At 43.4% G+C, this 72,089-nt stretch overlaps 2 protein-coding genes, 2 long non-coding RNA genes and 1 pseudogene across 4 annotated transcripts; 3 read left to right on the forward strand and 2 right to left on the reverse strand.

Moving 5' to 3' along the window:
• Nucleotides 1–20,758: 20,758 nt before the first annotated feature.
• On the reverse strand, nucleotides 20,759–27,388 carry LOC120715691. The gene is made up of 2 exons (XR_005691720.1): nucleotides 26,851–27,388; nucleotides 20,759–23,541 (listed from the first exon to the last, which is right to left on the reverse strand). It is a non-coding gene; the product is annotated as an uncharacterized LOC120715691 (long non-coding RNA).
• Nucleotides 27,389–30,995: 3,607 nt separating this feature from the next.
• LOC120715684 lies at nucleotides 30,996–55,391 on the reverse strand (annotated as a pseudogene).
• LOC120715692 lies at nucleotides 31,445–48,584 on the forward strand. The gene is made up of 2 exons (XR_005691721.1): nucleotides 31,445–31,644; nucleotides 48,446–48,584. It is a non-coding gene; the product is annotated as an uncharacterized LOC120715692 (long non-coding RNA).
• LOC120715686 (tripartite motif-containing protein 16-like) lies at nucleotides 39,296–43,578 on the forward strand. The gene is made up of 2 exons (XM_040002768.1): nucleotides 39,296–40,660; nucleotides 41,158–43,578. Exon 2 carries the CDS (start codon nucleotides 41,358–41,360, stop codon nucleotides 43,026–43,028), a length of 1,671 nt encoding a protein of 556 aa, XP_039858702.1. The 5' UTR covers nucleotides 39,296–40,660; nucleotides 41,158–41,357; the 3' UTR covers nucleotides 43,029–43,578.
• A 7,846-nt stretch (nucleotides 55,392–63,237) lies between the features above and the next one.
• LOC120715690 (F-box/WD repeat-containing protein 7-like) lies at nucleotides 63,238–68,549 on the forward strand. Its single transcript, XM_040002774.1, has 3 exons — nucleotides 63,238–63,483; nucleotides 64,510–64,659; nucleotides 65,489–68,549. The coding sequence occupies exons 1-3, from the start codon at nucleotides 63,477–63,479 to the stop codon at nucleotides 65,620–65,622; spliced, it is 291 nt and encodes a 96-aa protein (XP_039858708.1). The 5' UTR covers nucleotides 63,238–63,476; the 3' UTR covers nucleotides 65,623–68,549.
• Nucleotides 68,550–72,089: the final 3,540 nt, after the last annotated feature.

Here is a 72,089-nt window from a genome sequence, read left to right on the forward strand (position 1 = left end):
AAGAGTAGTTGTCAAACAGCTAACAGATCATCTGCAGAGGAATGGTTTATTTGAAGAGTTTCAGTCAGGTTTCAGAGCTCAGCACAGCACAGAAACAGCTTTAGTGAAGGTTACAAATGATCTTCTTATGGCCTCTGACAGTGGACTCATCTCTGTGCTTGTCCTGCTAGACCTCAGTGCAGCGTTCGATACTGTCGACCATAATATCCTATTAGAGCGATTAGAACATGCTGTAGGTATTACAGGTACTGCGCTGCAGTGGTTTGTATCATATCTATCTAATAGACTCCAGTTTGTGCATGTAAATGGAGAGTCCTCTTCACACACTGAGGTTAATTATGGAGTTCCACAGGGTTCAGTGCTAGGACCAATTCTGTTTACATTATACATGCTTCCCTTAGGCAGTATCATTAGAAGACATAGTATACATTTTCACTGCTATGCTGATGACACCCAGCTCTATCTGTCCATGAAGCCAGATGACACACACCAATTAGTTAAACTGCAGGAATGTCTTAAAGACATAAAGACCTGGATGGCCGCTAACTTTCTGCTTCTTAATTCAGATAAAACTGAGGTTATTGTACTCGGCCCTGAAAATCTTAGAAATATGGTATCTAACCAGATTCTTACTCTGGATGGCATTACCTTGGCCTCCAGTAACGCGGTGAGGAACCTTGGAGTCATTTTTGACCAGGACATGTCCTTCAACGCACATATTAAACAAATATGTAAGACTGCTTTCTTCCATTTGCGCAACATCTCTAAAATTAGAAATATCCTGTCTCAGAGTGACGCTGAAAAACTAGTTCATGCATTTATTACTTCCAGGCTGGACTACTGTAATTCATTATTATCAGGATGTCCAAAAAACTCGCTGAAAAGCCTTCAACTAATCCAAAATGCTGCAGCAAGAGTCCTGACAGGGACTAGAAAGAGAGAGCATATTTCTCCTGTTTTGGCTTCCCTTCATTGGCTTCCTGTTAAATCCAGAATTGAATTCAAAATCCTGCTCCTCACATACAAGGTCTTAAATAATCAGGCCCCATCTTATCTTAATGACCTTGTAGTACCATATCACCCTATTAGAGCACTTCGCTCTCGCTCTGCAGGCCTACTTGTTGTTCCTAGAGTATTTAAAAGTAGAATGGGAGGGAGAGCCTTCAGTTTTCAGGCCCCTCTTCTGTGGAACCAGCTTCCAGTTTGGATTCGGGAGACAGACACTATCTCTACTTTTAAGATTAGGCTTAAAACTTTCCTTTTTGCTAAAGTATATAGTTAGGGCTGGACCAGGTGACCCTGAATCCTCCCTTAGTTATGCTGCAATAGATGTAGGCTGCCGGGGGACTCCCATGATGCATTGAGTTTTTCCTTTCCAGTCACCTTTCTCACTCACTATGTATTAATAGACCTCTCTGCATTGAATCATATCTGTTATTAACCTCTGTCTCTCTTCCACAGCATGTCTTTATCCTGTCTTCCTTCTCTCACCCCAACCGGTCGCAGCAGATGGCCGCCCCTCCCTGAGCCTGGTTCTGCCGGAGGTTTCTTCCTGTTAAAAGGGAGTTTTTCCTTCCCACTGTCGCCAAAGTGCTTGCTCATAGGGGGTCATATGATTGTTGGGTTTTTCTCTGTATCTATGAAGCGCCTTGAGGCGACTTTTGTTGTGATTTGGCGCTATATAAATAAAATTGAATTGAATTGAATTGAATTGAACCTAGATCCTACCTGGTACAGTCAGATGGAAACACTTACAGGAGAAATCGCAGACACATATTGCCTGTGTCTGAGCCTGTTACTGTTCAGAAAGACACTGATCATCATCATTATGATGGACTGCAGGGTGTGGGTGAAAACAATGATGTAGAACAGTTTAAAGACAGCACTCATGTTAAGAGCTCTTCTGATGTTTTGCATTCTCCAAGACCTTCCAAGAGTGATGGTGTTTACAGGACACGCTTTGGTCGTGTGTGCAAACCAAATCCAAGATATAGGGATTAACTGGGTACTAGTTAAAACACAGAACATTTTCAGGTCTGATGTTTGTGCCAACAGTAACTGATGTCCACGCTTCAAGTTAAATTCTATTTGAGGTGATTTTCAGTAGTAATCATATTTAACTTTATACAGCAAAATTATATTTTTGTCATGTTTATTTCTTCCATCTGGTTGCAAATTTAAATGTTCCTAAGGATCAGCATATGTCACCTTTAATGCTGTGATTATTATTATTTAGCATGCATTAAACTTTATATCCGGTTGGGGATGAACTAAAGAAGGGGGATGTAGATAACCTGCTGTTAGTTTGGTATTTTGTCCTAATCCGCTTGCCGTACCTCCATGTAGGTGTGTGTATGTTTTGAGTGGTATAGGCGCCATTCCGTTATTGAATCCAAGCATGTAAGTTCTCTGCTGCTGTGCTGGTTAATAAAACCACGTTAACTGAGATTACTGCTTCATCATTATCATACTGGTGAACATACAACATAGGTCAAAGGGGCAGATCCAGCCAAAGCCCTTCATTCTTCAATGGAGGGAAGGCTAATCAACGCAGTAGCAAACAACCCAGAGCTGTACGACACCAGCTGCTTTCTGTACCGAGACAGGAATATAAAGGACCGAGCTTGGAGGATGATTTGTGAAGAGATCGGGTAACCTGGTAAGTTCATCCATTTCTCTTTTGAAAGTTTTCACTGATCCGGGGAAGCCGTACAAAAGCTAGCAAGCCACTGCTATTTTCCCACTGATGTACAAATACCGTTCTGCTTTTATGCATGTTGTCATATAGGAATATATTTTATTGTTTATTAATAAACAGCACACAGTGGTCCCGCTGTTCATCCGTCGCTGCCTCACTTTTTCGCTTATTTTTTTATTGCAGTACAGCATTGCATTCTGCAGCCTGATTGACAAATCTCCTCCGTGCTGTGTCTCCTGCACTTGCCAAATTTATCATGTTTGGTTTTGATAACCATCACGTCCAATAGAATAAATGGCACAAAAACACCCATAACTAACAAACTAATTTTTGCCTCTTTTTTTTATATTAAAACCACTTTATAGAACATCACATCCGTTACAATGTAGAATCCACGTCATTTATAGTTTACAAATACCGCTATTTATACATCAAAAGACTTAAGAATATTTAACTGGAGCAGGTTTCATTTTTCCCTGGTTTTATTATCACACTGTTCACCAAACGCAGCAAACCTTCACCATCTTATCCTGAAGGGTCACCTCTTCACCCTGACATGGAAGAAGTAATCTGATTGGCATGGTGGTATGTTTGAAGCAGGTCCCTTGTGTAGCGCTGGAACCCAGTCATGATGTTTCATCCATTTCATAGGCTGGTTTACTGCAATAATGCCAAATAATTAGCAACTCTAGAAATAGAAGGTAGTTCTGCAAAATCACTCAGTAGGATGTTTGTTCTAATTTGCTATGACCTCAGAGCGCATCGAAAATAAAACTAATAGACTATAAAGAGTGATATGAACGTATTTAGAATTTACCGGAATGAAAATGTCTGGAGCACCAACAGATATTTGGAGATGGAAGAGAACCAGCTCGTCTCACAGCTGCTATCCAGGCTAGACGCCTTCGTTTGGTAACATCGATACACGAGCTTCCTCGTGTTGCTTCCAGGTTGGGAAAGAATGAAAAGACAAGGCGGATCGGGCCAAAATCCTTTCCACGCCCACCCCCATGACATCAGGCTCCAAAGCCCTATAGGAAAAAAAAAAGCACAAAAGCACCCATAACTATGACCTTCATTTGGAAAAAGGTGCACGAAAGTGGCAGGCAGATGAAGACAAAACGCGGCATAATAATACTTTTACGTTTTGCAGTCTACAAAGGTTTGCACTTTGAGAATCAACTTGTGAGAACTGTGTTCATGTGTGTGGGGAAAAAAGTGTATAAAGTGTGTGGCGAGGGGCTAGTTATTCTGATAACCCCTGCTGCAATAAATGAGGGACCACTGTATATACTTTCTCTATGATTTATTCAACCTGTTAACATTTAATATTGTCTTGATAGAACCAACTGATTCTGCAGCAGAGCATCCCCTGTTGCTTCTCCTGGCTCCCCAGTCCCTGAGCTCCTCCTGCTGCACCCACAGGTATGTACAGCAAGCACTGATAGCTTTTTACTTGGTGGGATTCCCTTGTGATCACCTTTACTAAATATCTACAACTAATCTGATTATATCCAGTTTTGTTTTTTGTTTTTTTGTTTTTTCAATGTTGAAATGAAAATCTAGTAGCAACCTTCTCATTTCTTTGTGTTTTGTGCTGTTTTACAGGCCCACAGAGGAGGACAGCTCCGAGGCAGATGAGGGACGGGTCCCAGGACGGTCCATCGGCGGTGGAGCTGGCCATCCTGGTGTCCCTGAAGAGGCCACACCAGTCTCCAATGGAGCATTTCCTCCTCAGCCTTGTTCCTGCTCTGGAGAGCAGCTGGGTCCTTTTTATTCCTGTCTCTCTGTAAATACTTATATTTTATATATTTATGTTTAATGTTTTTCTGTTTGTGGCACGGTGGCACGGTGGTTAGCACTGTTGTCTCACAGCAAGAAGGTCCTGAGTTCAATTCCACCATCAGGCCGGGGTCTTTCTGTGTGGAGTTTGCATGTTCTCCCCATGTTTGCGTGGGTTCTCTCCGGGTACTCCGGCTTCCTCCCACCGTCCAAAGACATGCAGCTTGTGGGGATAGGTTAATTGGATAATCCAAATTGCCACTAGGTGTGAATGTGCGAGTGAATGTGAGTGTGAATGGTTGTCTGTCCCTATGTGTTAGCCCTGCGACAGACTGGCGACCTGTCCAGGGTGTATCCCGCCTTTCGCCCTATGACAGCTGGGATAGGCTCCAGCGCCCCCCGCGACCCTGAAAAGGATAAGCGGAAGCGAATGGAATGGGTTTTTCTGTTTGGGAATTTTAATATTATTTCAAATAAATTTTTATAATGACTAATGTCTCAGTTCTACTACACAGCAAATGTTGGCACATGACTTGACACATGTAGAATTTATTTCATATTATACTAATGACAAAATATACTAATACAGTGGGATGCAAAAGTTTGGGCAACATTGTTAATAGCCATTAATTTCCTGTATAAATCGTTGGTTGTTACAATAAAAAATGTCAGTTAAATATATCATACAGGAGACACATAGTGATATTTGAGAAGTGAAAAGAAGTTTACTGGATTTACAAAAAGTGTGCAATAATTGTTTAAACAAAATCAAGCAGGTGCATAAATTTGGGCACCACAAAAAAAGAAATGAAATAAATATTTAGTGTATATCAATGTGTGTGTCTCCTATATGATATATGGGGTGCCTTTGTGTGGACATGCTTCCCATCCAGAGTGGTCCTGAAGGAGTCCCCGGTGACAAGGAACCTGGACAAAATTGTTCAAAATTAGTATTATTTGTACTGCAGTTACAAAATACATTGTTCAAATTCCAAAATACTTTTGTAATGTCAGATTTAAATCACAAAACATAAATCTTACATAAAACATTTTGTAATTATAAGGATAATTACATGATATATATTAGATATAATATAAAACAGTCGTGTTTTGTTTTAACTTTAACATATCATAATTTGATTGGTAGCAACTTTAACAACTACAGTGAGCCAATCACTCATAATTCCTAGACATGTCAATCAGGTAGGAATGAAGTAAGACATTAATAGAAATGAGTTGTATGTTGACATGTAGCCCTTTCCTTGCTTAAATCATTGTTAATATTTTTGAAAAATTAACCTGTGATAAGATAGCATATCAAGAAAGAATATGCTAGATAGAACCATATAACTAAAGATGAACCAAACTGTTCACAATTTTATCTAGCTCTCAGTTTTAAGAACGGCTGGTGACCCCTGTTATAGAGTCTGACAGCTGCGGGGATTATATACAAATATTCAACTATCCCAGAATTAAACCAGGTCTAAATTAAAAAAAAAAAAAAAGGAGTGAGTATCACTACAAAGATTAACCCACAGTGGTCCTCATACCACAGTCTGATATCAGCAAACACCGAGAGCATACACTGATATGACACCACAGCCATGCTATCAATGCAAACACTGATAACATAGCATAAATCGAATTAAATCGGGACTTGATGAGACCTTTCGAGTATCACTAGAAATATTATGAACAGTCGTCTCCGTATCACAGTTTGCTATCAGTAAACACCGACAGCATTCATTGATAGCATACCACATCCATGTTAGCAGTGTATAAACTATAGTTTTGCATATATTAGCACAAGTATCAATAAAGGACTACTGTATTAAACACTTTTACTAACCTCAGGCAGATGAACAGGCGCTCTGCAGGTGGGATTGAGCGGCTGTAGTTGGTGTCTAGGCGGGCGATTCTGGGGACAGCAGGTCCTCAAACTGGGCGAGTGAAAGACGGTGATATTGCTGAAAGCGGCCGTCATCCAGGCGCAGCTCCTGGAGCAAGTGGTGAAACTCACCAAACTGCTCACGCGTCTGGAGGACCTGATGGACCCAGGTACGGCGAGGACGTCCTTAACGCCGCTGCTGCCATCTAGCAAAGAAACCGTCTGGCACAACTTCCTCCCACATCCCTCCCACATTTCCGGTTCACGCGCGTCAAAATATGCAATTTTGAGGAGCGATTGATTTGTGTTGGACACACGTCGAGGTGCGAATGTGCACGCGTCAAATTAGGGGCATTTGGGGCGTTTTCGCTCGCGTCTATCGCATTCGGTATGAACACACCGTAAGTGTCAAGTCCGCATCTCTGTTATATTTCCAGTTTTATTTTAAAAGTCTCATGTCAGTGTTTCTAGTTTTGCTTCCTTTGTTTCATTATGTCTAATTCACAGGTGTCAAACTCCAGGCCTCGAGGGCCGGTGTCCTGCTGGTTTTAGATGTGTCCTTGATCCATCACAGCTGATTAAATGGCTAAATGACCTCCTCAATATGTCTTGAAGTTCTCCAGAGGCCTGGGAATAAACGAATCATTTGATTCAGGTGTGTTGACCCAGGGTGAGATCTAAAACCTGCAGGACACCGGCCCTCGAGGCCTGGAGTTTGACACCCCTGGTCTAATTAATCCCAGCTGTGTCTCCCTCCAGTTTCCCATTCCCTCATTACTCCTCTGTATATTTAGGCCTTTTGTTTGCCCTTTGTTGCGCCGTCCCTCTTCATGCTGTGTGTTAGGTTCCAAGTGTAAGTTTCTTACTTCCGAGGTTCCTGTGGCCAGTTTTGTTTCGAGTTTTGCATTTGAGGTTTTGGTTTAGACCAGGGGTGGGCAACTCCAGGCCTCGAGGGCCGGTGTCCCTGCAGGTTTTAGATGTGTCCTTGAACCAACACAGCAGATTTAAATGGCTAAATTAGCTCCTCAACATGTCCTGAAGTTCTCCAGAGGCCTGGTAACGAACTAATCATGTGATTCAGGTGTGTTGACCCAAGGTGAGATTTAAAACCTGCAGGACACTGGCCCTCGGGGCCTGGAATTACCCATCCCTGGTTTAGACTGTTTTCTATGAAGAGTTTTTTCCCAGCAATAAAGCTGCGCTTTAAGTTTAACCTCCCGTCTATGACTCCTGCGTTTGGGTCCAATCCTGCCTGCCACACAGCTGAATCATGACAATCATGACATGGCAGTTTCCAGGTGACAGCAAGCTTAGAGGCTTGGTGGTTCTGGTCTTTCTAACCATATTTCTCTCATCTGAGGGTGACAGTTTGGGTCTTCTCCCAGAACCTGTTGGTCTGAGTAACTCCTTATATTGTTGATATTGTTTGTAAGAAATCTGTAGATATGCACAAAACTTGCTGGTGTAATTGTATTGCAGTGCTAAATGGTCAGTATTTTAACAAGATGATGTGTTTCTGAAACAGACCTGCATGTGCAGGGCAGCCATTTTTTGTGTGGAGGGGATAAGTTGCAAGATGATCTGTGTGCTCCAATATCCAGAGTGAGCTGAGAAAGTGTTTATAAAATAATGCATGTAACATTTCTGCACCTTTTTAAAGGAGTCTTGTGTAATTTAGCTCTTTTTATTTATTTATTTATTTATTTTTTGCTAGCTAAAACACCGGTGTCGGCACATAAGGACGCTGTCATAGCCCGTCAATGACGTTGTATATACGAATGTGAATCACATTATTGGCTGGACTATGGGATAAGGTGGCATCGTTCTAATCCGATATGGGAGCAGCCAGTCACTTACTGACTAACACTGCAAAACAGAATTGTTAAAGTTTTATTTTCAATTCAGGTTAGATTGTTTTTTTTTGTGTGTGTGTGTGTGTGTGTGTATGTGTGTGTGTGTGTATGTAACGCAGATTTTCTGTGCGCAGAGACCGTGCCCCCCACTGCGCAATTGCGCACGCACGCAGCTTAGAGGGAACATTGCCTGCCATGCGATTGCATTTGTCCCTAACCATCGGGAACCCTCATGTTAGCGTTTATCGAGTGGAAAAAAAGTTTGTTCATCCTCCAGCTTCACTGTACTAATGTTATGCTAGCAACAGAGGCTTTAGTAAGGGGAAGTTAAGAAACAGGAAGTTTAGTGCAGAGCTGCAGAGGCATATTAATAAAATACAGGAAACCAGACAGAAAAAGCGGAACTAAGTAACACACACACACACTCAGACCAAAAGGAGCTGTTTTGATTGAAACTGCGTGTGTGACATACAGCAGCACTATATATACGTATTTTTGACTTGCAAGGCTTTTAGAACCAACATTTTTAGCTCCACATATGTCTTATATGGTGTTATCTCTGTACTTTGCACGTCGCACTGTTTCAAACATTGCTTATATGCAGTGTTGGGAAGGTTACTTTTAAAATGTATTCCATTACAGAATACAGAATACATGCCCCAAAATGTATTCTGTAGTGTATTCCGTTACGTTACTCAATGACAGTAACGTATTCTGAATACTTTGGATTACTTAATATATTATCATGCTTTTTACAACAACGTGAATGTACTATTGCTGTGTGATTTATTACTATTACTGAAGGTCCGCGACTCCGAACTGTAGTAAAGGGACCTCTGACTAATACAGCGGGGTCCCTGTCGGCTCATAGCCGAAAAATAGCTTTACTTTGTTGTGTGGGTCAACTTTTCTTGCGAGAGACAGAGAGAGGCGTTGAAAGGTTGCTCCAACGGAACTTATTGTTTTCGGAGGAAAACACGAACAAAGTGTACAGTCGAGTCTTAATAGCTTACTTACAACTGGGCTCGTCAGGCACTCTTCTTGGCTGAAGTGGTTATTATTATATTTACATGCTTCCAGCTCCCGTTTTTCCTCGATGACAACTCGTACCTTTCCACTCCCCTTTTTGTCCCTCCTCGCTCACAGACACATAACGTGTATGGCAGTCCATTCTCCCTGCAACACGGACTACACTGCCCATGATGCTACATTCTTTAGAGCTATGCTTGTAGCATTCTGCCTGTTAGCTTAGCACAACAACAACAATAACGAAAAGGCGCTCTCTCACCCAGGAAACACACAGTCGCAGAGAGAGAGAGAGCGCGTCGCCCTGTAACCATGGCAACCGTAACGCTGCCGCCTGGAACAACAGAACGTAGCTGTCAAACAAAACCCAAACAGTCATGACACGCCACAATATGAAACAGGAAAGTACCGCAGTGTAATCCATTTATTTCAACAAAGTAACTGTATTCTGAATACCACCTTTAAAACGGTAACTGTAACGGAATACAGTTACTCATATTTTGTATTTTAAATATGTAATGGCGGTACATGTATTCCGTTACTCCCCAACACTGCTTATATGGCAAAGTTCCTCTTTTCTGTGTCTTATCTATTAATATGCCTGTGCACTAAAACTTCCTGTCCAAAGATTCAGTAAGCTACATCAGTGTCTACTGTTTACTATCATAGCCAAGTGGCTAACAAAGGTAAACAGACATTTTCACTATCCCTACTAATTAATGTTACTTGTTGTATTTCTGTTGTGGTCAGTGCTATCCTATGCTGTTGCATGCTGGGGCAGCAGGTTTAGGGTCACAGATGCCAACAGATGGGGCGGCAGAAAACCGATCTTTTCTTATGCCATTCCCAATCTGTGCTGGCATGACATCGGGGCAGCATGAGTACAAGCAATTTTTTTTCTTTTTTTTTAACCGATGCCCGTGATGCCGCCCCCACCACGATGTCACCCTGAGCAACCGCCCATGTCGCCCGTATCAAAAAGCGCTGCTGCCAGCTAGCCCAACTTCAGTAACCCTACAAAACGTCACTGCTGTTTAGTTTTCTGTCTTCATTTAGGTTTGAAGTGATAGCAGAGCTGTACATTTAAATTTTTTTCAGAAATCTCTCGGTCAGAGCGTGGTATATTATATTTAAATTGAAGTAAATGGCCTGTATTTGTATAGCGCTTTACTAGTCCCTAAGGACCCCAAAGCGCTTTACACAACCAGTCATCCACCCATTCACACACACATTCACACACTGGTGAAGGCAAGCTACATTGTAGCCACAGCCACCCTGGGGCGCACTGACAGAGGCGAGGCTGCCGGACTCTGGCGCCACCTGGCCCTCTGACCACCACCAGTAGGCAACGGGTGAAGTGTCTTGCCCAAGAACACAACGACCGAGACTGTCCGAGCCAGGGCTCGAACCGGCAACCTTCCGATTACAAGGCAAACTCCCAACTCTTGAGCCATGATCGCCCGCTAGCGAGCTAACTTCCTGCTAACTTCCTGCTAACTTCCTGCTAACTTCCAACTCTGTTAAATTTAATAAATTCTGTTTTCATGGATGCCTGGTTGTTAAACTTAATCGTTACACCTGGTAAAGCAGCAACGCTGATTATTTTATTACTGATGAAAGGATTTAGACAGTTTTTCAACTCTCAGTAATTCTGCAGTGATCGTTTGACTTAAGGACCTGCAGCAGAGTTTGGGCCTGGATGCGGCTAATGACGTCAGACTTAAAGACCGGATAGTATTGAGATTATAATCAGTGCCTCCACTTAGCAGCAGATGACCTTTCAGCATTTCATCTACAAAATATTGTTTCATGCATCAATGAAACAACCTTCTCATTCAGCAGACTTATTACCTAGAAAACAGCACATGAAATGATATAGTAAACTCGCAACAAACTAAAATAACAGACTTTAGTTCAATGAAATTGATATTCCAAATACTTGTTAAAATTAAGGTTCAAGATAAAATAAAAGAAATGCGTAGAATAAATCTAATTGGCAGATTCCTTTGCGAGCTACCTTTATGGAAGTTAAGGTTCCATAAAGGTTATAATTTCACAGCAAATTCAAAAGTGTTAAATGTTTTGGTGTTAATAGTCTTCTTGCAAAAGTAGAGTTAATTTTACTCTAAGCAGAGTCACATTCTTTTAATGTAACTCTGAGGTGTAAAATGATAGTAGTTAAAACCGAGTGTTAAAAATGAGTGTTTCTCTGTCAAATCTGGAGGTGTTACAATGGAAACATTAACTCTTGACCTCTTAACTCTGAACTCCTAGAGGGGCTATGACACCAACAGAGTAAATTCACCATCTGCAGTGAGAGGACCGACCCACCCCAGAGTCAGACGATTCCATCGCCACATACAACTGCAGCTTGGTGTCTGAATGCAGGAGAACAGGTGCTGAGGTAAACAGCTCCAGCAGTTTATCAAAAGCAGCAGCCTCTGGTGGCCAAACGAAAGGAATCTTGGGTGAGGTGAGACGTGTGACTTGTGCAGCTACCCGACTTTAGTTGTAGATGAATCGGCTGTAGAAGTTGGCAAAACTGAGGAAAAGCTGCAGCATACCACTGAGTTGGGTGTGGGTTATTCTGTTACTGCATGCACCTGCACTCGTGCTAGGATGTACCCTAGAAAGGTGACTGATGGCGTGTGAAACTTGCATCTCAATGCTGTGATGTAGAGTCTGTTTACAGTTCATTGCGGACGTGAACCCAGTGGTCCTCCTTGGACTTGGAGAAAATCAGAATATCATCGAGGTAAGCAAAGGCATTCTGGAAGTCTCATAATACGTCGTTCACTAGAGCCTGAAACACGACATTAGTTAATCCAAATGGTAGATGTCCAGTTCTGTGAAGAAAGTTTCTTGCTGGAGAGGCTTGAAAGCAGACTTAATCAATGACAAGGAATGGTTATTCTTTATAGTGATTTCATTAAAACGTCAAAAATCAATACAGGGCCTGAGGGTCTCGTCTTTCTTGGCCACAAAAATGAGCCAGCATCTACAAGGGAGGAAGATGGGCAGATCATTCCTGCGACCAATGATTCCCCGATGTATTTCTCCATTCTTTTGATCTCCAGCCCTGACATGTTGTGTAAACAACTTGAGGTAAGTGGAGTGCCCAGAAGGAGGTCAGTGGCGCAATCGTAAGGCCAGTGTTGGAAAATCTACCACAAAATCTGCTAGACTGTTTTTACCCATATGGAAGATTAATGGTTTATTTGCAGAACTGCCCTCAGACACAGGATGAGCGAAAGTTTTATTCAAAAAGTCACTGCAACAGAGGGACGAAGCCAAGGGACGAGGGGTGAAAACATTTAAGGAAAGATTTGGTTACTTGTAGTTGGACGAAGCAGGGCAAGAGGGAGGGGTGATTCATCGGGTGAGTTGCTGAGCTATGGAATGAGGAAAATGGGATGTCCGACCTCTTCTTTCCTTTTTCACAGCAGAGAAGGCGATGCAAGCAGGAGGGCAGGGAGGCGAGTGTTCAAGCGGCTGAAAACGAGTCCAGCAGCAGGTAGTTAAGTCGTAGACAGGTAGTGAGTGAGCAGAGTGAACCAGCAACAGAGAATGATCCGGTACTTTACTGAGCTGGGTTAGTAATGACCAAAGGATCCAAGCTGGAAACACAAAGCCAGGAATGTTTTTTGGACACCACTCAGACAGATGGCAAGGACAACATGCGGCTAAACATGTCACTCCTGGTCTGACTGGGGAAAGAAAAATCCATGCTCAACATGTACAGCCCAGAACAGTAGCAAATTCTGGCTATTTGTATGAATGATACACATGGTTATTATTAACCTTGTTTGGAGCTGAAGGAGGTCTGTCAACAGCCTTTTGCCATTTTTGACTATTTGAAACTATATTATGGGAAAATGCTTATCCCTACCCTCACCTATGGCCACGAGCTGTGGGTAGTGACCGAAAGAACGAGATCGCGGATACAAGCGGCAGAAATGAGCTTCCTCCGAAGGGTGGCTGGCCTCTCCCTTAGAGATAGGGTGAGAAGTTCGGCCATCCGTGAGGGGCTGAGAGTAGAGCAGCTGCTGCTCCACATCGAAAGGAGCCAGCTGAGGTGGTTCGGACATCTGACAAGGATGCCCCCTGGGCGCCTCCTGGGTGAGGTGTTCCAGGCATGTCCCACCGGGAGGAGGCCCCGGGGCAGACCCAGGACACGCTGGAGAGATTATATCTCTCGGCTGGCCTTGGAACGCCTTGGTATTCCCCCGGATAAGCTGGAGGAGGTGGCTGGGGAGAGGGAGGTCTGGGCCTCTTTGCTTAGGCTGCTGCCCCCGCGACCCGGCCCCGGATAAAGCGGATGAAGATGGATGGATGGGTGGATGGCTTATTCAGCTGCAGGAAAAATTTTCATGGAAAAATTGACTTTCTGGTTGCTTCTTCCCCTAGGTGTGGACAGGCCTGCATTTCCTGGCTGGTGAATGGCTGTGGGTTAATGGCGCAGATATGTTGTACTCTAACCTGCCTCTCTGCCCCACAATGGTGCAGCACTGTGGAGTCTTATCCAGGAACAGCACAGGCAGGATGGAGCCCAGAGACTGTGCAGAGAGAAAATATTTGCTATAGGAATTAGGACTCTTGATATCACTTAAATCATTAGCATTAGGGTGGTCCCCAAATCTCAAAATGTAATCGAATCCATCTTTTGAACATGGTCCGCAAATTTTCACTAGGATTGACACTGGAACTTTAAGAAGGCCGTTCCAGAAACATTAGTCTGCTTTATCCCAAAGCCATTATGATTTGTGTTTGGGATAACTGTTCTGTCAGAACATCCAGTTATATCCAAGTTTAAACTATCTAGCTGTTTATAATAATAATAATGGATTGCATTTATACAGTGCTTTTCCAGACCCACAATTCCACTATTCATTCACTCTCACATTCACACACTGGTGGAGGCAAGCTACAGTTGTAGCCACAGCTGCCCTGGGGCAGACTTATCTGTGGTGAATTTGGAGGTAGTCCTCCTTCTCCTTCATTATTCCACTTTGTGAAATGTACTGGTACCAGTGGCATAAAAACAACACTAGAGCATGATGCTACCACCACCATGCTTGACAATTAGAATTATGTTTTTATGTTTGAAAGCCTCACTTTTGCTCCACCAAACATACATCTTGTCATTGTAGCTAAAGAGCTCAATCTTTCTCTTATCCAACCATAAAACTCTTCCCCAAAAGGCATTTGGCTCATCTATGTGGATAGCTGCAAAATTTAGTTGACCTTGAAGGTGCCAATTTTGGGGCAAAGGCTACTTTCTTAGTTGTCACACGCTCAATCCGTGGCAATGTAAAACAAGCCTCACTGTGGACAACGATGCCGGTGTTCCATCAGTTTCCAGGTCATTGCAAGCTTTGAGGCCCGGTGTTTCCCAGATTGTTCCTGGCCTAGCCTCCTAGAATCTGTTAAAGTGATTACACATCTGAATAACTTTTTCTTATGTGTATCAGAATTTTATTAATCACTAAGGAAATTATGTACTTGTGTAATTGTTTAAACTCATGATCCTGGAATCTGGAGGAAGTTAACTTAAATAAACAAATTCTGCCAAGAAGAGTGGCCAAATGTCCAGAATTATGCCAAATTCTTGATGACTACCTGTCTTGTCTGCAGCTTGCTAAGGGACATTTAACCAAATATTAATGGGTGTCTTTGCTTTTGACCCCGTGTGGATTAGAGAAAATTCATAGATGAACTTATGATCACACAACCTGATATCACGGCATGTGTTTTAGGCGTGAAATGGACACAGTGGACCGGCATCTCTGTTACACATTTTGCCATGATACTGGGTTGGACCACAGCTGTATGTATATATTTTAGGTGCAGGTTTGTTAAGTGTGGCATGATATCATGTTCTTTATGTCATGAATTTCTCTCAGTCTCATATTTCAAAATTGCCAGCTGTAAAACAGTGGTGAACGCAACACTTTATGTTTCTGTGAACTGAAGAGTCCTCAATTCTTCCTTCTTAACAGTCCTTATCATTATTATTATCATATCAGTGGGTAACGCAAACACTTCTAGAAATGCCTCAATAAGCTTTCTAAAGCAATTGATGTTGCCTTCACACTGTGTGCTTCTCTGAGCCTGTATTAGAAAAGGAAAGGCACGTCCTCAGGGGATTCAGTAGTGGTTTCCAAGCTTTCTGTATTATTCTGTGATGCTTTTCTTTGGTTGCAATAACTTCAGATACATTATAGGCACTAAGGAAAACTTTCCATTCCTTGAGAACATGGCTGTAAACTATAAGGTCACAGATGCTTCACAAAGCCTTACATTGTACTTCAAAAGGCAATCAGAGGATGTTTGTTTTTGTTTGTTTGTTTCCTTGATTATCTCCTTATAGAAAAAAATTAAATATTATGTATGGTTTGTCAGAATATTTTTAATTTGTACTTTTGTTTATGGGGTCATAGATTTATTTGTGTTTTAATAAAGTAAAAATGACTCCACAAACTGACTAGACCTGCGTATGTACCTGCTTCAAATTTTAAGTGCAACTGCAAGTGCAACCTTTACCACTAGGTTGCAGCATTTTAACAGTGGTTATGCTGAAATGTTTTTGTTCCATTTCCACTATGTGTGTTGTGTCAACTTGCTAGTGTTTCACAGCATTTGACCTCTCAGTGCAACCACAGGAAATTGTACTTCTAAATTTTACATTCAAAATACGTGCAACTCTAACCCAGCGGTCCCCATCCTTTTTTGCACCACGGACCGGTTTAATGTCAGACAATATTTTCACGGACCGGCTTTTCAGGTGTTGCGGATAAATACAACAAAAATGATACGACCAAGAAAAAAACTCTGGTATTTTTTAAATATAATAAAATTCCCTGTGTAACTGTGTAACTTTATTAGCAGCATCCTCCTGAAAAAACATTGAAAGTAACATCCTCCTCTCTGCCCTCTAATGCTATCTGGTCGCTATCGGAAGGTTGGTGGTTCGATTATTGGCTTCCCCAGTCTACATGCCAAATATCCTTGGGCAAGATACTAACCCCAAGTTGCATTCATCGGAGTAGGAATGTGTGTGAATGTAGTTTAGTTTGCACTTGTGTTTAGAAGTGCTTGTATGAATGGGTGAATGAGGCATATTGTATAGAGCGCTTTGAGTACTCCAGGAGAGTAGAAAAGCGCTATATAAGAATCAGTCCATTTACCATATTAAATCTCCAGTTTTTACTTGGCGTAGTATTATTCTTGTGCATTAATGTTAAAGATACAGGAGCATGATCGCTGACAGCTATAGGATGAATCTCAGTGTCTGTAATATTACTCAGCAGTGAGCTGCTGACCAAAAAATAATCCAGACGAGAGTAGGAGCGATGAACATGTGAGAAAAAAAGTATATTCCTTACTGTTGGGGTGAAGGGAGCGCCATGCATCGCAAAGGCCAAAGTCGCTCATATACTGTTTGATTATATTTGTGGACTCCCAATTACGCCGAGTTCCTGCTGTATTGAAAAAACATGAAAGAATGAGGGATCATCCACATTTGGACCATATACACTTACAATACATAGCTTTTTATCAAGTACAGATAGTTTAATGATTAAGAATCTGCCCTCTGGATCTATAACTGTATCGTGTACTGTGAAATTAATATTTTTATGTATTAAAAATCATTAACACACTACTCCCTTTTGTCTAGAATTATAACAAGCTGAGAACACATTAGGAAACTCAGGTGTTTTAAGTTCATTCGAACTTCTAAGAGGTCTGTGGGTCTCTTGTAAAACGACAACATCTGCCTGTAGTTTTTTGAGTTGGTTAAATATTTTTAACCTCTTTTCTCAGGAGCCAGCTCCACTTACATTCCATGTAACAAACCTTAGTGCACCCATAGATGTGTGTGTATAACTAGGGGTGTAGCTGTGTGTGTCGCTTAGACAGGTGGAGAGAATACATCACTTGTTTGTAAATAAAAAGGAGAGAGAGAAAGAATGTGTGGCGAGATGCTCCCTGAGTCTGACTATGTGAAGCATACAGTGGGTCTGTGTAATGTTTATTGGGTAGAAACTAGAGCTGGGCGATAGAACGATAACGATAATTGCGAAATAACTTTTTCTCGATAGAAGAATTAAACTATTGCGATAGGCCTCACCGCTCTTGTCCACTTAAAAAAAAAAAGAAGAACAGCCAGTCCAAATTAAGTAGCACAGAGGCGAACCAATCACAGCCGCAGCGTCACATCACGTAACTTGTTACATACAGCACAAGTGCCAAGCCGCACATGTGTATTTGTTTGGGAAGCAGCCAGCCGCTGTGCCGCCCAGGTAATGGAGGAAATGAGTGTGCCGACTAGAGAAAAATCAACCGAGAGCATGACCGAAGGTTACCGAAGAGAAAACAGATGATGGTTCCAATGCCGGAGAGATTGTCGAACGGAAGAGGCATAGAAGTTCCGTAGTGTGAAGGTATTTCGGCTATTTCAAGTCTGACAAAAAAACAGAGTAGCACGCACTGTAAATTGTGCCGAAAGCAAGTCTGGAAATACAATAAACCGGTGCATGCTCAATCTCTGACTGAAAGCGCTAATTCGTCATTCGGCTTTTGTCAGACTAAAGTAACTGTTAAAACTGTTTGAAAAGCTAAGCTATACAACAAGGAGAGATTGAGAATTTCCTTTTAGTTCTCAGTTTATTTGATATTGACAAAAGTTAGTCAATTTTGTCTGTTCTTCTGTAAAACAAACTAAGATTTATTTTTAGAATTAATATTTTGATACCGCCCAGCTTCTCATCTTCTTACGTGGAATAACTGCAGACTTTCAAGTCACGGAGGAGCTGGCTGCCATGCAGTCAATGAAAGGAACAACAACCGGCAATGACTTATTCATAGAGGTAAATGCATGTTTGGACAAATTAGGACTGAAATGGGACAATCTGGCAGGTGTAACAACAGATGGTTGTCCAAATCTGACTGGGAAAAATGTAGGACTTTTAAAGAGAATGTAGGATAAAGTGACAGAAATTAATCCTGTGCAGAAATTGACATTTTTGCATTGTATTATACATCAGGAAGTGTTGTGTAAGATAGTGTTAAAGATGGACCACGTTGTTGATGTTGTAACTAAAACAGTTATCTTCATCAGAGCAAGAGCATTAAATCATAGACAATTTATTGCTCTTTTGGAGGAAAATGAGATGGAACATGGTGACATCAGCTACCACTGCTCTGTCGGGTGGCTCAGCCTAAGCAAGGTACTAAAAAGTGTCTGGGATCTGAGAGAACAGATTCAGGATTTCTGTGTGAAGAAAGGACATGCCGTCCCAGAGCTTTCAGATGAAGATTGGGTGGCAGACCTCGGACTTGCTGCGGATGTGACTGCACTAATGAACCAACTAAATGTCAAACTGCAGTGCAGGGGACTTTTTGTGCATGAGATGTACAGTGCAGTAAAGGCTTTCATGAGGAAGTTGCAGCTTATCTCAAGCCAAGTGAAGGACAACTTTCTGACCCACTTGCCAACACTAAAGGAGGCTATTCCAAATGCCAATCACCTCCACAAGTACTCAGCCATGTTAGTTTTGCTTTAGCAAAAACTTTCCTTTTTGCTAAAGCATATAGTTAGGGCTGGACCAGGTGACCCTGAATCCTCCCTTAGTTATTGCTGCAATAGATGTAGGCTGCCGGGGGATTCCCATGATGCATTGAGTTTTTCCTTTCCAGTCACCTTTCTCACTCACTATGTATTAATAGACCTCTCTGCATTGAATCATATCTGTTATTAACCTCTGTCTCTCTTCCACAGCATGTCTTTATCCTGTCTTCCTTCTCTCACCCCAACCGGTCGCAGCAGATGGCCGCCCCTCCCTGAGCCTGGTTCTGCCGGAGGTTTCTTCCTGTTAAAAGGGAGTTTTTCCTTCCCACTGTCGCCAAAGTGCTTGCTCATAGGGGGTCATATGATTGTTGGGTTTTTCTCTGTATCTATGAAGCGCCTTGAGGCGACTTTTGTTGTGATTTGGCGCTATATAAATAAAATTGAATTGAATTGAATTGAATTGAATAGAAGTACTGCATGCAGAGTTTTCAAGGCGATTTCAAGATTTCAAAGCTCTTGAAAATGAAATGGACATGGTTTCTTCTCCCTTCACCTGCAGTGTGGATAATGCTTCAAGTGATGTTCAGATGGAACTCATTGACTTGCAGTCTGACACACTTCTGGCAGAGCACTTCAGGTCAGTCTCACTGCTGGACTTTTATTCCTCCCTCAAAGAAGAAAACTTTCCACACCTGAGGAATCATGCTCAGAGGATTCTAGTCCTCTTTGGATCTACCTATGTATGTGAACAGACATTCTCGGTGATGAAGTTCAACAAATCCAAACACAGGTCCTCTGTCACTGATGACCACCTCTCAGCTGTTCTTCGCATAGCCACCTCAGACATTCAGCCAGATTTCAATGCCCTTGTTCAAAACCAAAACAGGCTGGATTATTCTCACTGAAAAGGAGGAAAACATGACACAAGTCATTGTATTGTTGCATTTCTATAAACTTGTTGTTTGTTGAGTTAAACATGTTAAAATAAAATGACATTGATTCGGTGGTTGTTTTTTGTTGGGTCTGTGTTTCCACAACCCCGCTAATTCTAGAGACTTATTCATCATGAAGAAAACAAGACAGTCGATCGATCTATTACTTGCGCAAGGGAGGCCTCTCATCTATGTCCAGCACATGACAATGACCACAATGGTGGCCTCCTCTCGCTGCCTTTTATTGACAAACTTCAAACAATAGTTTACAAAACACCTCCCCTTGCAACCCCCCTTTGGTTACGAAGACAAGGCACTGTATGTAAGTGTGTGTGTGTGTTATGTGAGAATGTGTGTGTGTGTGTGTGTGTGTGTGTGTGTGAGACCTCCTGCTGACCAAAGGGTCATAAACCCAGGAAGCTTACATCAAAAGAAACAGATCTTTCAGATAGGATGTATCTACAATAAAACCTCCCCCAGCACAGAGTGGCTGGAGAGGTGGTCAGGATCAAAGGGATGGCTTTGATCCTACTGCTTAAACTAAGACTGTACAAATTTAAGAAACACAATGGCAACATTCAACAATTAGACTTAACATTTCCCTCCTTTTTGTCATTGTGTTCTTAAATTTCAACTTATGCACCCTTTGTTTAGACAGTGTCAGTGTAGATTTCATTCATACACAGTAAACTACATCCTATACATAAGCAAATCAATGTCAACAGTTCAAAAACAGGAATTAATATTTTCAAAAGAAGATGCCACCAAGGACCAGACGGTAACCAAGCTATCCAGCCTTGTGGCGGATCTACTCCTGTCGTGCAAAAGTACACAACTGAATGTCAAAGGTCAAACAAGAAGAATCATCATTCTCAAAAATCATATGTCACTACAATCCAACTGTATACAGACATAGGTGTTTAAATGCATCAGTTGACTTTATTGTTTGTCCATATGGCTCTCAGCTAACTTCAAAGCTGCAGCCTGGTCAACACCCTTCTTTATGACTCCTATCAACCCCCCAAATCTTCTCACTGTAGGCATCCTGTGGGGGTTAGAGTCAACTGGTGAATTATCTGCATTTACAACTCTTCTCCTGTCCTGTTGTCACCACAGAAAAAGCTTTGTAAAGGAAATTGGATCAAGGTGTTTTGATCTTCTTGGCTCAAAACCTCAAGTGTTCATGATGTAAATGTAGACAAAAGGCTTCTCTGTTTACATCCTTCTTGCAGAACACAAAAGAATAGGTGATGTTGCCATGTTCCATGGTTAATCTCCAACTTGGACTAATCCATTGTCCTTCATACACATAGGCAATTGGCCTGTTTCCAGTTCGTTTAACTGTATAATGTCCTGCAACAAGTCAGATACTTTGAGTCAGACGAGCAGGTCTGTCCTACCAGAGCAGTTCACCTTCCCAGCTACTGGTGAATCAACCTTCCATTCAGGTTCAGAGCAGTTGAAAAGTTGGCAGTGTTCCTGGATGTGTTGCTAAAGCAACCAAACAAACTGTCTCGCTCTCAGTGATGCTATAGGGCCACAGTCCAGGAGAATGTGTAGCCAGTGGCATCACAAGCATAACCATTGGTCTCGTTGTTTATGTGAGCAGTTGTGTTCTTAAACTGCCACCAGTAGTTGTTGAAAACCCATGCGGGTACTGGGTGTGGTTTGCTCTGTTCCAGTGCGCTCCCTGTCATCCCACTCAGGGTCCACAGGCTCAAGAAGATGCACAGCACATTCCCAGCCATTCTGATGAGTACCTGTGGCTCAGTTGGTTTCTTCACCGGATTGAGACGAGGGGCCCTGGAGGCTTTCCCCCCCCTTTGTTCCCGGTCTTCCTGCCACTTACTCCGAGCTGGCCTGGATGTGTGTCACCTTCTTGCAGTGCGCTTGATATATCCAAGTGTTCCTTCCAGCAATCTTCACTGCTGTGGTCGTCGTCAGCAGCATCCGATATGGACCTTCCCATCATGGACTGGACCAGCACTTCCTCTCCATGGCCTTATCAACATCCAATCTCCAGACTCCAGACTCTGCTCCTGCGGAGAAACAGAATCATCTGGCAGATCATTTGTTCTCATGACTACTTTACTTTTAAACATTTTCAAGCATCTATTCTGCTAATATGCTCTCTCTTCTGCTTTTCTATCATCACTACAGAAGACTAGAACTCTAAATGCTCTAACATGTATAATCTCAAAGAGTCAGACCATTCTCTGCTGGAGTAATCCTCATGTACTTATTCTATACAGTCTAACCATGTCCTGCCTGTCTTCCTAAATCTTAACTTTACTGTTCCATTAGTTCTCTCTGCCTGCAAAAAGTTTTTTTTTTTTTAAAGTATTTAATAATCCTAGAATGAGTATAACGACTGCTCATCTCCCTCCTGTTTGAGACATGGTATAGCCAATGGCTCAAAATAGCAGCAGTCTTATACAAATTATTAGGCAGTATTGGTTTATCACACAGATAATAAACATCATCCTGCAAGCTTGCTCCCTCTGTAAGTCACAACTGTTTTCCTGCTGTAGGTGAGTGGGCCTGCATGTCTGCTGATGCTGTACTGATAAAAGGTTAACACCATGTTTAACTACAGCTGCCTCTTTTGCGATCTTATCTGCAAGAACTTTCCCTAATGCAACTGGATCTTTCCCTCACATGTGTGCTGCACATTTACAAACGGCAATTCCACTGGTTAACAACACTGCATCCAGCAGATTTTGCAAGAGTTTGGTGTGTTCTGCAGGTTTCCCTGTAGAGGTTGTCACACCTCGTCTCACTCACTGCACTACAAAGAAATGTACAGTAGCAAATGTATACTGCCTATCAGTGTATATTGTCTCTCTACAGCTTTACACGCTTCCGTTAAAGCTAGCATCTCTGCTGCTCAAGCAAATATGAAACATGCTAGTTGTCCTACATAGATAACTCTCTCTCACTGTCTGCTACAGTAAATGTGTTCTTGTCTGTCCCTCTGCTGTTGTAAAACTCAAACCATCAGCAAACCAAACCTTTCCCTCAACGAGTGGCACATCTAGTAAGTCATCCCTCAGCTTACACTTCTTCTCCTCGCGCTCTCTACACTCATGAGAAGTGCCCTCCTCCGTTGGCAAAAAGGGTTGGACAGATTCAGAATTGTGCACCACTTTATGGTAATATGTGTGGTTGTGAGAGTAACAGTAACATTAAAGACAAGTGTCTTGTAGGTGACAGAAATGTAAGTTTAGTCTGCAATAGTAAACATCTACCTCGTGTGGAACTAACAATGTCAAAGATGAAATAAACTATTTCCTGAAACATTGTACAGCTGAAGCTGCTGCACATACTGATCTCACGCATGGAGGTAAAGCACGAGCAACTAGAGCTAATCTTTTAGGATAGTAAGTTACTGGCTTCACTTGTGGAAAAAAGTGCTGTTAGTTATTTTACAGTCACCTGGCATTTGTGCTGTTCACAGAACCACAAGTCCATCGCTGGACCTCCTCTGCGCTATCACTTTTGGAGCTTGGCACGCTCCCTCAAGTTCCATTTTCCAATGCTGCTGAAGATTTTAAGGCAGAGCACGTCGTACCCCGTAGTTGTCTTCCTTAACGTCAACGTCGAAACTCTTTCATCTTATTTAAGATTGTCTGTGCAAAGTCTCCTCGTGACGATCCTTTGGAAGCCCAGTAGCACAGCTCTCTGTGCTGAAGGTGATCTCCGATCCTCCTGAAGACTCTCTCCAGGCCTCAGCTTCCATCTTGTGGGCGATCCTCTCAGTCATTCCTTCTCGTCATAGCACCTCACGACATCTACAAATTGAAAAAATGACACTCCTCTCGCCACACGGCTTTCGCCATGTGTCAACTCCCCAATGAGACATGTACAAGAGTGTTGCACAGTCTCCCTAAAACAATCTCCAGGGTTTTTCCCTTGGAGCAGCTTCACTCCAAGCTGTAACCCTGTGTAAAACATTAATCAGCACTTAAATGTTCAGCTTGTTTAGCTTCCAGCTCCTGTATCCTAGAAGACAAAGTCTTAAAGTTAAAACAACTTCACATTTGCAACCAACTATAGATCATAAGTGTAATAAAGTATTCAGCATCACAGAGACAAGTATCGTTGCAGGTTTATTCTAAACTCATTAAACTCCTACTTTTTCCCATAATTTGTTCCAAATTATTTAACATCTCAACGTCATTCCACATTGTAATCAGTGACTTCCCTTAAGTTTGTCACTCACCATGAGCCCAACAGTGTGGTCAGATAATGAGCTCCATGTAACTATTCTGTAACCACTGCACATCTGTTCAATTGTCACTTGTCTGTCTGTGCCGAATCCTTTACAAGCACTCTTAAAGAAAAACAAACATCAGCCAAACACACGGTTCGTCCTGGTTGTCAGATGTCGGCCATCCAGATTCCAGAGGAGCTGTGAAAAGTCATAAAGTTAACACTCGCTGTGGAAAAAGTAACAATGGTCTCATCACAGTATGTGTCACACTGTATTAATTTCTCCCCTGTAACATTCATATATTCTCCAACATTCTCTCAACAACACAGTGTAATTTCATCATCAACATATAGCCTGTAACTACAGTTTTCTTCACACAAAATCTCAGTAATCCTGTGGTAGAAAAACATCATTAAGTTGTGTCCTGCTGTAAATCACATGATCAAATCACATGATTAACCATCTGCTGTAAAAAGAAATGTAAATGTTAGCGCTGCGCAGGTGTATACACTCTTTCTCACAGTAATCTCTGTGAGCAACACAAGGTAGTGAATGACACACACATGGTAAATTCACAGACAGAGAATTTAAACTAAAAAGGTTAAATTTTCAGAGTTCACATAGTCATGTGACCCAAATTTCCTCCTGTGGTCTCCTTCTGCTCCTGCAACAGAGACACACACAGAGATACATCCACACCTTTGTCAGGTGGGAGTTAACTTCACACAATGGTGTTAAGTCAGTCAGTCTTGTCAGCTTTTGTCAGTCAGTCAGTTCCCCATTTATTTTAAAATTCTTACTCATTCACTCAGTGATTCCTTCTTTTGCTAATTGTGGAAATTATCGTCGCATTCGTTTCCACGCTCAGCAAAACAACGTCATTTCAAAAAGAAAAATAATTTAGACTGGATTTCCTCGTTGAATCCTTTTGGACAGGAATTTGTTTCCTGATTGTCCCAAATAAGAGCCCATTTTAATTTTGGAGAAGCTCACTCTGCAACAGTTTTCTTGACGACGCTTCGGTTCTAACCGTGCAGATCTGCTCAAACATGGATCATCAAACAAAACTTTCAGTGCACCATGAAAGTAACAAAATAAAAGAAAGAAAATAAAGGAAAGAAAGGCCTTGTTAAAGTCATGACACGTGTTCTTCATGCCAGGGGGATAAATCGTAACAACTCAATTGGCAGGTTCAACTTTAGTAATAAAAGACAAATAAACAGCCAGTTTAATCTCAAACATTCATCCAATCAGCCATACACACAACATACAGCATAACCCTGTTGTCTCGTCACATAATAAGTTTCTTCTCATGTAACTAAATGTGTGCCATGGTAAAACTTCTTCACACACCAGAAACTCACAATCAGCTCACTCATTTAAGACCTCTCATCAGCATTCTGTTTCCTCCTCTATGATGCAACCATCTGTCCTCCTATAATATTCAGTCCACTAGTCTATGTATCACTTTCATCTTACTAGTGACTTGGACAAGATGACAAACAGAATCTCATGCTTAAGATGCTGTCTGGTCTTCATGAGTATCATTGTATGTGTATGTGCATGTAGGGTTAGTATAGTTGATGCATTTTCAGTATGTTTTTGTGTTCATCTCTCACCACACTTTCATTATTCTCATCACTGCTTAAAACAACACACATCTCTCTGATTTTTTTTCTTTAACTGTACTTTTCTCCAAAACAGAAAATAGCATTACAGCTGTTTCAGACTGAGAAACACTGAGCACTCTTCATGCTATCATTCATCCACACAACTATTTTATTTCTTTTTGTCCACTGGGCAGGTGACTTGCAGAATCACGTCTGCCCCAGCTGGATACCTTTCACACACACCATGACGTCAGACACACTCACACTCGCGGAATTGATCAGGAGAAAAACTTTCTTCATCTTCACACTCTGTTACAGAAACACCATGTGGGTTTTTTTTTGTGTTGTGTCAGGGATGGATATGTAGTTGTAACGTTTGTGTTCACTAACTTTACTTTCTGTTTCCTACCCTGCCTAGTCTGTCTTGGACTCAATGCTGCTCCTAATGTCTCTCCATACTCAGCCTTTAGTCTCTCCTCCACCTCTGCCTCTGCTCTCTCACGCTCTTCTCTGGCTCTACTTTCTGCTAACATTCTTGCTTCTCTCCTCTTCTGAGTCTGCTCCAGCCACAACTTAGCAACTGCAATTCCTTCCTCTGCTTCGCTTTTCCTGTTTTACCTGCTACACTTACAGCTATTCTTTCTACCAGCATTTTACACTGAACTTCCACTAATATCCCTTCAAATCCACATTTCTTACGCCAACAACCTACATACTGCGTGCTGCCTGGTAAAAATTTCTGCATAAATTTTAAATCTCCTTCTAAGGCAGACTTACACATTTTATTCTCCATTACAAGACAACAATCAGCCACACTCACGCAGACCACGTCTGGCCCGCACACACACACAACATAGGCCTATCGCTTGCGTCTGCACGCACAGCTAGCGCTCTCTGTTGAAAACTCTCAAACGCCCCATATGGCGGAGAATTCAACCTTCGGACACTCTCTAACGCCCCAAATGGCGGAGATTCCGGACTCCTTCACGGCGGAGACGCCGAACCTAGGTTATCTCCACGCCCCAAATGGCGGAGAACTCTCTACGCCCCAAATGGCGGAGAAGCCTGCGTCTCTCTCACGCGGCTAGCGCGCTCCCGGACTCACGTTTAACGCACAGCCCGTAGCCGCTCTCTATTGTTTTAGGTCCACGTGCGCTCTCGTGACCAGCGCTCCCCCGGACTCGCGTTTCACGCAGAATCACGGTGACGCGTTTCTATCTAGGATCCCACATTCATTCACACGGTTATAGAGACGCTCTAAGGCCTTCTGTACTCACTGTTTGTTTACGTTCATGGGAAGAGTCTCTGGATCCCGTCAATCGTCATCCATCCCGAGGGGAGGTCAGGCGCAAACTTCCCGGCCTGGTGGCAAGCCAAAAACACCAGGGCTTTACGTCAATCATCCCAGACGTTGCGGTGGCGTCCTCTCCCTCTCCTCGGTGGATGCAATGTGTTAGGCTCCGGCTCGAAGGACCAAATAAATGTTGGGTCTGTGTTTCCACAACCCCTGCTAATTCTAGAGACTTATTCATCATGAAGAAAACAAGACAGTCGATCGATCTATTACTTGCGCAAGGGAGGCCTCTCATCTATGTCCAGCACATGACAATGACCACAATGGTGGCCTCCTCTCGCTGCCTTTTATTGACAAACTTCAAACAATAGTTTACAAAACACCTCCCCTTGCAACCCCCCTTTGGTTACGAAGACAAGGCACTGTATGTAAGTGTGTGTGTGTGTTATGTGAGAATGTGTGTGTGTGTGTGTGTGTGTGTGTGTGTGTGTGTGTGTGTGTGTGTGTGTGTGACCTCCTGCTGACCAAAGGGTCATAAACCCAGGAAGCTTACATCAAAAGAAACAGATCTTTCAGATAGGATGTATCTACAATAAAACCTCCCCCAGCACAGAGTGGCTGGAGAGGTGGTCAGGATCAAAGGGATGGCTTTGATCCTACTGCTTAAACTAAGACTGTACAAATTTAAGAAACACAATGGCAACATTCAACAATTAGACTTAACAGGATGATTCGTTGATTCGCCGCCGGTGCGTCGAGCCACCTGGGGGGCTCTTCAACTGGTGGGGGAGATTGTCACATCTTGCAGGAGCTTTCCTCTCCTCAGGAGCTCCCTCTGCAGGAGGGGGAGATACAGGAGAGGTGGAGGAAGATCTCAGCCTGGGTGTTTATTGTCTTATGTAGTCTGGAAGATGAGTGGATGGTGGGGTGGGTGCAGTTTTCTCTGTGGTGGGGTTGGGTGGACTGTCCCGGGCTCTGTGGGGCCGGGCGGCGCTGCTGTGCTGGGCCCCGGTCTGGATGGGCCTGGGCCCCCTTTCCCTGGCGGGTCGCGGAGTATGGGGGTGCCTACTGGGGTCAGCGGGGGAGCTGGCCCCAGGGAGGGGTCACTTGCCCCTCCCTTCCTTCCCTCCCCATCTCCAGCTGCCTCCCTCTTCCCGCTCCACCACAACCACCCACACATGCAGGGCCTTGGAGTAGGGGTATGTCACCAGGGTGCAGAGGAGGCTACCCCCCCCCCCCCCTCTGTCCCCTTCTGGCTGCCTCTGCCTCAATTTTATCCCACAACTTAGACATTCACATTACTCACACTCTCATTACACATACATATAGGATCTTGGGGGTGGGCACGATACACGGAGTCCAAAGTACCATCAGGGTGTACACCCCACCCCTGGCGTCGTTGCCCACCTCTCAATGTTAAATACACGTAGACATTGAGGGCTAGCAGGAGGGACCATGCGCTTACCTGCTGCTCTCTGGCAGGTAGCTCCATGCCCTCCTGGGTTTTAAATGCACCTTAGAACACACATGCATCAACACTACAATGAGCGGGTGGAGGGAGGTTTGGAGTCTTCTCTCACCCCTGTTCTCTGCGACCTGCTGGAGCGGGGGGGCTAGGAGGAGGAGTTGGCCGTCCGACTGCGGTCTGGAGTGTGGGGCCTTCCTGCTGCTGCGGAGTCGGGGCGGTCTGCCTCCCCCCACCGCAGGGAAAAGGGAAACACCACCTGGGTCTGGGTGCAGTTCCCCCCTCCAGGGGCGGGGGCACCTAGACCCGGTTTGTAGAGTATGCTTGGGGAGTGTGATCGTGTGTACAGCGTCTCTTTATGTCTGTCTCCATGTTGGTTGAGTGTGGAGTAAGTGCATATGAGAGCATGAGGGTGGGAATGGATGTTTGTATCTGTGTGTGCCTGTATGTCTGTGTCTATATGTCAGGTTGGGTGTCAGGCGCCACCTCTCTGGGGACATCTCAGGCCCTCCAAGGTTTGGAGGCCTATCTCCCCCTACCACCACTTCCCCTGCCAGTGGCGGACCCCCTCAGACATCGGTGCGTTGGTGGTTCTTTGTGTCCGGGGGTGGGCGTCCAGGTACACACCGGCTCACTCCTTGGCGGCCGCTTATCGGGGCCTGGAGCCTGGGGCTCGCTCGGGCCACTTCGGAGGTGGGGTGCCCCCGGCCTCTCGGCCTGGGGCTCGGTCACTCAGGCGCAGCTGGCTGCCGGCGGAGCTCACGGGCGCGTCACTGCAACTCCCCCTGGCTTCTGCTCCGCGGCTGCTGAGTGAGCCCTCATCTGGGACTCTCCTCAGCTCTTTCTGGGACAGTGGCGCGGCTGCCCCTCTGTTGGTCTTCCTTGGTCTCTTGTGTTCTGGGGGCCTCTGGATGTCTGGAGTCTTGATCTCCTCCACACCTGCTTCACGCCCTGGAGGACGGGGCTGTGGCCCCCCCCACACCCTCTAGCAGATTATTACATGAAGGAACCTTTTAAAAAAACAAAAAACAAGCGCGTCCATGCTCACAGGTGTACACACGGGTGATCACACCCACAAACTACACCCTTTTTGGCTCCTACCTCAAAGCACACTGTGTTCTGTTGATCTTATGTGCTGCACAATAATGTTTAACATTTAGTATTTACTGTCATATTCCCATATATCATTGTGATGTTGTTTATTCTATTACTCTTGTTCTCTTCTGCTTGCTTTCTTTTTTCTTTCTCAGCAGGTGATCCAGGTGATTGATATATGCATTTTTTTTCTTTCTTTTTTTTCTCTGCTCATTCTGTTGGTTTTTGTCTTTTGCCCTTCTCCCCCGTCCCTCTTCTCAGCTGTTTCTCTTTCCCTCTTTCTTTCTCCCCTTCTTTCCCCCAGTCAAGTCTGTCCCGTATTCAGTAAGTGAAAATAAAATAAACAATAAAAGGTGAATCAAATGGACCATTACGGCAAGGCTGGGATGGTCAGTTTGGTAAAGTAAATCCGTTGGGCATCTTTCTTTGCCTTTAGACAACAATTCTGATGGCAAAAGAGCCAAACGGGACAGGCAAAAAAAAAAAAAAAAAAAGAAAAAAAAAAAAAAGAAAAAAGAAAATCAGAATCAAAAAAGCTTAAATTTGCTTGTTTAAGTTATTTTGTAAGTGGGATTAATGCCTGTCCTTAGAGCGGCCCAGAAAACTTACTGGGCAAAGACTTACACGTACAAAGACATTCGGTTAAGTAAAAAGGACCAGGAGATACACTGAAATACACTAATGCAGACAGGTAGCTAAAATATTCAATAACTGTAGGAAATGAATTTCATGTGCAATGAAGGTAAAAAAAAAAAGTTGGGATGATTTGTAAAATGTGAATAAAAATTCACATTTTATTCACTCTAGAAAATGCAGCAAATTTTTAAATTAAGAAAATGCACCATTTTTAAAATGATTTGATGGGAGTGAAACATCTCCAAAAAGTTGGCCATATTTACCACTGTGTAGCATCCCCTCTTTTTTTAACAGCAGTCCATAAACCTCTGGAAACTGAGGGGACTAACTGCTGGACATGGTGTCATACTTGCCTTTCTGACAGCTCAACAGTCCTGGGTCTCCTTCGTCGTATTTTGCATTTTATTTCTTTAGTTGGTGAAACTGTTCAGCACTCAGACTCTTGTACTACAAAGCCATACTGTTATAATACATGCAGTATGCCGTTTAGAACTGACTTGCTGAAATATGCAATCCCTTCACTTAAAAAGACGGCGTCCAGACGACTAATTCTCCTGACCACAGCACAGTTTTCCACTTTTTTCAGTCTGTTGTATAGAAACTTTGGTCCGGAGCTGGCATTTCTGGATCATGTTCACATATGGCTTATTCTTTGTCAGATAGAGGTTTAACCTGCAGTCATGGACGGTGAACTGTTCCCATGGCAGAGACATGCATGTTTTTAATGAAGTGCTGATAGTATGATATTATCTACTGTATAGATATTTACAGTCTTTTGCACTGATGACCATTATTCTTAAATTGTTTAACAATTTGTAGATTCAGCTATATTAGACTTAACCTAATTAGCCGTTTCTTTTTATTACCACTTCCTTTCTCAGCTTTTTAAAAGAAAAAAGAAGAGAAAAAAAAAAAAAAAAAAAGAAGTATACCAACAGTTTTAACCACATCTACTGGATCTTGTGTGGATTGTTGTACAGCTCGTGTAATGGATTTGCATTCATAGTTGTACCTTGACAGCATTTGTGAACCTGGAGCAGAAGGTGTGGAAGATGCTGAAACAGTCGTCCAGCCTGAAAGTGTCTCTGTCCTCGCAGAAAAAGTCGATCAGCTCGCTGCCTTCCCTCTTTAGCTGTTGCCGACTGCCACGGAGTGAGCAGAGAGATGATGTGGCATGCTGAGACAAACATAATAGGCACAAAATTATTTTTTAAACTACACACTTATTTAAAGATTATATAAAACGAAAATACTGCTCTGTGTGTTACCTGCAGAAAGCTGTCCAGTTGCTGCAGCAGCTCTGTGTCTCTCTGGATGCTCTCCTCCACTGAGTGTGTGCGAGATGTCAGCAAATGCAGCTCAGCATCCAATGTTTCCAATGAGATCCTACCAAAGGAAGGAAAACAAATCCATGTAGCCTCATTTCTGCTTTGGTTTCATTCATTTTGTGTCTGGTGTAATTTAAGTATCAAATGAAGGACTGAAAAGAAACCAGCAGGGGGCGGTGTTCAATCAGATTCTGTAGAGATGTAATGAAATGATGGAAAGAAGGAGTATAATAAATAAATCCCACCCACACAGGTTGATGGAGAAATGTAGTGGTGTATGTGGACAACTGTAGTATTTAACATGTGAATAATATGAAGTGATGTCTGACCTGGCTGTAGCCTGGATGTGACTCAGCTTGAGAGGAAACTCCAAGAGCTTCTCATCTTTTTTATGGGCTTCCTATAGAAAAACAAAAAAACAAAACATGAGACCCCCTCTTTCCAGCTACCTCCTCTTGCTCATTTTGGTGGTACAGAGGTGCTCTCAATCCACATAAAGAGACCCATTCTCTGTCCCAGGGTCCCCTTCTGGTAGACATTGCATGAAATCACCTTAAAGACATCATCTCACCAGCATGTTTAGGCCTTCTACCAGCAGGACTTGCCTGCAGCTCTATTCTGAGCCCCTCCTGAACTACTGAGCATCTCACTCTCTGAAGCTGAACCAACAACTTGTCAGAATAAACTAATTTCCACCTGTTGTATCTGCAATTTTATTCTGAGGGTTCGAATTTATTAGTTTGCATTAGTGCTGGGCGATATATCGATTTTTTTTAAAATATCGATATATTTTTATACAAGACATAAGCTGTGACAATATCGTTTATATCGATATAGTCTATGTTGCGTTATAATTACACTTGTGGAGCCGCTATTTTGCCTCTCTCTCGTCTGGGTTTGTTTGCCCCGCCTCTCACCCTCACTGAACACAAACCCCCTCCCCCATCGCTACACCTCCAGTTGGCAACAAGATGGACACAGGAGCTAGCGAAGAGGAGCTCGTCGGAAAAAAGAAAACCAGTGGCTCAATTATTTGGAGATGGTTCGGGTTCAAAGTGTCAGATGAGCAGCAGAATAATGTATTCTGTAGAGAATGTCGAAAAAACGTCGCAACGAAAGGTTCGAGCACCACTAATCTTTACCACCATTTACAACTGCGCCATGAAGTGCAGTATGAAGAGTGTGAGAAATTGCGTGCTGTAGCCCAGACCGCAAAGTCTTCCGAGGTTCCTGCCGTGAAACAGACCACCTTACAACACTCATATACTCGTGCTGTGCCATATGATACAAAAAGTGAGAAGTGGGGGGAAATTACTAAAGCAGTGGCCTATCATATTGCTAAAGACATGGTCCCCATCTCAACTGTGGAACAAGAGGGCTTTATACAGCTGCCAAAAACTCTTGACCGAAGATACCAGTTACCTAGCCGGAAATACTTCACCAGAGAAGCACTGCCAAAAATGTATACTGATGTTAGACAGAGTCTCGCTGCCCAGCTCACCAAAGTGTCTCACTTCGCACTGACAACCGACATGTGGTCCAGCAGGACATGCGAGCCATATATGAGTGTGACTATACATTTCATGGAAGACTGGGAACTGAAAACTGCCTGTCTCCAGACCAGCTACTTTCCTCAAGACCACACCGGAGAGCATATAGCTGAAGCCCTGCAGGATGTGCTCAAAACCTGGAAGCTCAACCCGACGGGACTGGTTGCTATAACAACTGACAACGGGGCTAATATTGTCAAGGCGGTTCAACTGAACAAGTGGTCGAGGATCCAGTGTTTTGGTCACAGGCTTCATCTGGCCATTGGTGAGTGCAATACTGAATTTTTTGGTTTGGAAAAAAAAAAAACGCTAATAAATGAAAAGTGTATAGAGTCTCTTGTAGAGCTAAACATGCCTATGGACCACAAGACAAATATTTTTATAAGTCATAGACAGCATATACATCTATCACTTAGAAATCGAAAGTTAGTTGAATAAATAAATAAACTATCCCTATTAAATCCAATAAACGTATTGGGGTGTATTTGTCTTTGTATTTGAGTTGTGACACTAAATGAGGACCACAGCTGAGACAAGACAGGGATACATTTTTAAATACATAGTGAGATTAAAAGGTGTAAAAAAAAAAAAAACCATGTTCTAATCATTTGGTGATCTGGTGATTTTACCAAGATAGTTTAACTAGAACCATTTCTAGGTTATACAATACACGACACATTTTGCAAATATTGTTAAGTCTTATGCATCACATTCTATACAACTGAGATGGATGTTAATTTGCCTTTGAGTGATTTGCATCTTAACATAACAATTAAAGTGATTTTAAAAGTTTGTATTTTGTGTGTCACAGGACATGCTATGGATGATGCCCGCATTACCCGGGCTATTTCTCTGTGTAAGAAAGTCGTCAGCAGCTACTCCCACAGCTGGAGGAAGAGAAGAGAGCTGGCTGAAGTGCAAATACAGCTGGGTCTTCCAAGTCACCAGCTAATCACAGAGGCAACAACTCGCTGGGGATCAAGGCTTCTCATGATAGAGAGAGTTCTGGAGCAGGAAAGAGCACTTTCTAAAGTCCTCTCTGTCGACATGAAAACCAGACCTCTAGTCCCTACTTGGCAGGACATAGAGGTCCTGGAAGTAGTTCAGAAAGCTCTCAAACCCTGTCAGGACTTCACTGATGCACTTTCAGGAGAGAAGTATGTGACCCTGTCCTATGTCAGACCTGTGCTACACCTGTTTAACACTAGTCTCCTGGCACCTGGAGAGGAGGATAGTGAGCTGTGTAAATCCATCAAGACCCGCATTGTGGATTACCTCAACAATAAATATGCAGATCCATCCACCAGTGACCTGTTGGACATGGCTTCTTTTGTGGATCCACGGTTCAGGGCGAAATACATCCCTAGTGAGAAGATTAATGCACTAAAACATAAACTCATTTTGGAGGCAGAGTCTCTGCTCAGCTCTGACAGATGGAAGTGAACGTAAAGCCACGTTGAACTTGGAAATGTAGCGAGCTCTAACGTCAGCTTGAGGTTTTTTGGACCAACTTCACTGGTACGAGACTGAATCTGATCTCCGTGGAGGAGTGTAGAAACTGCGCTTCATTAAAGCAGCAGAAACCCAGACTTTAATGAGTCGAGTTTATTTTAGCAGCGTCTTGGAGTAGACTCTACTACACTCAGAATCCGTTTAAAGGAAGCTTATTTATTCTCAACCAGGATGAGACGAACTCTGACTTTGAATCTCTGTCTTCCCACACATCTCCTGTCTGAGCCTCGCACCGAGCTTTCTGCTTCAGTATGTGGGAGTTTGTAGGAGAGCAGATAATATTATGCAACCAGAACTGGCTGCAACACCCCGTACGAGGAAAACTGAAGCATGTAGGTGTTTTTTTTTCCTTTTCTCTGAGCTTCATTGATAAAACTAATGAATTAAATCTAAGCTGTGCAGCAGGTTTGATGTGTGTTTGTAGTAGCCTGATAACGTACCGCCAGCCGACACAACAACAGGCAGACGACTGCAAAATCCCAAGCAAAGAGAGCAAAAACAGCTGAAGAGTGAAAAAAACTGAACCAGAAAGACCAAAGATGGGAAAGAAGAAAAGACGAAGGAAATGAAGGGAAGAAAGTGGCAGAGGGGAAGAGGAAACAGAAGAGGCAGAAATGGAAGGAAGGAATGAAAACATTGATTAGGATACAAAAGAAAGATGAAGGAAAGAAAAACAATTCAAAGAGGAGAAACAAATGAAATATAGGGAAGGACAAGTGAGGAAGGAAATAAAGCAAAGAGAAAAACACATGAAGACAAGCTAAGTAAATGAAGGTGGAAGCAGGAATGATGGAAACATTGTCACACCTTGCAGGAGCTTTCCTCTCCTCGGGAGCTCTCTCTGCAGGAGGGGGAGATACAGGAGAGGTGGAGGAAGATCTCAGCCTGGGTGTTTATTGTCTTATGTAGTCTGGAAGATGAGTGGATGGTGGGGCGGGTGCAGTTTTCTCTGTGGTGGGGTTGGGTGGACTGTCCCGGGCTCTGTGGGGCCGGGAGGCGCTGCTGCACTGGGCCCCGGTCTGGATGGGCCTGGGCCCCCTTTCCCTGGCGGGTTGCAGAGTATGGGGGTGCCTACTGGGGTCAGCGGGGGAGCTGGCCCCAGGGAGGGGTCACCTGCCCTTCCCTTCCTTCCCTCCCCATCTCCAGCTGCCTCCCTCTTCCCGCTCCACCACAACCACCCACACATGCAGGACCTTGGAGTAGGGGTATGTCACCAGGGTGCAGAGGAGGCCACCCCCTCTGTCCCCTTCTGGCTGCCTCTGCCTCAATTTTATTCCACAACTTAGACATTCACATTACTCACACTCTCATTACACATACATATAGGATCTTGGGGGTGGGCACAATACACGGAATCCAAAGTACCATCAGGGTGTACACCCCACCCCTGGCGTCATTGCCCACCTCTCAATGTTAAATACACGTAGACATTGAGGGCTAGCAGGAGGGACCATGCGCTTACCTGCTGCTCTCTGGCAGGTAGCTCCATGCCCTCCTGGGTTTTAAATGCACCTTAGAACACACATGCATCAACACTACAATGAGCGGGTGGAGGGAGGTTTGGAGTCTTCTCTCACCCCCGTTCTCTGCGACCTGCTGGAGCGGGGGGGCTAGGAGGAGGAGTTGGCCGTCCGACTGCGGTCTGGAGTGTGGGGCCTCCCTGCTGCTGCGGAGTCGGGGCGGTCTGCCTCCCCCCACCGCAGGGAAAAGGGTAACACCACCTGGGTCTGGGTGCAGTTCCCCCTCCAGGGGTAAGGGTACCTAGACCCGGTTTGTAGAGTACGCTTGGGGGGTGTGATCGTGTGTACAGCATCTCTTTATGTCTGTCTCCACGTTGAGTGAGTGTGGAGTAAGTGCATATGAGAGCATGAGGGTGGGAATGGATGTTTGTATCTGTGTGTGCCTGTATGTCTGTGTCTATATGTCAGGTTGGGTGTCAGGCGCCACCTATCTGGGGACATCTCAGGCCCTCCAAGGTTTGGAGGCCTATCTCCCCCTACCACCACTTCCCCTGCCAGTGGCGGACTCCCTCAGACATCGGTGCGTTGGTGGTTCTTTGTGTCCGGGGGTGGGCGTCCAGGTACACACCGGCTCACTCCTTGGCGGCCGCTTATCGGGGCCTGGAGCCTGGGGCTCGCTCGGGCCACTTCGGAGGTGGGGTGCCCGGCCTGGGGCTCAGTCACTCAGGCACGGCTGGCTGCCGGCGGAGCTCACGGGCGCGTCACTACAACTCCCCCTGGCTTCTGCTCCGCGGCTGCTGAGTGAGCCCTCATCTGGGACTCTCCTCAGCTCTTTCTGGGACAGTGGCGCGGCTGCCCCTCTGTTGGTCTTCCTTGGTCTCTTGTGTTCTGGGGGCCTCTGGATGTCTGGAGTTTTGATCTCCTCCATACCTGCTTCATGCCCTGGAGGACGGGGCTGTGGCCCCCCCCACACTCCCTAGCAGATCATTACATGAAGGAACCTTTTAAAAACAAGCGCGTCCATGCTCACAGGTGTACACACGGGTGATCACACCCACAAACTACACCCTTTTTGGCTCCTACCTCAAAGCACACTGTGTTCTGTTGATCTTATGTGCTGCACAATAATGTTTAATATTTAGTATTTACTGTCATATTCCCATATATCATTGTGATGTTGTTTATTCTATTACTCTTGTTCTCTTCTGCTTGTTTTCTTTTTTCTTTCTCAGCAGGTGATCCAGGTGATTGATATATGGATTTTTTATTTCTTTTTTTTTTCTGCTCATTCTGTTGGTTTTTGGTTTTTGCCCTTCTCCCCCGTCCCTCTTCTCAGCTGTTTCTCTTTCCCTCTTTCTTTCTCCCCTTCTTTCCCCCAGTCAAGTCTGTCCCGTATTCAGTAAGTGAAAATAAAATAAACAATAAAAGATGAATCAAATGGACCATTACGGCAAGGCTGGGATGGTCAGTTTGGTAAAGTAAATCCGTTGGGCATCTTTCTTTGCCTTTAGACAACAATTCTGATGGCAAAAGAGCCAAACGGGACAGGCAAAAAAAAAAAAAAAAAAAAAAAAAAGGAATGATGGAAACACCGAAGACAAAGGAAAGTGGAATAAGATGAAGAAACAAAAGTACATTAATGTGAAGGATAAAAAGAAACAAAAGAGGAAAGAAGAAAAATAAAGTAAATAAGGACAAAGAGGTTATAAAACACAGAATAGGATGCAAAGTAAGGAAAAGGTAAATAAAAGAAAGCAAATGAAAAGCCGTGGAGGCTTCAGCTGAGACTGAAGAAGTCATCTATCCATCTTCTGCTTATCCACTCTGGAGTCAAAACACCAGCCCAACATAGTGCTATAATTTGTATCCAGATAATTAAAGTAACTAATTAATCGCCTTAAGACTGAATTCTGTGATATTTACATGACAAATTAAAGTTGGAGATCTACTAAAAGACAGAGTTAAACTCAGACTCCATCCTATGATTTAATGATTTATATTACAGGGGCCTGTTTTTCTGTCCCCAAAGGGTGACGACATAGAAACGTCCCCACTAAAATAGTAATACGGCTAAATGCACACACATCTGTACCCCTAGGAAAAAGTGTGTGTGTACCATGTTTACATACCTGTGTGAGGACCAAAATGTTACGGCCGAGAGGGCCAGGCTGTGGGTGTGGACTCAAATGCAGACACAGGGAGGCAAAACGGGCGTGAACACAGTGCTTTATTTACAGAGCCTAGTGAAGTTACAGAGCAGAAAACTGTGGAAGCTAGGAACTGTGGAAGCTAGGAACTGTGGAAGCTAGGAACTGTGGAAGCTAGGAACTGTGGAAGCTAGGAACTGTGGAAGCTAGGAACTGTGGAAGCTAGGAACTGAGGAAGCTAGGAACTGAGAACTGTGAGGCAAAACTGTGAACATGAAACTCTGAGTGCTAGATTTCACGGATGGATCCGGGGAATGGAAAAAGGGGGCAGCGGCTTGGATGGAGGTGTGCAGTCACTATGATGAGAGGAGAAAAGTAGTCAGTGGTAGTCTTAGTGAATCACAGCTGGAGGATTAGACTATGGTGGTTAGGGCTTACGCGTTGCAGGTTTAAAGTGTCATGCGAGGAGGGGGTGTCCAGGGGGTTCCGGGTGAGGAGTGTCCAGAGAGGATCCAGAATATGCTTGGAGTGAGGGGCTTGGCAGAGAGGCAGGCAGGTGTAGTCCGACGATGGAAAGGGAGCAACCAGATGATGGAACCAGCGTCCAGGCGGAGATGTGAGTAGTCTGGGTTGGGAATCGCGACGGCCAGGTGGGTCCTATGACAAAGAAAACACGGTGAGGAGAAAAGCAGTAGTTAAGGGTTCTCACAAGGGCTTGGCGGCCTAGCACTAACATGAGTTAGCAGAAGATCTGGCAGAGGTCTGTTGTGAATGCTGGTCTTATATGCTGGTGACTTGATTGGAACCAGGTGTGGAAGCTGATTGGAGTCTCTGCCTGAAGGTGGAGCCCAGCGGAGTGGAAAAACCCCGTACTCACCCGGACCATGACACAAAAATTGGAAGTTTACCATACTTGTGGGGACCAACAGCCGTTATGGGCACAGAAAATAGGTTAGACCAGTGTTTCCCAACCTTTTGGAGCCACAGCACATATTTCACATTAGAAAAATCAAACAGCGCACCACCAAACAAAATGTCTCAAAAAGCATTTTGATCATTTATCTTAGCAAAATAGGCTCAGTTTGTCCCCAGTATACCTTTGTGCTTTCTTCTGACCACCACTCATGAGGGCCTTCATGTGGGCTGGAATTTTCTCCAGGACCCAGACTGACTGCTTTTTCTCTTCAAATATTTATCTATTGCTATTACGTGCTGTGTTCTGACAGCATGACTATTATGTAATATCTTCTTCTGTTTGACAACCAACTTAATTAGAGCAGGTGGTTGTACCGCCCTCTAGTGGAAGAGAATGTAATTGTTCTGCCCGTTACTCACTGCGGTCACTTGGAGTACTAATCAGGTGAAACCAGATAATCTTCTACGACACACCTATGTGCCACGGCACCGTTTTTGGGAAGCACTGGGTTAGTGTTAGGATAAACATCTAGGGAAGGATATGAAAACATGACTGTGTGTGTGTGTGTGTGTGTGTGTGTGTGTGTGTGTGTGTGTGTGTGTGTGTGTGTGTGTGTAACCCATATTTTATTTTTGTAGCTTGCACTGAGGGCTGATTGATTATGTATGTTCTGCCTGCAGCACTGCGGTGTGTTTGTTGACCTTCTTGTAAGCGACACACACAGGGAAGCACGAACTGTAGCACGTTATAGGTGAATAACACCAGCGCAGTCTCTAATGCAGCTCAGGCAGCTTTGCAACTCAGCGCCATCACTGTTGTGAGGTGTTCCTGTTATTTTGTCCACCCCATCCTCATATAAAAATAGAGAGAGAGAGAGGATGGCATTTGTGCTTTCAGTGAGATGAAACAATAATAGCTTACAGACATGAACACACACGTGCATCTATGCTTGTGGACCTTCTGTGACATGATGCGTAATCCACACAGCTGTGAAGGTAAGTCATACCTTAAGAAAACAGTGATTTGAGGTTAAGGGGATTCCTCTGAAGTGGTGCAAAAGTGTGAAACAAGTCAGAAAGAAGTTGTTTAATGTTTGTGTACATGGACATGTCTGGGGATAAATGTATGCTCACCACCTCAATGAACTCAAGCAACAAGGAGCAAAAGTCCTTACTGATGCGAGACCAGTGAAGTCATACAGGAAACAATTACTTCAACTTATTTGTGTGTTTGTTTGCTGTTTTGAAACTGTAAGTAAAGAGTGGAAGGTGGATCTAGCTGAGAATCTGCACGTTTTCTGAGCAATGTCTTGTGATTGACATGTCATTAGCTAAAAACTATAAACTAGTTACCACTCTTTCCTGATGCCTGAGTGTAATATACAAAGAGAACCTAATATTTTGTTCAATATGACAACAAACCATTGAGCGGTGAAGAGATCAGGAAAATGCTTGCTTGATCTTGTCACATGGTCATTGGTCATTTTACCATACACTCCTTTTTGACTTGACCAGTAGTCTTTTCACAATCACAAGGGTATTTAGCAATGACCCTGGTGAAGGCCACAAGGGGAAATGTGTTGGTCACGCATTAAAACTGGTTCCTAATACTTTAAGTTTCACTGGAGTCTTCATGTCATTAGATCTTTGTCTTCGCCATGAACCTTGAAAGTTGTTCCAGAAAGGTTTGTTGCTATTTTAATGTAAAGAACATGGTTATTTCTGTTGCAGCAGCTGTTATAAATGCAAAACCAAAATGCAAGATTCTTTTGAGTAATTAACTTTTTGCAGCAATATCTGTAATTATATGTGCAGACTCTGCTGACTGTTCAAAGCAATGCAGTGGCATTTATCTAGTTCTCATCCTGTTACAGCAACATCGATTACTGCCTATAAAAGCAATAAATAAATAAATAAAAGCAACCAGCATATGTCTGCTAACCTAACCCTGCTCTCTACATATGCTTTGATTAGGTCAGCAGCCTCTGCTGTTCTGACAGTTATTGTTACCTGAGACATTTCTGTCCAGTGATCATTAAAGCTGGATTTTTAAAAATTATTTATATAGAAGAAGCAGTAAATAAAAAGGGTTAAACACACAGTTTCACTCTCAAACTGCTCCTCTTCCTGGAGTGAAGCACAGCCTGATAACCCTCCCTCTTCTTCCTGCTCTTAAACACAGCACCTCCTCTCTGTCCACGTGTTTCCTCGTTCCCTCCCCTTCAGATCTGCACTTTGAAGATGGGTGTAACCAACATGTGGTGACGTGTAAGAGCTGACAGGCTCCATTCACTGCAGAAACAGGTTGTTGAGATCAGAGCTCAGACTAGTTTCAGTTATAAGGAAGTGAAACTCACACAGTCACTGACACTGAGAGGAGAAATGGCGCAGAAAGGAGTTCAGCTGGACCGAGAAACCTTCTCTTGTTCCATCTGTTTGGATCTACTGAAGGATCCGGTGACTACAGCCTGTGGACACAGCTACTGCAGGAACTGTATTAAAAGTTTCTGGGATGAAGAGGACAGGAAGGGAATCCACAGCTGCCCTCAGTGCAGGAAGACTTTCACACCGAGGCCTGTCCTGGAGAAAAACGTCATGTTTGCAGCTTTAGTGGAGCAGCTGAAGAAGACTGGACTCCAAGCTGCTCCAGCTGATCACTGCTATGCTGGACCTGAAGATGTGGCCTGTGATGTCTGCACTGGGAGGAAGCTGAAAGCCATCAAGTCCTGTTTAGTCTGTCTGGCCTCTTACTGTGAGAAACACCTCCAACCTCACTATGATGCAGCTCCATTAAAGAAACACAAGCTGGTGGCCCCCTCCAAGAAGCTCCAGGAGAACATCTGCTCTCGTCATGATGAGGTGATGAAGATTTTCTGTCGTACTGATCAGCAGAGTATCTGTTATCTCTGCACAATGGATGAACATAAAGGCCATGAAACAGTCCCAGCTGCAGCAGAAAGGACTGAGAAGCAGAAGGAGCTCGAGGTGAGACGACTAAACATCCAGCAGAGAATCCAGGAGCGAGAGAAAGATGTGAAGCTGCTTCAACAGGAGGTGGAGGCCATCAATGGCTCTGCTGATAAAGCAGTGGAGGACAGTGAGAAGATGTTCACTGAGCTGATCCGTCTCCTCCAGAAAAGAAGCTCTGATGTGAAGCAGCAGGTCAGATCCCAGCAGGAAACTGAAGTGAGTCGATTCAAAGAGCTTCAGGTGAAGCTGGAGCAGGAGATCGCTGAGCTGAAGAGGAAAGACGGCGAGCTGGAGCAGCTCTCACACACAGAGGATCACAACCAGTTTCTACACAACTACCCCTCACTGTCAGCACTCAGTGAGTCTACACACTCATCCAGCATCAATATTCGTCCTCTGAGCTACTTTGAGGATGTGACAGCAGCTGTGTCAGAGACCAGAGATAAACTACAGGACATTCTGAGAGAGGAATGGACAAACATCTCACTGACAGTCACTGAAGTGGATGTTTTACTGTCACCAGCAGAGCCAAAGACCAGAGCTGGATTCTTAAAATATTCACATGAAATCACACTGGATCCAAACACAGCAAACACACATCTGTTATTATCTGAAGGGAACAGAAAAGTAACATTGATGGAACAACAACAGTCTTATTCTGATCATCCAGACAGATTCACTGGATGGCTTCAGGTCCTGAGTAGAGAGAGTCTGACTGGACGTTGTTACTGGGAGGTGGAGTGGAGAGGGGGAGGAGTCTGTGTAGCAGTCGCATACAAGAATATCAGCAGAGCAGGGAGCTATGAATGTTTATTTGGATACAATGACAAATCTTGGGCATTAGATTGTGACACAAACAGTTATAGATTTCTGCACAACTTTGTCCAAACTGTCCTCTCAGGTCCTCGGTCCTCCAGAGTAGGAGTGTACCTGGATCACAGAGCAGGTATTCTGTCTTTCTACAGCGTCTCTGAAACCATGACTCTCCTCCACAGAGTCCAGACCACATTCACTCAGCCGCTCTATGCTGGACTTTATCCTTTGGATGATGGAGCCACTGCAGAGTTGATTAAAGTCAAATAGAGAAGACAGGTTCATGTTGATCCCTGACCATTATATGTACTTGTGTAGTTTCTAAATGAGGCTTTACATTTTAGAAGCTGAGAAGTTCAGTGGTCCATTGATGTGTGAAAATAATATTGCACTGATTCAAACTGTACTTACATTTATATACCTTACATCAATATAAATCTGAATTTGTTCTTATGGCTGATAATCATGTGAGTTTCAATGATACTACTCTTCATATTCAGCATGTTTGAAATCTGTCATCAGTCTGGTTAGTGGTTTTATTCTGTAGTTGCTGTAGTGGGTTGTCAAATGCAACAATATATTGGAGCTGCAGTGATTCATCAATCAGTCAATGATTAGAGAATTGATTGTTTTATCATTATTTTAGTCACATTTAAAGCTGCTTCCAGTTTCTGAAATGTGAAGATTGTTGATTTTCTTGATCATATATGACTGTAAACTTAATGTCTTTGAGGTTTGAACTTTTAAAATGAAACAAAAAATTAAATCCTTGAGGTTTTTGATATTATATTATCATCATTATTATTATTGTATCTACAGTGATGACATTTAATGTCTTTTTGAGATGAAAAGCTTGATCACACTCACTTATTTATACATTTAAATATAAAAAACCAAGTCAGTGTTCCCCAACCCCCGGGCCCCAGACAGACCAGGCAGCAAGAGAAGAAAACATTTTTTTCTACCGATACTGGTTTTATTTTGTTGTATTTATCAACAACACCTTAATAGCCGGTCGGTGACACACAAAAAGGTTGGGGACTGTTGAACTAAATAACACAGGCCTGTATATTGTGGAGGATAGACATGTTTCTTGCCCTGAGCTGTGTCTGGCAGGCAGAGCGTCTCCACAAATCTGAAGCTTCTGATTTGGAGAAAATGAGCTGAGGGAGACACCTGGTGGACAAACACAGACATGACAGGAAGAAAGACTAAAGTGCAGAGTGGAGACAAACAGCTGGAAATACTTGTTGGAAAGGATTGTCATGCTTCAGAAAAACACACAGCACACACTCTAACAGTCCTTTATTTGCACTGAAGGAGACACGTGAAGAAACCAAATCACACAATAATGAAGTGAACACATTTATAGTCAGTGTTCAAGATGGTGGATAGAAATGAGAATCATGGAGCATTTATGCATTTTTAGGTCTGTGTCTTACAGCAGAAGCAGCATTTACATGAACTCACTGGCCTTTTTCCACTGAACGCTCTCTTCTTCATCACCTCATCTTCCTCTTCTGACTGATGCTGAGCTCCAACCCTTTTTACTTCCTGCAGATGATTCATACTCACTGAAATTTTACTCATGACACAGAAACTGTTCAGTTATTCTTCATTTATTAGTCTGTTTATCAGGAATCTCTGTTGATTTTACATGTAAAGGATTTTCCTTCTATCACTGAACCTTTTAAGGGTTTTCTCTTAGTAGTTTTGGGGAGTTTTTAATTAGATTTACAGCTTCAGAATAACTTTGTGATGTCAGATTAGAAAGTCTGTGTCCAACCCTGGTGTTTGATCAGATGTTTGATCCCTGCAGGGTTGGATTTTTTATATGAATGTTGAATTTGTTGTTTTGGAACTGAGTTAGATTTTTATTGATGGATGATTCGTTGTAAAAAGTGGATCTACCAACAGTTTATTTCTTTGTTATTAACCAGCAAGAAGACTTTTCCAAGAAACAGAGTTTTGATTAGTGGAACTGACAAACAGTTTGAGGCTGATTTGGCTGATATGGGTGAATATTGAGCAGATAATGATAATGTGAGACACTTACTGACATGTACAGATGGATTTTCCAAGTATGCATGCAGGTGTCTTCAAACCAAGGCAGCAGCATCTGTTGCATCTGCTTTTCAGGATGTTCTAAATGGTAAATGGCCTGCATTTGTATAGCGCTTTTCTAGTCCCTTAGGACCCCAACGCGCTTCACACTACATTCAGTCATTCACACACACATTCACACACTGGCGATGGCAGTAGCCACAGCTGCCCTGGGGCGCACTGACAGAGGCGAGGCTGCCGGACACTGGCGCCACCGGGCCCTCTGACCACCACCAGTAGGCAAACATGGGGTTAGTATCTTGCCCAAGGATATTTGGCATGCAGCCAGGGGGCAGCCTGGGATCGAACCACCGACCTTCTGATTAGTGGCTGACCTGCTCTGCCACCGACCTACAGCCACCCCACTCACTCAGCCACAGTTCTGAGTGAAGGACGTGTAAACGTGGTCCAGGACCTTGTGCTGTCAAGGCCAAGCAGCCGGTGTAAAGAGGTTGGAGCCAAAAGCTGACTCAGTACATGTTTGTTTGATTTGAATGAAAACTTGATTTATAGCAGGGATCATGAAGGTCGAGGCGAGACATGGAGGGAATGACACGGGAGCAGGACTCACTCACTATTAAATGCTGAAGCAAAGCTACAGAGAGGGGCGTTTCTCCAGGATTGCGGTGGAGTGAGGAAAAGAACAACATGTCTGAGGTGAGTTTCTGGACTTACACTAGGAAAAAGACTATTTTTTGTTGCCTACATTGTAGAAGGTGACTTTGTCTCTAAACAGTAAAATGGGCAGTCAGCGGTTAAAGTGGATTCAGCAGGTGGAGGAACCCTAAAATCAGTTGCAACGGCTCAGTGTGGGGAAAACATTCACGACTCAGTATAATTACTGCTGAGAGCTTCAGTAGATTTTCTGAATGTACAGGCTGTGATCAGCTGACCTGCTGCTCTTTGTGGATTTACACAAGTGAATTCAACCAGATGTCAGCAGATGTTTCATTAGTTGAACTGATTTCCATCCTCTACACTGACAGTAAACTGTTTATGCTCTTTTTATTAGACACTATTCAGCTGGTATGAAGGTGAAATTCAGTGAATCTAAGCATCATGAGCTTAACTGCAAATTCATCTCTGCTACACTTGATGTAACCAAACTCTGAGCATGAAACCACAGCCACTGTGCAGCAGTCACACACTGTTCTGCAGCAAACTAACCTGTTTATCCTGCACTAGCCTGCAACCTTTAAATAGCACAGTTAGTCTGCCTCAGTTTGTTTAGCAGCACGTTTCAGGATATGAAAAAACATAATGTCACATGTACAGAACCAATATCTGATTTAAAAACATGAAGACTTACATGTGAGCTTTACAATCAGTCGTTACAGAGAAGGTTTTAGACTTGACAAATATTCAGAGAACAGCAGTAACGCCTGAAAGCACAATTCTTATTACAGTGTTTAAAGAAATCAAAGATACTTGTAAAGGTTTTTTTTTAACTCTAATAACACATTCAAGATGAACACGTTGGCAGTGATGTTACCACAGAGACGTTTTCCTCTACACAAATCACTACAGTTACTTTAGCTTCAGCGTTGTTACATCACTACAGAAAACCTAGAAGCAAAAACACATTTGTGCTTGTTTCTTGAACTCTAAGAACTATAAAAATGGATGATTTTGAGATTGATGATGGTCTCGACTGCTTTAGTTTCTCTGTTTTAAATATGATACAAGACCAGAATTAATGAGAGGTGCAGACACACAGACGTTCTGCTCAAGATTAGATACAAAATGCAGCTGTAAGAATAGGAAATGTTTATATAGTTTCAAATGTTCTTGGTTTTAAAGTGAATGTTTCCAGACATTCATCCACTTGAAGCGAGATATTTCAGTCTATTTCAATTAAAACATTGTCTTCTGGCAGGAAAAAGTGCAATACAGTCTTTGAATGAAGTGCGCAGAGTGACTGAGGAACAATGCTTTATTAATTAGTAGGGAAACATCACATACATACATAAATAAAGACAGATAAACATAAAAATGTCCTCATATGAAAACACAACTTGAATTTTCCAAGTCAGACAGAAAGTGTCTGTTTTTAATCAGGGTTATAAATATCTCCTTGTTTAAACTGATCGTGTTTTTTAAAAAAGACACCACCGCTCTCAAAGATTAGTTATGTCAGGCTTTATAAAAACACAATTAGTATTGTAGTAATATTATTATTTCTATAGAAGTCCAGCCTGGATTAAAGAGATTCTGCAGCACGGTTCGTGCAGTTAAAGGTGCTTGTGAATCGAAAAGGCATTCAGTCACATGACCTTTAAAAACTGCAGAATTTTCAGGATACTCCAAAGATGTACATCTTTATAGCTGCAGATATTTCTCTTTCAAAAAAGGAAAAAAGTACCACAGGAATAACTCAAAGGGAGTACAAATAAAATGAAATTAGATTTTATTCACTCTGTTTTTTAGCTCCCCTCCTTTCAATGCAGTGTTTAAATTTGCAGTTTGTATGTTGGTTGTAATAGTTTCTTTCATACAATACGGCGTACCCCTTACTCTCATAGTAGGAGCCTTTAGTCTGTGGATTAACGGACAGACTGACTCAAGTGTCTGTAGCCCTAATAGGAGAGATCAAGTCATGGCTACGGCCACCAAATTATTCAGAACTGCTAGTGTTAGTGTGGTTTTGACTGAAAGCTTGTTAGCAATCACGTCACAGGCTGTAGTCATTTCCCGACTCATCCAGAGATCTCAGAGCTTCACTCTGACCAAAACAAAAAGGTCTGATTTCTGATAAGACATCGGCTTTCCTGAGGTCGTGAGGAGAGGTCATTATTGTCATTAATCTTGGAATGTACTCTCAATTAATAGATTTAGAAAGAATACAAATATACCTTGAAAACAAGTTTTTTTTCCCCTCTGTGGTTGTTTAAAGTACATTACAAGGACTATATAGTACAAAGAAAACGTAGTGAACTTTTCAGCTCCGCTGCACTTAAACCTTATAATAACAAACAAACAAGGTAACAAACAAGATTTAAATCCATACGAGACAATCTCATTGTATCTTCCTTTGTTACTCAAATTAAACTTGAACATTTTAAAAGGTATCTACATTTCATAATGGAGTGTATCTCCTGACTTTCCTGAAGGAGGAGTGATTAGGAAAAAATCCTCAAAATGGTAAAAATGGCATGTATTTATATAGCGCTTTACTAGTCCCTAAGGACCCCAAAGCGCTTTACATATCCAGTCATCCACCCATTCACACACACATTCACTCAAAACAAAACAACCAAGAGTTTATCTCCAGCGCGGCCTTGTGGGCAAGACCGAGTCCTGAGAATGAGCGGACTTGTCACTGTCACTGTCATTCCGTCTGTGGCCTTTAGGGGGAGCCAGCAAGTCGTGGCGCGATGCACGAGGAGATGATTTGACGCTCTGAGACTTCCTCTGTGAGGAGGGGGAGAGTTTTTGGACATCTGAGGATCTTGCTGACGCATGGACTCTTAGTGATCTTGATCGCGTAATAGGCAAGGAGGTGCTGGATGGGGTAACAGGGGAGGAGGTCTTGGAAGAAGGTTTGGGGGAGGGGTCTGACTCAATGTTGGGGGAGTGGGAAGCAGGTTGATGGAGAAATGTAGTGGTGTATGTGGACAACTGTAGTATTTAATATGTGAATAATATGAAGTGATGTCTGACCTGGCTGCAGCCTGGATGTGACTCAGCTTGAGAGGAAACTCCAAGAGCTTCTCATCTTTTTTATGGGCTTCCTATAGAAAAACAAAAAAACAAAACATGAGACCCCCCTCTTTCCAGCTACCTCCTCTTGCTCATTTTGGTGGTACAGAGGTGCTCTCAATCCACATAAAGAGACCCATTCTCTGTCCCAGGGTCCCCTTCTGGTAGACATTGCATGAAATCACCTTAAAGACATCATCTCACCAGCATGTTTAGGCCTTCTACCAGTAGGACTTGCCTGCAGCTCTATTCTGAGCCCCTCCTGAACTACTGAGCATCTCACTCTCTGAAGCTGAACCAACAACTTGTCAGAATAAACTAATTTCCACCTGTTGTATCTGCAATTTTATTCTGAGGGTTCGAATTTATTAGTTTGCATTAGTGCTGGGCGATATATCGATTTTTTTTAAAATATCGATATATTTTTATACAAGACATAAGCTGTGACATCGTTTATATCGATATAGTCTATGTTGCGTTATAATTACACTTGTGGAGCCGCTATTTTGCCTCTCTCTCGCCTGGGTTTGTTTGCCCCGCCTCTCACCCTCACTGAACACAAACCCCCTCCCCCATCGCTACACCTCCAGTTGGCAACAAGATGGACACAGGAGCTAGCGAAGAGGAGCTCGTCGGAAAAAAGAAAACCAATGGCTCAATTATTTGGAGATGGTTCAGGTTCAAAGTGTCAGATGAGCAGCAGAATAATGTATTCTGTAGAGAATGTCGAAAAAGCGTCGCAACGAAAGGTTCGAGCACCACTAATCTTTACCACCATTTACAACTGCGCCATAAAGTGCAGTATGAAGAGTGTGTGAAATTGCGTGCTGTAGCCCAGACCGCAAAGTCTTCCGAGGTTCCTGCCGTGAAACAGACCACCTTACAACACTCATATACTCGTGCTGTGCCATATGATACAAAAAGTGAGAAGTGGGGGGAAATTACTAAAGCAGTGGCCTATCATATTGCTAAAGACATGGTCCCCATCTCAACTGTGGAACAAGAGGGCTTTATACAGCTGCTAAAAACTCTTGGCCGAAGATACCAGTTACCTAGCCGGAAATACTTCACCAGAGAAGCACTGCCAAAAATGTATACTGATGTTAGACAGAGTCTCGCTGCCCAGCTCACCAAAGTGTCTCACTTCGCACTGACAACCGACATGTGGTCCAGCAGGACATGCGAGCCATATATGAGTGTGACTATACATTTCATGGAAGACTGGGAACTGAAAACTGCCTGTCTCCAGACCAGCTACTTTCCTCAAGACCACACCGGAGAGCATATAGCTGAAGCCCTGCAGGATGTGCTCAAAACCTGGAAGCTCAACCCGACGGGACTGGTTGCTATAACAACTGACAACGGGGCTAATATTGTCAAGGCAGTTCAACTGAACAAGTGGTCGAGGATCCAGTGTTTTGGTCACAGGCTTCATCTGGCCATTGGTAAGTGCAATACTGAATTTGTTGATTTGGAAAAAAAAAAACGCTAATAAATGAAAAGTGTATATTGTCTCTTGTAGAGCTAAACATGCCTATGGACCACAAGACAAATATTTTTATAAGTCATAGCCAGCATATACATCTATCACTTAGAAATCGAAAGTTAGTTGAATAAATAAATAAACTATCCCTATTAAATCCAATAAACGTATTGGGGTGTATTTGTCTTTGTATTAGATTGAGTTGTGACACTAAATGAGGACCACAGCTGAGACAAGACAGGGATACATTTTTAAATACATAGTGAGATTAAAAGGTGTAAAAAAAAAACAAAAAACATGTTCTAATCATTTGGTGATCTGGTGATTTTACCAAGATAGTTTAACTAGAACCATTTCTAGGTTATACAATACACGACACATTTTGCAAATATTGTTAAGTCTTATGCATCACATTCTATACAACTGAGATGGATGTTAATTTGCCCTTGAGTGATTTGCATCTTAACATAACAATTAAAGTGATTTTAAAAGTTTGTATTTTGTGTGTCACAGGACATGCTATGGATGATGCCCGCATTACCCGGGCTATTTCTCTGTGTAAGAAAGTCGTCAGCAGCTTCTCCTACAGCTGGAGGAAGAGAAGAGAGCTGGCTGAAGTGCAAATACAGCTGGGTCTTCCAAGTCACCAGCTACTCACAGAGGCAACAACTCACTGGGGATCAAGGCTTCTCATGATAGAGAGAGTTCTGGAGCAGGAAAGAGCACTTTCTAAAGTCCTCTCTGTCGACATGAAAACCAGACCTCTAGTCCCTACTTGGCAGGACATAGAGGTCCTGGAAGCAGTTCAGAAAGCTCTCAAACCCTGTCAGGACTTCACTGATGCACTTTCAGGAGAGAAGTATGTGACCCTGTCCTATGTCAGACCTGTGCTACACCTGTTTAACACTAGTCTCCTGGCACCTGGAGAGGAGGATAGTGAGCTGTGTAAATCCATCAAGACCCGCATTGTGGATTACCTCAACAATAAATATGCAGATCCATCCACCAGTGACCTGTTGGACATGGCTTCTTTTGTGGATCCACGGTTCAGGGCGAAATACATCCCTAGTGAGAAGATTAATGCACTAAAACATAAACTCATCTTGGAGGCAGAGTCTCTGCTCAGCTATCAGGGTACGTGTTTGTCTGAGCTGACTGATCCAGCCGTGCCTGCCTGCAGACCGAGAAGAAGCAGCAGTAGGACACACAGCTAAAAAAAAGAGATCACTGGCAAGCTTCTTCCAGCAGAGCACAGCCACCAACACTGGTTTCACAAAAAGGGAAGCAATCGAAAATGAATTTTCTAGCTACCTGTTGTCAGTTTGTGTAGAGAGTGATGCTGACCCTCTCAAATGGTGGAAGGAACATGAAGTTGCCTTTCCAGCACTGAGCCTCCTGGCCAAGAAATATCTTTGTGCGCCAGCTACCAGCTCCCCTTCTGACAGGATTTTTAGTTGCAGTGAAAACATTGTAACCTGCCACAGGGCATCGTTGAAGCCTGATAATGTTGACAGATTAGTTTTCCTGGCACAAAATCTGTAAGCTGTACAGTTGTTGGCCTTGCCAATTGTTTGTGTTCTTTCTATATTGTTATTGTCATTGGAGATTTGCACAAAGACCCACTGACCAAAGAATGTAATTTTGTTAATTTCATTCAATCTGTTTACATGTTTGGTTTTTTGCAAAGTACCAGATGATTGTTCAGCAATACACACAAAGAAGCACTTTAGAAAACTTTAATTCAGTGTAAGCACTTTTTAAAGAGCAAGATGCCTTTGTTATTTTAGATCTGCATCTTTTTAGTTTACATTTTACATTTAGTTTACAATTTTTAGCTTTTTGTTATGTATGAAAAGAAAAAAAATGGAGCATTATTATTTAATAAATGCTGACAATTTATTTTTGACAATTTTTTCATGTACATCTACAGTTGTATCTTAATAAAAGTTACATGTGTGACATCTGGGACAAGTACCTTTGACCAAGAACTCTCTTTTTGTTCTTACTTTATGGGATTAAAAAAATATCGAGATATATATCTTATATCGCCATCCAGCTAAAAAATATCGAGATATGAATTTTGGTCCATATCGCCCAGCTCTAGTTTGCATCATACTAAGAGTGTGAAAATCATTAGATCTATTGGATTGACCTGTATTACTCGACACTGTTGAATGTGTTACACTGTTTCTTGACATTTCATACTGCTGAATCATGAAGAAAATGTTGTGTGCAGAGGACCTTGTGCAGATAATAGACGAGACAGACCCCCACCTTTTCAGAAGAGCAGAAAGACGGGGAGCCGAGGTCATAACTTAGGCGCCGCCGTAAGAGAGAAAGAATGTGAATGTTTAGGCTTTTACGACTAGGTGGGGGCCACGAGAGACTATAAGAAGCTGAGTAACCCATCACCATTTTGAGACTTGCTGTGACCCTCTGCAGGCAGGTCTCCCCATCATGATGGTTCTAATGCTCATAAGTATTGAATTGTATGGAAATAAATGATTGTTGATTGAGCATTTATACACCAAGTACTGTCCTTCCTTCAGCCCAAAGATTAAAAGAATTGGGAGATTTTCAACAACGGCCAGGCCACTCCCATGGGTGGAGTGGGGCAGGTGGCGGCATTTTTTGGTTTGACTGACATTGAGAACAGGCTTTTACCTTGTCTTCCAAGGCACTGTCCATTCCCGGCCACCACACGAATGACCTTGCCAGACTTTTCATTCGAGAAATCCCTCACGCAACACTTCAATGATCTGTGACCAACCTGGAGGCGGAACAATGACTCGGGAACCCCACAGGATGCAGCCATCTTGAACACTGAGCTCCTGCTGACGCTTGGCATACGGTTTGAGCTGATCCTGCTCCACTGTTGCTGGCCAGCCCTGCAACAGCCACTGTTTAACCTGAGATAACTCTGGATCCCGTTCAGTCCATGCTTTGATGTTTTTAGCACAGACCGGAGAGTTCGCCAACCTGTCCAGCAAAAACACAGTTTCTGGGGGCAAGTTCGACTGGTCGGGGACCTCCGGGAGGGGGAGGCGGCTGAAAGCATCTGCATTCGCATTTTCAGGTCCCGCCTTATAAACAATGCGATACTGGTATGCCGACAGTGTTAATGCCCAGCGCTGAACCCGGGCTGAAGCCATGGGTGGGATGCCTTTTGTTTCACTAAAGAGACTCAGGAGGGGCTTATGGTCTGTAACAACAGTAAATGGGTGGCCATACAGGTACTGATGAAATCGTTTCACAGCAAAAACTATTGCTAAGCCTTCCTTCTCAAGCTGTGAATAGCCCTTTTCTGCTGCTGTGAGCGTGCGTGACGCATATCCGACCGGTTTCTCTTCCCCCTCTTCCATGCGATGGGAAAGAACAGCTCCTATGCCATACGGGGAGGCATCACAGGACAGGAGCACCTCCTTCTCCGGATCAAAATGCACCAGGAGCGGTGCCGATTGTAACAGTTCTTTTACCTGTCTGAAGGCCTTCTCCTGTGCTTGGGACCACCTCCACTGACTGTCTTTGTGCAGTAGCCCATACAGGGGAGCAAGCATGCTGGAGAGGTCAGGCAAAAACTTCCCATAATAGTTCACTAAGCCCAAGAATGATCTTAGTTCAGCTACATTCTTTGGACTCGGGGCTTCTTTTACTGCCCTCACTTTCTCTTCCAGTGGGGACAGGCCCTGTGCAGAGATGCGATGACCCAGGTATGTCACGCTAGGGGCTTGGAAAACACACTTACTGCGCTTCAAACGCAACCCAGCTTCTGAGAGCTTCTTCAACACCTGCTCAAGGTTACGCAGATGCTCCTCTTCTGTTTTACCTGTAACTAAAATGTCATCCAAGTAAACAGCAACACCAGGAATGTTTTGCAGAAGATTGTCCATGGTGCGCTGAAAGATAGCTGGACTGGATGCAACGCCAAACACCAGGCGGTTGTACTTGAACAGCCCCTTGTGTGTGTTTATTGTCACATATTTTTTTGATTCTTCATCCAGCAGCAACTGCTGGTAAGCATGACTCATATCCAACTTTGTGAATGTCCGACCACCCGCCAGTGTGGCAAACAGGTCATCCACTCGAGGCAGAGGGTAGGCGTCGAGCTGAGAGGCTTGGTTCGCTGTCAGTTTGTAATCACCGCATATACGCACCCCTCCGTCCTCTTTCAACACTGGTACAATCGGGGCTGCCCAGTCCGAGAACTCTATTGGCTCAATGACCCCTATCTGTTGTAGTCTCTCCAACTCTGCTTCCACCTTGGCCTTCATGGCGTATGGTACAGTGCGTGGTTTGAAAAAGCGTGGCCGGGCAAAAGGGTCCACACGCAGCTTCACGGTGGTGCCCCGGAGAGTGCCCGATTCATTCTTGAACACATCTGCATACTTTCCCAGTAACTCTGCTATTACCGTTACATACCTGATTTCTCTCCAGTTCAGGCGGCTTTTCTGCAGAAGGTCACGACCCAGCAGACTAGGCCCCTCCCCTTTCACCACCAGTAGTGTTGCTGCCGCTTCTTGACCCTGATATGCTGCATGCACCTCTATAGCACCAAGCAGGGGAATGCATTCACCCGTGTACTGTCTCGGGCTTATCTCAGTCGCTTGGAGAGCTGGTGCCCCGCCCGAGTGCCACAAGCTGTGGTAGGTGGCTTGGCTGATCACCGAAGCTGAAGCCCCTGTATCCACCTCCATTTGTAGCTCCTTCCCATTTACCTGGATAGTGGCATAGATGGGCTCCGCACAGCACTTATTAAAGCCAACCAGATTAAACATGTTGAAAACACACTCATCCTCCTCAGGCGCCATGCCCTGCAGGTGATGCGTGTTTAGTTTGTGTTTTGTCTTCCATTCCTTCTTTGATTTCTCCTTAGTGCCAGTGCTTTAAGTGGGCCGGTACGCGCCGGTACTCAGTACCGCCACTTCTAAATATAGCTCTTGAGAGTACCGCCACCTCTCCATGCGCCCAGAACGTGCTTTTAGCGTACCGGTACTCTCATTTGCACATCTGTTATAATCGTTTGGCTGCGCTGCCGCTTTTCAGAGCGCCCTTCACAAGCACGCTTCCTAATTCGTCCCACCGAGAGCAGAGACTACATTACCCATACACCAATGTGTTTTACAAGTGAAAAGCGCATGCGTCGCTTTTGCCGTTGTCATGTCAACAACTCAACGTGGTCCGGAGAGGGTGTGTAAAATGCGCAAACAGCTGCTCGGTTAAAATACAAAAACAATGAACACTTAATATGCTCTCCTGGCTTCAGACTCTGGCTACGTTCACACTGCAGGTCTTAATGATCAATTCCGAGTTTTTGATCAAATCCGATTTTTTTGTCTGCTCGTTCACACTACAAATAAAATGTGACAGCAAACGCGCTCTAGTGTGAACGCTCAAAGCGGCCCGCATGCGCAAAAGAAGACGTCACACACAACGCGCTCTGTTTAGACCCAGAACAAACTATATTGTTTGACTGATGGCCCTTAATATAAAGACTTCGGACTTCATGTTTCCCAATTTTTGCTTTAAGTTATTTTGTTATTTACATAATAATGTAGATAACCTAATAATGATCCTTATTGCTGTTTTAGAGGAGCGGTGCTTCAAAGGATAGTTGCAAATTTCTGTCAGAATCTGCAGGTTATACAGTACAAATAAAATGTTCATGTTTCTCCAACGTTGTCTTCCCAGCAGTCTCACCGGATGGCCAGGAAGCGTTCGCGATGTCTTCTCGGGCGCTGATAATTGGCGTCTGTCTTGTGTCAGTGACATAAAAGACGGATTTAATGCGACATGACCGTTCACACAGCAGTCGCTTTCTGAAACATCAGATATGTATCGGATTCAGTACCACATACGAAAGTGACCCAGATCGGATTTGAAAATATCGGATTTGTGCCGTTCACACTGTCATACCATGATCGGATATGGGTCGCATAGGGTCAAAAAAATCGGATTTGATGCGCTTTCGCCTGCAGTGTGAACGTAGCCTCTGAGTAGTAAAAGAACAAGGTCAGAATCAGAGGACTCGCTGGCTGACACCCTACCAAGCCAGAATGATATTGCTGCAGGTCAGACGCAAGCTAATGAAAGCTGCACTAGTGCCGCAGCCGCGGACGACGGCACTTTTTGCGACGACGAGGACGAGAATGACACCATTTCTACCGATGACAACAGCCGCGTTAGCGAGCATGAGTGGCCAGAATGTTGGTCCCAAGCACAAGTCCGGTATTTCTCCACAAATTACAAGTGGCTGATCAGCAGAAATCAAAAGTTGGGTTGTAGTGTGTGTAGTCAAGTTTGTGCTCGCGTGGACATGCAGCAAGGGCAGAGAGTGTCGCAGGAGTGGAGTGGGTGCTTAATCTCGTCTTTTGGAAGGGACAAGGCTGCACAACAAAACTCACTACGAAAGAAAATAAAAGAGCACAGAGACTCAATTTATCACAAGAAAGCAGTTGAAATAAAAGAGAAGGCAACACAAAATACAATGCAAAAACACATTGAAGATATGAGAAAGGCTGACTACGCTTCAACTTGCAATGTGTTTAGAACAGCTTATAAGATTGGCAAGCATGGGCGTCCCTTTACAGACATGCCAATAGATGTCCAGTTGCAAGTCTTAAATGGTGTCAAGATGGGCAGAGTTTTGCACTCTAATAACTCATGTGCAAATATACTGGATCACATTGCAGCTGAAATGAAAAAGAAGGTAGTCAATGACATAGTGATGAATGAAAGAAAATTGTGTGTGCTCATTGATGAATCCACTACAATAAGTGGAAAGTCTGTGCTTGTCGTGTGCCTGCGGTCAGCTATTTCCAGTGAAAATCCAGACACAATATTTTTTGAACTGATTGAGCTGCAGGGGACCACAGCAAAGGACATCACTGAAGCACTGTTAGGATGTCTTCATAATAATGGCTTTGACCCTCACTACCTACAGGAACATTTGTTGGCATTTGCTTGTGATGGAGCCTCAGTGATGCTTGGGAGGAAAGCAGGAGTTGCTGCGCAGCTTTGTTCCAAATTCCCTTACCTGTTTGTCTGGCATTGTTCCAATCACAGACTGGAACTGGCAGTTTGTGATGTTTTGAAGGAGGTAGGAGGAATCAACCACTTTAAAATATTCTTAGATCAGCTTTACTCCCTCTACCATGCATCACCAAAAAACCAAAGGGAGTTAACCAAGAGTGCTCACAATGTTGGACAACGTCTCCTTGTGATAGGCCGTGTTTTATCAGTGCTTTGGGTTGCTTCAAGTGAGAGAACAGTGAAAGCAGTATGGGAGAACTACCAAGCTCTGCAGGTACACTTTACAAGTGCTGCTGCTGATACCAGCAGGGACTCAAGAGACAGCAAAATACAAATTAGTTTATAATTAATTTTATGTACATTTTGTTAAAAATAAATTTCAATACCTTTTTGCACATTGTATTTATGTTCAGTAGCTCTTTCTAGCTCAAGCAAATCCACAAACTAGTAAAATGATTTATTATTTTGTATAAGGTTGTCTGTTGACTGTTGTATATAAAACCCATTCAATAGTTGTTACCTCAGGGGAGGCGGAAAAAAAATAGAGTACCGGCACCTCTTTTGGGCCACTTAAAGCACTGACAAGGACAATATAGTACAAAGAAAACATAGTGAACTTTTCAGCTCCGCTGCACTTAAACCTTATAATAACAAACAAACAAGGTAACAAACAAGATCTTTCGTGATGCACCGTCATATTTACATTATTTGTACGGTACGAATGATTTGCTTTGGTACCTGGTCAAACTAAGCTCTCCTTAGTATGGCTGGCTCCGTTTCTCCAACAGCGCACTCACAGGCGGCAGCTGCCCCGCCCCCTCGCTCAGTCGCTTAGTGCCTGAGCTCGGATCATACCAATATCAGGGGGGATTCACGCACAGTCGTAAATTCCCACAGTGTGCACTATGTGCTTCGAATATTGTGTGTACTTTTTGTTTTATACAGTTGTCAGCCAGGCATCTAACTATGAAAAAATTACACTCCAAAATACCCCGGGCTTCTGACAAAACAACCCGGGCTTAAGCCCAGTAAGCCACCCCCACGCTCCGCCCCTGCTATGAAACCTAATGGAACAATGGCTATGCTGTTTCATGCCTTTGGCGTTATCAGCAGCTGCAGAGGGAGTTGTTTTCTTCAACTACTGAGGCTTAAATAAGTTCATCTAGTTTTAGAAACTTCCACTGAACAGTCTATTACAGTGTTTCATTTGCATAAGTATTTAACACTTTAAACAAGAAAAATGGAAATTTTCCATTACAGATCACTGGTTTAGTAATGAGATGAAGCTGAAACCATGACTCTCCTCCACAGAGTCCAGACCACATTCACTCAGCCGCTCTATGCTGGACTTTGGCTTTATTTCTCTGGTGACACATAATTGAGGCCTGTTGAGGCCTGAAGTTTGAAGGCGCTCCTGCATCGAAAGTTTTGGAAGCTTGGTTTTGCCTTTGCTGGATACTGATCAGAAACTCTTTTCTTGCTGCGTCACGACTGACTTTTTAGCTAAAGTGGCAGTTTCTGTTTTTGTTTTTGACGCTGTCGCCGGTACGAGATTCCGGAATGGCACCACTTACCTCAACATCCAGCTGTGAAAGCTGCATCAACCTGAGCCAAAAAGTGATCGAGCTGGAACAAAGGATATCCACGCTATACCAAATCCAGGGGGCTGAATGCGAACTTGACACGATCCTCCTTGGCAAAGCTCAAACCACCGCTACTAGCGCTGAGCTAGCCGACACAGTGCACCATCCAGCTGCTGTGTCCCAAGATCCCGCCAACAGTCAACACAGGCTCTCAACTTGCGTCGCTGGTGCTTCTGCCAAGGACGAGAACTCCTGGTTTCAGCTAGGGGCCAGACCCAAGGCTCTGGTCAGCTCCACTCCACTCCAACCAGCGCCAGAGAATAAATTCAATGTCCTGGATCCTGTGGACTTTCCTCCTCTGACCGCTAGCCCTCGCCATCCCGCTGTGTCGCTGAGGTCTGCGCCATCTCCACCACTACGCCCCCGGAGCCGCGGCGGGCAACCCGACGCTGTGGTGCAAACTCACCGCGGAGAGCTGTGCTTTACCCCGGCTCCTCGGAGAAGAGGACCCACGGCGCGGCTACCTGGGAGTCACTCACGCAGTCCGGCTGGCGCATCTCCATCTGAACACCCCCGGTGTCGCGGCGCGGGCGTCTCAGATGGCCAACAGCCCCCGGTGGCACCTCCTCTCTCCACGCTGGTCCTCGGGGATTCCATCGTCAGGAACGTGCGGATGAGGGGGGCGCTCACGCTGTCGTTCCCGGGAGCCACTGTTGTTGACATAGTGGACAGAATTCCCAACATTCTGGCATCCCACCCACAGGTTAACCGGCTCATCATCCACATCGGCACCAATGACATTCCCAAACAGCAATCTGAGCTGCTGAAGTTGGACTTCCTCCAACTCTTCAGCCTCCTTGGTCAGTTGCAGGTGAGTGCTTTTACCTCCGGGCCCACCCCCACCTGTGGCAGAGGGATAGGCCGTTTCAGCCGGCTGCTCAGCCTTAACACCTGGCTTTCCTCCGCCTGTGTCTCCCACGGCGTGGGTTTTATTAACAACTTTGATGCCTTCTGGGAGAGGAGGCATCTTTTTGGGGCAGACGGGCTCCACCTCAACGCCTGGGGACGCCGTTTGCTGTCCGCCAATTTGGCATTTGGCGTACAGCACTCCCGCACATCGCCCTGTCACTACCCCAAACTGACATTACCTGCTGATCCGTCTGCCACTGACTGATGTTCCCCTGGTCCCAGCTCCTATATTTGCTCCACTTTTAACAGTAATACACAAAACTCTGGACTCGGACCTCTCTCTCCCACAGTCAACACAATACCCGTCATAATCACAAACGGAGAGCAACAGAATTATCATAAATCCAGTAACTCCAAAAACATTAATAACCTCCGGCCTCTTCAAAAATATCAACATCCATCCAACTCTATTGTCAAAAATCCACCAGTCTCAATCAGTATGGCACTTTTAAATGTCCGCTGTCTGTCGAACAAGTCTTTTATTATTAATGATTTAATTTTAGATAATAAACTTGACTGTTTATTTTTAATTGAAACATGGCTGGGCTCGGATGCACCAGTTGTTCTCACTGAGGCCTCCCCACCAAATTTTAATTTCTCTTTTTCTATTAGAAGTGGTAAGAGAGGTGGTGGGACTGCATCTTTAGCCAACAACACACTCACCTCCAAACAAATTTTATTTGATCATTTTACCACTTTTGAATTCCACACTATTGTTTTCAGCAGCCCTCCAGTTTTATCTGTCACAATTTATAGACCACCTAAAGACAGCGCTGCTTTTATCAAGGAATTCTCAGAATTTTTAACAAACATACATTCAAACTATAATATGATAATTTTAACCGGTGATTTTAACCTGCACATAGATAATCCTTCTGACCCTGCAGCAAAAGAATTCTTAAACATTCTTCACTGTTTGGATTTTACCTGCACGTCACGCAGCCGACTCACAACAGAGGACACACTCTGGACCTGGTCATCACCCATGGGCTGTCCACCAGCATGTCCTCGGTTGTTGACTTGGCTGTCTCTGATCACTACTGTGTGTTTTTTAACATCACCGGTTTTATTCAGCGGGAGACCTCGGTGCGAACTGTGAGGAGGCGCTATCTAACCTCTGAAGTGGCTGCAAATTTTACCAGGGTTTTAGACGAATGCCCCCCTGTGATTTTACCTGCACCCTGCGATTTGATTTTTAGTTATTTTAACAGCAAACTGAAGAAAAGCCTTGACTCCGTTGCTCCACTCACCACCAAAAAGATTAACGTAAAACATGCATCACCCTGGAGAAACGAAGAAGTCAAAAAACTCAAAAGAAATTGCAGGGCAGCAGAAAGGAGGTGGAGGAAAAATAAAAATACTATCAACCATCAAATATTTTGCGAGCAACTTAAAGTGTACAATAATACATTAAGGAACTCAAGAAATTCATACTTCGCCAAAATAATCAGTAATAACAAAAATAATCCCAAGGTCCTCTTTTCCATCATAGATCATTTATTTAACCCTGATTTTAACAGCTCCCAAAGAACCCCGCAGACTCACTCTGTGAGCAGTTTGCAGACCACTTCAGGGGAAAGATCAGCGCCATCAGGTCTGATATTTTATCTAATCGCGATATGTTTGTAAACACATCTGAGGGCTCGATTGTACCTGAGGAGACACTGGACAGCTTTGTCCTGGTTAATGCTGAGAACTTTCAGAAGGTTTTCTCCACAGTGAGACCCACCACATGTCTTTTAGATCCAATTCCTTCTTCACTCTTTAAAACACTTTATGGATTTTTTGAGGCTGAGCTTTTATACATGATGAATTGCTCTCTTCAGTTGGGTGTCTTCCCTGCTGCCTTTAAAACAGCGGTGGTGAGGCCCCTTCTGAAGAAGAGCAATTTGGATTGTAATGATTTTAATAACTACAGACCTGTATCCAACTTACCATTTTTAAGTAAAATCTTAGAAAAACTTGTTTTTACTCAGATTACTGATTTTCTCAATGATAGACAGATCCTGGAGATATTCCAGTCTGGATTTAGGGTGAACCACAGCACAGAGACGGCTCTCCTAAAGGTTTTAAATTATCTTAGATGTAACTGGGACGCCCAAAAGCTCTCAGTCCTGGTGCTACTGGATCTAAGCGCAGCCTTTGATACAGTAGACCACGCTATTCTTTTAAACAGACTGAAACACATGGTGGGCCTCTCTGGTGCTGTACATAACTGGTTCACTTCCTATCTCTCTGACAGATCTTTTATGGTGAGTATGGATACATGCTCCTCTAAGATCCATAGAATGACATGTGGTGTGCCTCAAGGGTCGGTTTTAGGCCCTGTACTTTTTAATTTGTATATGCTCCCTCTCGGTGGTGTCATCAGGAGGCATGGAGTGAACTTTCACAGTTACGCTGATGACACTCAGCTGTACATCTCCGTGTCTCCTGATGACACCAGACCAATGGATGCCCTTTTTAACTGTATCTTAGATATACGATCTTGGATGGCAGAAAACTTTTTACAGCTTAACCAGGACAAAACTGAAGTTTTAATCGTCGGTCCCGAGGCTCAGAGAGAGAAACTCTTGTCTAAATTACAGGCATTTTCACTATGTCCTTCGCTACAAGTGAAAAACCTGGGTGTTATTTTTGACTCTGAGCTTGGTTTTATCCCACATGTTAAACATGTAACCAAAATTGGATTTTATCATCTAAAAAATATAGCCAGAGTCCGCCCTATTCTCTCTCGGGCCAACACGGAGATGCTGATGCATGCTTTTATTACCAGTCGCATTGATTACTGTAATGCCCTGCTCTCTGGTCTTCCTAAGAAGAATATTTCAACTTTACAACTTTTGCAAAACTCGGCAGCTCGTGTGCTGACGAAGACCAGAGGGCGGGCCCACATTACACCGGTTTTAGAATCGCTGCACTGGCTCCCCGTGTGTTTCAGGATCGATTTTAAAGTTCTTTTATTGGTTTTTAAATGTCTTAATGGTCTTGGGCCTTCTTATTTCTCAGATCTGCTTTTGCCATACGAACCCTCGCGGACCCTGAGGTCTTCTGGTACTGGCCTTTTGATTGTCCCTAAAGTCAGGACACATACTCACGGAGAGGCAGCTTTTCAGTGGTATGGTCCTCGTCTGTGGAACAGCCTGCCGGAGGAGCTCAGGGCCGCAGAGAACGTACATGTTTTTAAGAACAGGCTCAAGACCCACCTTTTTAATTTAGCTTTTACTTAGCGTTTATTTATTTTATGCTTATTTATTCTATCCTGTTATTCTATTTATTAATCTTTGCCTCCCTCCTGCTGTGTGCCCAGCCTGGAGGCTGCGGTCTGTGACCGGCTCCCGGTGCAGACGGCTCCCTGTTATAGTGTTTCCTCACTTGGCTCATGCGAGCCCAGCCCAATTTTTACTCTTTAAGTGTGCGTGTGTGTGTGGGGGGGGGGGATATGTGTGTATTCACACTGTTTATGTTAATGAGAGTGTGGGGAGTGAGTTGGAGGGTGGGGTGGGCTGCTTTTAACTATGTAAAGCACTTTGTGCTACATTTTTTTGTATGAAAAGTGCTTTATAAATAAAGATTGATTGATTGATTGATTGATGAGCAGCAAACACATATTTTATTTCTCTTTAATTGTGCTGAAGAGATTTCAGTGGAAGTTAAGCTAAGGCCGGGCTCATGTAATACCAATTTGCTTCAATCTTGTGCTCTTGATTTCCTGGTTTCAGTGTTTTTACTGTTTGCTCATCTTGTTTTATAAGGAAAGTCCACTTTAAGAAAAGGAGAGTAATACCAGAAGAACAATCCTGAACATGTTTTGGGCTTAAAACACAAGCAGACTGTTGTTTCTTTGTTTACATGTATGGTAAGACAAGAATGTTATTATATGTAATTCAATGTGATTGCTTGTGCTATTTCTTTGGTTATCTGCATGTTGTGTGCACTTGAAGCTGTTAATTTTATAGGTTTGTGTAGTTGCATATTGTGGTCACGGGGGGGGGCAGTGCTTAAGGGTTAGCTGCAGTTTTCCAAAAAAAAAAAAAAAGAAAGGGGAATGTTGTGAAGGAGTTAAATTGTTGGACCTTTGTTTAATAGGTTATTCTGTTACTTTGCCACGTTACCTCTCGTGCTGTAGATGTTCAGTACAAGTCCATATGGCCGCTGTTTGACAAAAGTGAAGGTCAAAGGACATTTTTTTGGTTTGTTCAGTCATCATTGACAATAAAACTGCACATTTAGAACCCCAGTAACTGTGTCCTGCGTGGCTAACCATTTCCCAGGCTACATTAAGGTCTGAGGCAGAAAGTGAACCTGAGCTGTGGTCAGACTCGTGAGAAATAAAACAAACCACAGGGTGTTTGTTGCTACGGATTCTGAGGATACTTTCATGCAAAGTCTGTGACGGCCTGTTTAGTCTTTTATGGTTGGTTTAACGAGTTGTGGATTTCACAGCGTTTGCTTTTCATCTGTTAAGCTCACACGTGCGGGCAATTCGAGCCACATGGATTTAGCCAGAAAGTACAGCTAAAGGGAATGTGAGTGGTTTCAAGGGTTTTTGGTGACTGGATGAAAAATTGGACTCGCTGCCAGTGGTACTGAACTTTATTTTCTGGGACTGTAAATGTCCATGTACTTTCTCTCTTTTTTTCTTTTTGGAAATCTGTCCAGCAGTAAATATTTTAAGCAGCAAATATTTTAGAGCCAAAGAAGGAGGAAATGATTCAATATGAGAATTTACAACTCAGTGAAATCAGGTGTTATATCAAGATGCACATGCTGACGCTCATATAAGAAAGGATGCATAAAGTGATACCGCTGAGAAGAAAGGCTGCTCATGTAAAGACAACTGGTTGAGGTCAAGGGTCACGGTGTAATGATGCGTACTTTTCAGGTCCCAACAAGCACCAGTCGGCGGTGACGTGCCTGCAGTTCTGTCGTGGCTTGGTCCTGTCCAGCTCTGACGATGGGACGGTCAAACTGTGGGACCTGCGGACCGGTGCTTGGCTGCGGGACGTGGTGGCGCTGCAGAGCCGAGGATCAGGTGAAGAGTTCGCGCCACCTTAGGTCGCTAGGGAAAAATGTATTTTTCTGGCTGTTACTGAGTCAATTCATTTGCAAAGAGGTATGTGGTGCTTGCTTTTCTGTTTGTTTGCTAGAAGACTGCTGTGATTGCCATTCACTGAATTGTAGTGAATGTTTGAAAATGCACAAAGTGCAAACACAGGGGTTTCTTTCACTTTGAAGGCAGTCAGTCACTTTTTCCATCCTGCACAGCTGGAAACGTGCATGACAGCACAACTTTTAATTTGTAAGCAAGCAGCCTGTATCCCATTCGCACTGCACTTTTCACAATTTCACTCGTGATTGGTGAGTGGTTTGTGTTTGCGGCGCCTTCCATGCAGATTACAGGTTACCGTGGCGGTCTGCTAGCAACTAAATCAGTCACAGTGTGGTGTTCGGTGTAGCTCATATACCTCTTTGGGATCAGTTTCACCCAATCTTGTCAGAAAGTACACGTTTCTATAGCAACCCGTGTTTCCCAGTCCAAAAAATATACAAATTAAAAATGAATAAATTCTCAACTTCATCATCATATAAAATGATACAAAGAAGATATTTTTAGTAACTGACTCAATTATATATTATGTGGTTTTTTGTAATGTCAACATTTTAATGTAGAACTAACAAACAGATTAAATACATTCACATTTCAGTAGAAAAGACACTAAATGAACAGTAATGGTGCAGGTAGATGCAGTATTCACTCTGTTATTAAATATTAAGAATAAATATATAAGTACCTGAACTTTATTTATGTCCTCACCTGTTATCACATGTCTGTGACTGAACCAATCACGTCTTTGATCCAGGTGGAGTCGTGTGGCGAATCAGAGCGTCCGACACTCGCCTGGTGTGCGCCGCCGGCAGCAGAAACGGCACTGAGGAGACCAAACTTCTCGTGCTGGACTTTGACCTGGACGAAAAGAAGAAAGAGACGGACTGAGGAGGAAGTGACATCATCAAACGCGGTTAAAGCCCAGATTTGTTTTGTTTTTGTTTTTTTTAAAGGATTTGGGGGTCGGCTATTTTATTTCATTTTTTTTTTTAAAGAAAAGTAACAGAAACTCATAACACTTTGACTTTTTTGACCAAAGTCCTGACTGGATCCGACTCTTCTCGTCAGTCAAACTGATAGATGTGAATGTTATACAGCTCGTCCCTGATTGGCTGGCAGAGGCGGGTGGATGAACCCAGTGTGGATAATTCAAACAGTGTGACTGATAAATCCACAAGGACAAAAAACATGGATGTAAATGGACAAACAAGTGCATTTATTTCAATCAAAATGGCCCAGAGAGGACGGCTTGTAAGAGAAGTGTTGGATTTCTTGAATGTATCCAATGAGAGGAAGAACGAGGGCAAACAATTTGTTTTTGTTTGTTTGTTTGTTTGTTTTGCTGCTGAACCAACAAGGAGGTCAAAGATGCTGTTTAACCAATGCAAATGTACCAAATCTTGGCAGCTGGAGAGACACGGGCAACTTTTAGAGGCAACAGCGATGAGCGATGTCACAGCATATAAACCAAACCTCACATTTAGTCAGTATTTTTTTTAAACCATCACATTGTTTCACATTTATTCTCAGCAGCTGAGCCAAATTCTTCATCTCTGTTGCCTCTAAACAGCGTGTTTTGATCCTGCGGTAGAGTTACATGCTTGGTGCTTGGAATTTGTTGGAAACGGTGAAATTCGGGAAGTAAAGCTTCTTTTCCCATCATTAAAAAGAGGGAAGACTAAACCCTCGAAACATGTTGGCCACAGGCAGAGCCTCACATCTGCAATGGTTGTAACACTGGAAACTTTGTCAAGCTTTACAGAAACATTATTTTTAAAGAGAGAAAGGCGATTACTCTGGTTTACTGCACGCTAAATCACTCGCAGACGCACGTGTCCAAATGATTTATGCCGCAGTTTTACTTGTAGTGCAACAACTTTCTGCCAAAAACCTAAACATTTTCAAAGGGGTGGCACCGGCTGCTGCTCAGCTCTGGCATCAGCCTGTTTCTGTTGAGACACTGAAGTATTAAAGTGGGGGAAAGCACAGGAGTTAACAGTTCAAAAGGTGGCTGACTTCCATTTAGCGCCTTCAGTTTCAGGGTTGTGGTTATTTACTCGCCGTCAGGGCTGGAGGGGGTGGGGGCTGCACACACGAGCTTTTGTAAGTACGGAGTTATTGTTGCTGTTAAACTCATTCTGTGTGTGAGAGAGGCCTTTTTTCTGCTCAGTATTAATGAGAGAGTCTTGAATGTTTTAAAAGCTTAGGCTTCGGTCACGCAGGCTTAGAGAGCAGTTGTTGATACTATGGAAACCTCTGGTTGCTAGGGGAAATTGCATATTCCCCTGACCGGTTGCTAAGTGATTGCTGACTGCTGCTAGGTACTATTTTATTATATCTATCATTTTTCTTCCTTCTGCACACCTGTCATTCATTCAGGTGTGCAGAGGTTATGAACCACTTACCTGTTGTGAAATTGATCACGACGGCTGAGCTGCACCACCTTGTGACTGTGTTGCTAGCAAATTGTTGTGGTCACCCGTAGTTCGCTTGGAAGTTGCCAAATTGTCTGCAAACACTAGCCAACTGCTCCCCAACACAAAACAGAAAATTTGCTTCTTACTACGTATATTTCAAAAGGTTCAACTTTTATTTTGAAGGTGAACTATCTCTGTTTCCAGTTTGTGTTGCGCTTCTCAGTTTAACAGCTGCATAGTTGGTGATGTTTGCAGACAAGGCGACGCCTTCCTTGCAAACTACAGGCAGTTGCTAGAAACTACTCTCCAACGAGTCTGGGAATACACATTTTTCCATAGCGACCAGTAGTTGCCACGGAATCGCACACCACTCTCTAAGACCTGAATGACTGGGGCCTCTCCCGCCTTTACACATAGCTGCTAACATTAGCATTAACACAGTTTTTAAAATAAAGAAGAGAAAAGTGAAAACAACCCTTGAACACTTCACATGACCTCGGTGAACATTTTCTGCCTCCATGGATAAAAATTTTTTATACCCAAGTAATTATGTGCTTTTACTTTAAGTCATATTACCGACATAAAATAAAACCTGTTTTGTTTCTCATTAGAGAAGCAAAGCAGGTTTTAAAGAGCCACATTTATGCTCTGAGTCTGCTCTCCACATTATGTTTTCCAGCCACCTTTTGATGTCTTTCTATGATTAATCAGATGATCAGCATTAAGTCTGATCAGTGGTTTGTGTATATTTTTTAGGACATTTTTCCACCCTGTATTTTGTATCATTTTTCCCTCTCACCTTCTTGTGCAGGACTAAGCTGATTGATGAGATGTTTAGCAGCCTAGTGTTAGCTACAGTCTTTGTTGTTAAACTTTCCTCAGACTGTGTGTTTATGTAAAGTGCACAAAAACTCTTTCACGTGCATCGACTTTATTGTTATTAGTTTGTACTTTCGTCACGACTTCACATTAGAAACTTGCATTGCACTACATTATATGTTCCATTACTTTTTTTAAGTTGTTTTTTCCCCACCCCCTGCCGCAGCACATGGGGTCACTCCGCATGTTTTTCTAAGCTTGTGAAATATTTAGAAAAATAAGATAAATAATTAAAAACAATTCCTCTTTACCGATATTAATCCGATAAGCTGCTGTTGCCAGGCAACAACCCAGGAGCAAGTTGCTCTATTGTTCATTTCCCCTGACAACAGGTGATACGTTTCAGGCAGGAGAGTTACCTTTTTGCAGGTGTGAGGCTCTCTGACGATGTAATCATGTAAAATAATGTAAATACAAAGAGGATGTACATATTCAGCTTTTTATAAGAACACAGCAGAGAAAATATTGTCGTGGATGGAGGGATGACTCAGAATCAATAAAGATGAGTTTTATAAAGTGCTGACTGCTTGTCTTTTGTGTTTTAAACATTGCTTTTGAAATGTGATGGGAGTTTCCTGCTGCTTTTCTTACAGCTCCTCTGACTTTTATTATGAAAAACCCAAACCAAAGTGACCCAGAAGAATTTGTAACTCAGTTTTATGGTAGTTGGATTTCACTCTTGATGCACACCTGTGTTGTATTAACACTGCAGGTTATGTGTCTGCAATTTACAGATGTCCTCTAAACGTTTCACCTGCAGCTGATCATAAAGAGGAGAGCACCAAATGTCCCAACATGAGTGAGCTGAAGGTGTCTGCCACTGAAACCAAATAAATTTTTTTTAAAAAACAAAACAAAAAACACTTTAAATGAGGCTGCGGTCAGAGTTTTAGTTAAGCACTTAGTAGTACTTCCTAAATACACGGGGAAACCCACTGATGTTGATGAATGTCCTCACAAAGACGGCCAAATGCCGTGTACACAGAGCTGCTTTGAGGTAAACTCTGGTTTACCAAAGTAAAAGAATGGCTCATACGACCTCAATGAAGTCGTCACTTGAAATTTACAGGTGAGCTGAATGCTGACAAGCACACATCGTTCTCTTCCTTCCTTCCTTGGTCATTTTAATGTTTGTTTACTGCAAACGCTCATAATCAACAAGAGGAAAAGAAACGGGCTAGAAGGGGGACAAGGAGAGGAGGAAGAGAAGGAAATGAGGAAGGAAAAGATGGGGGAGGAGGGATGGAGGAAGGTAGGAAGGGAAAAGATGGGAGAGGGAAGAGGAAGGAAAAATGGAAGAGGAGGGAAAAAGGAAAAATATGAGAAAGGAAGGAGAAGAGACTGACAGATGGAAGTGAACGTAAAGCCACGTTGAACTTGGTAATGTAGCGAGCTCTAACGTCAGCTTGAGGTTTTTTGGACCAACTTCACTGGTACGAGACTGAATCTGATCTCCGTGGAGGAATGTAGAAACTGCGCTTCATTAAAGCAGCGGAAACCCAGACTTTAATGAGTCGAGTTTATTTTAGCAGCGTCTTGGAGTAGACTCTACTACACTCAGAATCCGTTTAAAGGAAGCTTATTTATTGTCAACCAGGATGAGACGAACTCTGACTTTGAATCTCTGTCTTCCCACACATCTCCTGTCTGAGCCTCGCACCGAGCTTTCTGCTTCAGTATGTGGGAGTTTGTAGGAGAGCAGATAATATTATGCAACCAGAACTGGCTGCAACACCCCGTACGAGGAAAACTGAAGCATGTAGGTGTTTTTTTTCCTTTTCTCTGAGCTTCATTGATAAAATTAATGAATTAAATCTAAGCTGTGCAGCAGGTTTGATGTGTGTTTGTAGTAGCCTGATAACGTACCGCCAGCCGACACAACAACAGGCAGACGACTGCAAAATCCCAAGCAAAGAGAGCAAAACCAGCTGAAGAGTGAAAAAAATGAACCAGAAAGACCAAAGATGGGAAAGAAGAAAAGACGAAGGAAATGAAGGGAGGAAAGTGGCAGAGGGGAAGAGGAAACAGAAGAGGCAGAAATGGAAGGGAGGAATGAAAACATTGATTAGGATACAAAAGAAAGATGAAGGAAAGAAAAACAATTCAAAGAGGAGAAACAAATGAAATATAGGGAAGGACAAGTGAGGAAGGAAATAAAGCAAAGAGAAAAACACATGAAGACAAGCTAAGTAAATGAAGGTGGAAGCAGGAATGATGGAAACACCGAAGACAAAGGAAAGTGGAATAAGATGAAGAAACAAAAGTACATTAATGTGAAGGATAAAAAGAAACAAAAGAGGAAAGAAGAAAAATAAAGTAAATAAGGACAAAGAGGTTATAAAACACAGAATAGGATGCAAAGTAAGGAAAAGGTAAATAAAAGAAAGCAAATGAAAACCTGTGGAGGCTTCAGCTGAGACTGAAGAAGTCATCTATCCATCTTCTGCTTATCCACTCTGGAGTCAAAACACCAGCCCAACATAGTGCTATAATTTGTATCCAGATAATTAAAGTAACTAATTAATCTCCTTAAGATTGAATTCTGTGATATTTACATGACAAATTAAAGTTGGAGATCTACTAAAAGACAGAGTTAAACTCAGACTCCATCCTATGATTTAATGATTTATATTACAGGGGCCTGTTTTTCTGTCCCCAAAGGGTGACAACATAGAAACGTCCCCACTAAAATAGTAATACGGCTGAATGCACACACATGTACCCCTAGGAAAAAGTGTGTGTGTGTGTACCATGTTTACATACCTGTGTGGGGACCAAATATTGGAAGTTTACCATACTTGTGGGGACCAACAGCCCTTATGGGCACAGAAAATAGGTTAGACCAGTGTTTCCCAACCTTTTGGAGCCACGGCACATATTTCACATCAGAAAAATCAAACAGCACACCACCAAACAAAAATGTCTCAAAAAGCATTTTGATCATTTATCTTAGCAAAATAGGCTCAGTTTGTCCCCAGTATACCTTTTTGCTTTCTTCTGACCACCACTCATGAGGGCCTTCATGTGGGCTGGAATTTTCTCCAGGACCCAGACTGACTGCTTTTTCTCTTCAAATATTTATCTATTGCTATTACGTGCTGTGTTCTCACAGCATGACTATTATGTAATATCTTCTTCTGTTTGACAACCAACTTAATTAGAGCAGGTGGTTGTACCGCCCTCTAGTGGAAGACAATGTAATTGTTCTGCCTGTTACTCACTGCGGTCACTTGGAGTACTAATCAGGTGAAACCAGATAATCTTCTACGGCACACCTATGTGCCACGGCACCGTTTTTGGGAAGCACTGGGTTAGTGTTAGGATAAACATCTAGGGAAGGATATGAAAACATGACTGTGTGTGTCTGTGTGTGTGTGTGTGTGTGTGTGTGTGTAACCCATATTTTATTTTTGCAGCTTGCACTGAGGGCTGATTGATTATGTATGTTCTGCCTGCAGCACTGCGGTGTGTTTGTTGACCTTCTTGTAAGCGACACACACAGGGAAGCACGAACTGTAGCACGTTATAGGTGAATAACACCAGCGCAGTCTCTAATGCAGCTCAGGCAGCTTTGCAACTCAGCGCCATCACTGTTGTGAGGTGTTCCTGTTATTTTGTCCACCCCATCCTCATATAAAAATAGAGAGAGAGAGGATGGCATTTGTGCTTTCAGTGAGATGAAACAATAATAGCTTACAGACATGAACACACACGTGCATCTATGCTTGTGGACCTTCTGTGACATGATGCGTAATCCACACAGCTGTGAAGGTAAGTCATACCTTAAGAAAACAGTGAATTGAGGTTAAGGGGATTCCTCTGAAGTGGTGCAAAAGTGTGAAACAAGTCAGAAAGAAGTTGTTTAATGTTTGTGTACATGGACATGTCTGGGGATAAATGTATGCTCACCACCTCAATGAACTCAAGCAACAAGGAGCAAAAGTCCTTACTGATGCGAGACCAGTGAAGTCATACAGGAAACAATTACTTCAACTTATTTGTGTGTTTGTTTGCTGTTTTGAAACTGTAAGTAAAGAGTGGAAGGTGGATCTAGCTGAG

Source organism: Simochromis diagramma, unplaced genomic scaffold (assembly GCF_900408965.1).
Source record: "Simochromis diagramma unplaced genomic scaffold, fSimDia1.1 OVJJ01000457.1, whole genome shotgun sequence".
NCBI classification, from domain to species: Eukaryota; Metazoa; Chordata; class Actinopteri; order Cichliformes; family Cichlidae; genus Simochromis; species Simochromis diagramma.

Bases quoted from the DNA above. Each gene is read 5' to 3' on its own strand.
- LOC120715686 (XM_040002768.1), top strand. From the start codon at position 41,358: ATGGCGCAGAAAGGAGTTCAGCTGGACCGAGAAACCTTCTCTTGTTCC.
- LOC120715690 (XM_040002774.1), top strand. The intron at 64,660-65,488 runs GTGAAGAGTTCG...TCTTTGATCCAG, and splicing joins GCTGCAGAGCCGAGGATCAG to GTGGAGTCGTGTGGCGAATC.